This window comes from Globicephala melas, chromosome 11 (genome assembly GCF_963455315.2).
Source record: "Globicephala melas chromosome 11, mGloMel1.2, whole genome shotgun sequence".
NCBI classification, from domain to species: domain Eukaryota; kingdom Metazoa; phylum Chordata; class Mammalia; order Artiodactyla; family Delphinidae; genus Globicephala; species Globicephala melas.
In genome coordinates this window covers 58,371,359-58,443,447 of record NC_083324.2, presented here as the reverse complement: position 1 = coordinate 58,443,447, position 72,089 = coordinate 58,371,359, and positions in this window count along the sequence as shown.

Sequence of the window (72,089 nt, the reverse complement as noted above, 5' to 3'; positions counted from 1 at the left end):
TCTGCATATGTTATTTTAATAGGTGAGTTAAATTCATTTACATTTAATGTTATGACAGGTATGTGAGGTTTTAATTCTGCCATATGCGATATTTTCTCTTTTTAGGTTTTTTTCTTAAAGGTCTCTTACTTTATTGTCTGTTTTCACTTATTGTTTGTTTTTGTGTTTCTTATCACAGTTAGGAAGTTCATTTTCTTCCATTATTCTAGTAAACAGTGTAAATTTTCTTAGTGTTTACATTTTTGGTCTTAAATATGCTACTACCTTTATTATTTAATTTAAATAATATTTTTATTGCCTCTTAGCTTTTAAAATGTATTAAACAACAATCTTATTCTATTTTGCAACTTTTCTCCTTCTGCTTTCAAAGTTTTAAAAGCCTTATTTCTACATAAAAATTTTATTAAATATTTTTATCCCCTTTTCTCTATTATTTATCTTAGGTAGTTAAATATTAAATGCTCATTTTTCATCTTTTTGCTGAATTCCTCTAGCCATATTTTAGTTAGCTAAAGTTGGCATCTAGCAGTTTCTTCAAGAAAAGCTGTTACCAAAGTTATTACTAACTTAGTAAGCTAAAAAGTTATTACTAACTTTGGAAGTAATAGTAAGCTACTACTTCAAGAACAGTATTACCAAAGTTCTTGCATGTTCAAAACTGTTTATCTGTAGTGTTTATAACAAAGATAGAGCTTTGCTGGATGTAAATTTCTAGGTTCAAACTTTTTAACTTGAATTGTTTTTAAATATTATTCAATTACCTTCTGATACTGAATGGTACTACAGAGAAAGAAGTTGCCCTCTATTTTCCCTTTGTACATAGAGTGATTTTATAATATATCTTCAAGAACAAGTCTCTTTTGATAGGGAATAGAGTAATAACTGCACAGACACTGGGTAAACAGGTGCAAACCAGGACTCTCTTCATCAAGTCGGTATGCACGGACACTTTAAACTTATTAGAGTGCTTTCAGTTATGAATAGCTGATTTTGTTTTTCTTAGAGAACCCAAATTATGAGAATATTGGTTCTCTTTTGATTGTACATATTTCAATTATTTTATCTCCAGTAATTTAAAAATTTAAAGATTTTTCACTTTATTTACTTCTCACTATCCCTTATTGTATTTCCCAGTGTTTAGTCTCTTTTTACTTCTTCCAACTTTGTCTTTACTCTGTGTGTGTGTGTGTGTGTGTGTGTATGTGTGTGTGTGTATTGGTCTACTTTCTTTGCATGTGTGAATTCAGCCAACACATTTTAATCTACTTGTTATTTTGTCATTTTTTTGCTAAATTCTTTTTCTAGAAACAAGAAGAATTTTTTTTATTAAAGAAGAGTCTTTTATTGATCAAAATAGAATACACATTAAAATAGACACCTTTGTATTTAATGAATACTACACCAAACATTGGAGATATAAACTCACAAAAGCATAATCATATATACAGTAGTGATATATCTAGCCATACATAGAAATCTATTTCCAACTGACAAGAATATCCTCTATTTTCAAGTTTCCAGGTATCATTTACTGAAGTTTACTACATATTAGATGATGAGGAATAGTTTAATAAGAAGAAAATATAAAATAATCCAGATCCCTTTTGCTGACCATAATACAATAAACCAGAAATTAATAGCTAGAGTATAAACAAAAAGTCTTGGAAATTAAAAAAAGAAAACTGTCTCTAAATGACTCTTGGGTATAATAAAAATTTAAATTGCAATTACAAATTAGAGAATAACAGTAATTAGTACATTCTTTATCATAATTCATTAGATGTAACAAAAATTACTCAGATAAAAATTCATAGTCCTAAAAGCTTGTTTTCTTAAATGAGATAGAATGAAAATAAAACAACAAAACTTTTAGCATAAGAGGCTAGAAAATGAAAAACAAAACTTATCTAAGGAGAGAAAATAAAAGAAACAAACATACTTAAAATCAGAATCAATATATTGGAATAATAAAATAGACTTGGTGTAAATGCTGGGTTGATTCTTTGGAGAGCAAAGTCAGTTACGAAATCAATAATTAGTCCAATTTTTTAAAAAGGAGAGTTAATTTCCAGGCTTTGGAAATTGTTCTAGAGAATCTCAAAAGGCAAAACTTTTCATTTAAAAAATGATTAACTAAGTTTTGCCTAATCATGGCCAATAATGAGGCCTACTATGAATTCCCTTTTAAGAACAGGATCATTCCCCAGGCACTTTTTTTTTTTTTTTTTTTTGCGGTACGTGGGCCTCTCACTATTGTGGCCTCTCCCATGGCAGAGCACAGGCTCCAGATGCGCAGGCTCAGCGGCCATGGCTCACAGGCCCAGCCACTCCGCGGCATATGGGATCCTCCCAGACCGGGGCACAAACCTGTGTCCCCTGCATCGGCAGGTGGACTCTCAACCACTGCACCACCAGGGAAGCCCCCCCAGGTACTTCTTATACCTTCTTATTCTTCTCTATTTGTTTTCATAGTACTTCTCACCTTGTAACATATTATACAATGTATTTATCATGTTTATCGTTTATTTTCTCTTCTCCAGCAGCAACTAAAATGTAAGGTCAGACGAGTAGGGATTTTTGTCTTATTATTCACTAGAACAGTCTATGGCATATAATGAGTGCTAAATAAATATTTTCTGAACAAACAAATACAAATTATTCAGCCTTCACAGAAAGAACAGCAAAATAAAATACACAGAAAAGCATAAAAAAACTATTTTATTGTTTATGCCACCACAATTTACAAAAAGAAAACAGAGACAAGGAATTAGAGTGATGCTCTGACATCCCAGAGTCACACAGATGGGACAAGACTACATTGTATATATACCTTTTCTCTTTCCAAAACTAAGCAATTGATCTTTAATTTTCATCTCAGTTACACATCAGATTATAAATGTGTCCACATAGAAATAAAAATTCCAAAATACAGGACAATTTTCTAGCAACATTTCATAGCTGGTTAGTAGTAGAACTGCTGACCCCCACCTCACAGGCATCACCAGTGTGTCCCCTGCACTTCTCTACTTAGAGCCATAAACCAGAAGAACAACTAGTTAACTCTGGTGCATTAACAGTTGGTTTATATTCTGGTTCATCCACTAGAGTATTTTACTTTTTGATTATAAAATCTTCTAAATGTATCAAGTGACAATTTTGGCAGAAGGAGCTAAATTTTCATTAGTCAACTCTTGCATGGCCAGAGTTTTCTAGTAGTTTTCTCAAAAAGGCTTATGCAAACATTTTCTAATCTCTGCTGTTCAAAACTTTTTGTAGCTATAAACAGTTCTATTTAAAGGATAGGTTGGCCCTCACTTTGTTTCCTTGAATGTCTTATGTGTTGCTTCACTTTCTTCTGACACTGATTGTTCCTGTGAAGAAATGTGATGCGAAACTGATTTTCTTCTTTTTCAAATGAATTAATCTGTTTGCATATTTGACCAACATATTTTAAAAATTAACTTCAAAATTCAATGTGTTTGCAGAATATGTTAGTGTTAAACCTTTCAGATTAATAGACAAGGAGACATTTCAATATGTAGAATTGAACCTTCTTTTATTTCAGGAAACTTCTCTGGAACTATATTTTTAATTTCTATCTTATTGCTTTTATTTTGTTCTCAGAAGTCTCCACTTCTGCTACATTGGATTGCCTCTGCCTATCACTTATATTTTTGTTGTGGCCCAATCCTCTCACTCCCTCTCTGCCTTCATTTACATTGCATTTTGTTCTTTCTCCTTTCTTTCCATATGTCTCTTTCTGGGCTCTCTATGGGATCTATTCTCTGTTGAGTTCCTCACATTTTTTATTTTTTTAAATTTTTATGGGGTATTTTTTACAATGGTGTGTTAGTTTCTGATTTATAACAAAGTGAATCAGCTATACATATACATATATCCCCGTATCTCCTCCTTCTTGCGTCTCCTTCCCATCCTCCCTATCCCACCCTTGTAGGTGGTCACAAAGCACCGAGTTGAGCTCCCTGTGCTATGTAGCTGCTTCCCACTAGCTATCCATTTTACATTCGGTAGTATATATATGTCTATGCCACTCTCTCACTTCATCCCAGCTTACCCTTCCCCCTTCCCGTGTCCTCAAGTCCATTCTCTATGTCTGCATCTTTATTCCTGTCCTGCCCCTAGGTTTTTCAGAACCTTTATGTAGTTTTTTTTTTTTTAGATTCCATATATATGTGTTAGCATACGGTATATTTTTTTCTCTTTCTGACTTACTTCACTCTGTATGACAGACTCTAGAGTTCCTCATAGTTTTTGTCTTCCTTTCTGAAATGATTTTGCTGTCTGTTTATGTTTTCTTGAATTGCACCAGCTCTTGCTTCATGACCTCTTTTTTTTTTTGCGGTATGTGGACCTCTCACTGTTGTGGCCTCTCCCGTTGCAGAGCACAGGCTCTGGACACGCAGGCTCAGTGGTCTTGGCTCATGGGCCTAGCCACTCCATGGCATGTGGGATCCTCCCAGACCAGGGCACCAACCCGTGTCCCCTGCATGGGCAGGCGGACTCTCAACCACTGCGCCACCAGGGAAGCCCAGTCAGGGGCTTTTAAAGGCAAAGAAGGAAGGTTTGCATTACAAAGAATTTTAATTGGAGCCCGAGGCAGAAGCTAGCCTTGGCTGAAGGCTATTGATCGCTAAGACCATCACTAGAGGGAGGGAAAAGGCAGCGAGGCTAACAAGTTGCAGTTTTCCTAGCAGAGTCCTTGGAATATTTGTTTTTCGATCCAGTTCAAAAGTTCATGGTTCCACCTGATGAAGACATAGGTAAGGTCCACCTCCTTAATCGCCTCCCACTCCACTTGAAACCCTCTGGCACTAGTGACTCCATTTTATTTCACTTTTCACACTTACTAAGAGAAAACACCCATACTGGGTGGGGTTCCCAGACGGTCTCTCTCCATAAGCCCTCTGTCTTCTTACTTTCAGTATGTGATGACTGCCTTGGTTAGAATGTTGATCTGTGGTCTAAGTACAGAAGATGTGGATACTTGTGAACAAGTTCCTGCTTTGGGCAGCTTACCTCCCGAGGGCTGTGGACTTCTGGGATACCTAAGCCTTCATGGTATGTACCAGTCTCACAGGGCTGAGAGCCAGTGTGTTTTTCTAAGATGCTTCATAACTCTTTTCTTAGGTGTTGATTTTAAAGATTAAGTCTCAGAGTAATCTTATTTCTTTTATTTTTAAGTTCTTAGGGGAATGTCCCCTTAATACTATAACAGAGATTAAATTGGACAAACTTATTTTAAACAGAATTGATTGATCTAGCAAGAAAGTTCAGATATGAAATCTAGTCAAAGTAATTAGGAGGATGAAAAACAAAGACTACAAAATCACATTTACTCAAAATCTAAGATATTTAATAATGGAAGAATTTTATAGTCATCTTTAACATTATGGTTACTACTTAGATGAGTTTTCATATAAATTTAGGTTTACCTATTAGAGCACAAAATGCAAATTACCATTTACAAAATAAGAAAATGTGCTATTTTATTCATTAAAAGAAATGAATGAGTCTCTATTATGAAGTAAAATATACTTCCTATTCTTTATTAAGCTATTTAAATTTTAGAGAAACCAGGATTTGCATGAACATAGAATTATTATATGTTCTATATTTCATAAATATTAAATTTCAAATTGAAACACAAATGCTGCATGTAATAGTAAATTCTTTTTTTTTTTTTTTTTTTGTGGTACACGGACTCTCAACCACTGTGCCACCAGGGAAGCCCATAGTAAATTCTTTATAAATGTGTCAATTATACTTTTAAAGGAGATGAAAATCAGTACCTTGTATTCATTGCCATTTGAATTTTCTCAAATCACATGTTAATATCCTTCCTTCAGATCTAATTTCTCTCCAGTGTATCTTATAGAACATATGTCATGTTGGACATGAAAATCTTTTATTTGTGTTTAAAGTTAAATGAGCCCAGATGTTTGTAATTTTGACATTGGCCACCATTGTAAAATAAGTCTAGTGATTTATTTCAGTATTGTGTATTTCTGAGGGTAAGTGGAAATAATAAGTGAATTCTGAGTCAGACTTAACTGGCTTTGTATTTCACAGCACTGTCTTTCATGTATTTTACACATAAATGCTTTGTGTTTATTATGCAAGCATAAAAGTCAGTATAAGTAAAGGCTCAGTGTGAATCTAAATCTGCTTTGTTTCCACATTATTGAGGATATGGTGACATTGAAATAAATGATTTTTTAAAAATAGAAACAATTAAGATATTCTTCCTCTTTTAGGAAAAGAAAAAAAAAACTTCTTTCATTGATTTATCGAATACTTATGATTTCTTTTTGTTTTTGTTGTTAAGAAAATGTAAAAATGAACAAGCTGTGTAACTTAAAATACTTTTTAGTGTTGGTAACTGTTTACAAATTCTCTGCTACATAACGCACTAAGTGTACTACTTGCTTGAAGATGCTTGTCATTGTTCTCCACCATATCTGTAAGACAAAGTCCCTAAGGTCAGAGGTGGGGAAAACCTTGAGCCACATACTTTGTAACTTGCATTTTGCAGATGAGAAAAATGAGGCTCAGAAAGCCTTCAGCTCCTTTATCACAGCCCCTCATGTTATAGGTGCATGAGACAGGAAAGCTCACAGGCCTGCTAACCAAGTGTTCTTTCCCTTACCCCAAAACTGTCATACTGTTGAATTCCAAATACTATTTTTGATAAGAGTTTCTATAAGGGTCTATTTTCTATCCTAAGACTGTTTCTATATCTAAGGGAGGGCGATCTCTTAGATTTGGTTGCAGCAAAAGATACCAACTATTCAAAAACCCACCTGAGAAGATATAGACAGGAAAGTAAATCTATGCTTTGACTCCAGCCTCTTTCAGGAATAGGTGGAAAGTTTGAAATGCAAAAAAGTGTCCTAGACACATTTTCAAAGTGAAAAGGTATTTGGGGGTTACCTACTCCTTTCTTTAAAATTTTTTTGTGGCTGGGGGTTTAGTTAGATTATTTGCAAAATTATTTAATTTCCTTGGCTGATCTTTTATATGAAGGGATTCTAAAATCTCACCCACATGATTTCAATATATTTACACAAATAGCTCAAAGCTTTCTCTTGAAAGGGATAAAAGTTTTAATCCCCAAAACAACAAAAGCATTTGATTTGATTCTTCACTTAGTTAAAGATCTCTTATTGTAAGTTATGTATTTACAATACAGATTCTTCAATTTATTGAAGCTTTATCATATGAAATGCAGCTTCTATTTCTGGTTGTCCTCTGTGTGTTGAAGTCTACTTTATAGGACATTAAAGCAGTCACTGTCACCTTTCTATATTTCCTGTTTGCATGGGACATCTATTTTTCCTTCCCTTACTTTTAACCAACTTGTTTTTAAAGTAGGTTTTGTCGATAGCATAGGGTTAGTTTTCATTTGTTTGTTCTAAATCCATGTTGATAATCTATGGCTGGCTTTTATTCTGAGACCTTAGGTAGTGAGCAATTAATTATACAGTTGTATTTAGGTCTACAATTTTACCTTTTTTGTTTTTGTTGCTGTTATTTTGCTCTTTTTCATTTTTTCTGCCTTGTTTAGAATTATTAAATATGAATTCAAATAAAGTCTTAATTTATTGATTGTTTTTCACCTATCTCACTTTGCATTTCTTTTAGTGGTGGTTCTAGGAATTACAATATGTATCCTTCAAATCTTGCAATATATATAGAGTTACTATTGTACCACTTGACACTGAATGTAGAAATCTTGCTACTGTCTAGGTCTATTTACCTCACCTCCCACTGCATACATAACAGTTGTCATATTAGAGCTACATGAGTGCTATCTGTCACAAGACAATATTATATTTTAAACTGTAATATATGTTTAATTAAATTAAGAGGGAAAACAGTCTTTTAAATTTATCCATATGTATATCATTTTCAATGTTCTTCAGATTTTCTTGAAGATTTGAGTTTCAATCTGGTATCACACTCTTTTAGTCTACTTAGCCTTTATTGTAGTGCAGGTCTACTGGTGAAAAATTCATAGTTTTTTTTTTTTTAATCTGAAAAATTCCTATTTTTCTTTATTCTTGAAGGTTGGTTATGTAGGGTACAGAATTCTGTTTAAAGATGTCTTCTGGTCTCAATTTGTACAAACTAGAATATATTCTAAAGCACAGTTTCTGGGAGATCCAGGTTAAATAATGGCTAACATTCTAAGGTAGACAATTTCAACTGCAGTTTCCTATTTTTAACAGAAATTTTGGAATGAAAGACATTCTTCAGACAAAGAAGTAGAAAATAATGCTTTCATATGTCCTTAATTTAAACAGTAATTTAAAAAGTCAATTTCAGACACACTCCTTTAGCAAATAATATTCACCCATTTTTAATGATAAATCTTAATTTTTTTTTTTTGCCTTAACTTATACATGTAGAGTAACTTCACCTTCTTGTAAATGATGAAATAAAATTAGTCAAAGTGTCATCTAGTCAGTTGAATGCCTTTCTCAACTGGAAATGCTTTCTCCTTCCTCGTTTCTTTTCTACCATTTTTGTTCTTCTCCTTTGGTGCTGGAAATTTTTACTTAACATTAAATTATTTCTTCATTTGCTTTATTTCTCTTTCTCTAGCCTTTTTGACTCACTTGAATGCAAGAGTCACATCTTGCATTCACATCATCTGTAAATATACATATCCACTTAAACACTTAAAATTTCCATGAATGTAGAGTATTCAGTAAATATTTTTGATGTATAAGAGACTGCTTAAAACTCCTTTTGTAATTTTTTTTTTCTTATGAGGAAAAACAAGTTGCTAGCCTGTTTGTACTGAGGAATTACTGAAAGATATTATGATCCTTTCTTGGTAAAAGAGGAAGGTAATATTCATGTTGAAGGTGTTTAAATTTAGCTATTTTGTATGTTTGAGCATCAATGTATATTTATGAGAAAGTGAATTAGAACTCATTTTGTGCAATTTAGTGAGACTTGATCATGAAGATATTCTAACTTTAATTTTAATGCATTATTCATTTCTATCTGAAGCAAAATCAAGTAGGAACTGATAAACTCTTGTTAATAGAAGTAGGCCTTAGAAGGAAATAAGCTACTGAAAAATAACCTAACATATCTGATGTAAAATTGATAAGATTGGATTATGAGTGACGGTTAGGTATGTGTTTGATTGAAAGATGAACAAGGGCAGAAGTGGAGGACACTACGAAGGCTTGAGGCTGAGGGGAAATTCTTACCTGCATGTTTTCCTGAGAACAAAGGCATCATCTTTGGATTTCTTTTTGTTGTTGTTGTTGTTGTTGCAGCTATTTATTTATTTATTTTTAAGCAGCGGGTAAGATTGGTCCAATTTGGTGTGCCCCCTTTAATTGAAAGGAGTTTGGATTCAAGAACTCTCCTTACATTCTTTCATTCTTCTTTTTCTTTAATTTTTATTTTATATTGGAGTATAGTTGATTTAAAATGTTGTGTTAGTTTCAGGTGTATGGCAAAGTGATTCAGTTTTACATACACATATATCCATTCTTCTTCAGATTCTTTTCCCATATAGGTTATTACTGAATATTGAGTAGAGTTCCCTGTGCTATACAGTAGGTCCTTGTTGATTGTCTGTTTTATACATAGTAATGTGTATATGTTACTCCCAAATTCTGAATTTATCCCCCCCACCTTTCCCCTTTGGTAACCATAAGTTTGTTTTCAAAGTCTATGAGTCTGTTTCTGTTTTGTAAATAAGTTCATTTGTATCACTTTTTTTGATTCCACATATAAGTGATATTATATGATATTTGTCCTTCTCTGTCTTAGTTCACTTAGTATTATAATCTCTAGGTCCATCCATGTTGCTGCAAATGGCATTATTTCATTCTTTTTTATGGCTGAGTAACATTCCATTATATGTATGTACCACATCTTTATCCATTCATCTGTTGATGAATATTTAGGTTGCTTCCATGTCTTGGCTATCGTAAATAGTGTTGCAATGAATATTGGGGTGCATGTATCTTTTTGAATTATGATTTTCTCCAGATATAACTAAAAACAGAGTTACCATATGATCCAGCAATCCCACTCTTAGGCATATATCTAGAGAAAACCATAATTCTTAGGCTTTCTTAGCAAGAAACTTGGAGGGGACCTAGAAGTCAGCTAGCAGATCCAAAAGGAGCTATTGATACCACAACAGGCATCCATCCTCAGTGGGTAATTACCCACTGTGACAGTATACTGCTCTATGATAGAGGCAGTGAGGATGTGGTACCATTTGTACTTTTTGTAAGTAACCAGTCTTAAGTTCTCAGACTAGTCAGGTCACTGGAAGAATAAAATAGGTTGTTTTTGTTTTATCTGATTAATGTGGAAGTCATCTGAGGTATTAAAATGAATGGATGAACCAATAAACATAAATTTTCAACAGTAAAAATTTGCTACAATGTACTTAAAGATATGCTTAAGAAGATGTATCATTTAGGATGCTTTTGGCTACACGTAAAATAATCTTGAATATAATACTTTTTCTCATCTCACAGAGCAGGAGGTCTGGAGGTAGGACCTTCTGGCCTCACACCATCAGGGCTCTGCTTCCATCTCTTTGCCACTCAGCATTTCTTTCTTTTTGGTCTTGGCTTTGGCTTTTCTCTTGTTCAGATGATGATTGTCATCACCTACTGGGCAACATTATCCTACTCACCTATGGTGAGAAAAAGAAACTCTCTTTTATTATGGAATTTAGTAAGCCCTCTTCTTCAGTCTGATTGATCTATATATCCTGTCCTAGGACAGTAACAATCTCCAGGAGAATGCAAAGTACCTTTGGCCTAACTCTGACTTTCTGAAACAAACAAACAAACAAACAAAAACAACCATTATCAAAGGTTAATATGATTGGCTTAGAATACTCAGAGCACAGACTAATTTTTTTTTAAAGGAGGAAAAAAGGAATGGATGCTGTTTAGACCACCTCAGCATTTACGGAAATACGTTATTGGTAATATAATAAGCATAGAATAGAGATGTGAAAGACAAAAAACAAAATAAATAAATCATTTTATTCTATTTTTATCCATTGAAATACCACCTTATTTTATGTTACTGACTGCATTTACCCATCAAAACTGAGAAAGTTAAGATCATGAATTCTGGATATTTCTTCAAATTGTGAGAAAATCTGAAGGTTACAATTGGTATTCTTTTTCTGAATCTTAGAGGAAAACTGCAAAGTCTTAGCTTATGTTAAAACTTTTTGAAGGTTTTCTTCAATGTTTAGTTTGAGATGATAAAAATTACATTTAAAAGTTTCTATATATTAATTTAAAATTAGTTAAAAATAATAATGCCAATATTTTCATTAATTCATATATTCAGGTATCTGCTCTTCAACAATGCCAGTAAGAAAAAATGATAAAAATTTTAAAAGGTTCAGTTATTCTAGTAAACAAAAAAATACGTTCAAAGAATAAATGACTTTTTAAAAATGCCACAGGAATTAATCACCATTCTTTTTAAAATATGTGAGAAGGCACCTTGAAAACACATCGGGTAATCTTAATGTCTTCAATAGAGCCTAAAAGTTTGACGATCCTATTCTGAAAGTTTTCCTATTGTTATTCTTTTAAAACTCATAATGCCTATCTCCAGATTTACACAATTTGCAATAAGAAAAGCTTTAATAAGTCACATATATAACTTACCTAAGAAGGCTGAAATATTTCAAGTGATTTTTTTAATGGGGCTGTTGTAAGTGGCTTACTTTGAGGACTCAAATCATAATAGAGCTTCCTCTGGGATGGAAAAATATCTACTGGAATTTTTTATAATTAGCAGAGGGTCTTAAACTTTAAGTGTCTATTTATGACTAAAATATGATAAAATACTTAACCTGAATTGGCTCCTTTGTCTAAATTTTTTGTGTACTGTGAAAGGTCAAAATTTGGAAACATTACATATAAATCCAGCATAATATGTTTAACCAGTCTTAGTGCTCTTTCAGAAGTTGTTACTGACTCTCCTAAATGTTTCTGCAGTCTAGGCCCTTGTCCCCCACCCCTCTGCCCCTTGGCTGTGGGGCATTTCTCCTACTGTGCACAAATCCCCCTGGAAAAGTATAGGTAAAAAGAAATCTTCTTTAAAGTAAAAGTGACCTGATTTGATGCTTAATTCTTTCACAGACTAGGAATTTTGCTTTCTCTCTAAATTCCAAACCACAGTCTAATGGTAATAACTTATAGTCATTAGAAAGCTGGAGGCAGAAACTGCATCATGAAGTGAATAGGTGCCTCATTTTATAATCTACATTCATCTGATTTCTGCTTAGAAAGTTCATATGCACCAAGTCTGTAGAAATAATTCTACAACAATGTCAACTTCTTAATCTCCTCTAAAACTCCCGTAACTCTTACTACTCAAAGTGAAATTAGTTGAATAGAAATAGATAACGAATAATAGGCAACCTGAAAAGATATGTCTTTTTAGGATCACATACATAAGGCTTTTAGAAAGTATGCTAATAAAGTTTACCCATAAACATGTCAGAAAAATTATTTAACTTAAATATCAAGGAATTTTAAAACTGAACTGAAGTAGTTAAAATTAAAGCAAGGGCTGTTGTTTCTTTTATAGGGACTTATATTATTAGGGAATTAAAGTTGGAAACATTATTTTGTACTGGGAGCTCCATAGAAAATATCTGATAAACATGAAACATGTGGAAGATGGATAACAAATGAGGCCAGTGAAATTTACATTAATGTCAGTAAAGTACATTGTCCTCATTGGTACTACTCAGTTTACAGTAGAAAAAATAAGTCCTATCAATCACCTATTAGTAGACATATGCAGAGCCTTTAAACCAATTACATCAGTTTTTAACCAAATTGAGGTAGGATGTAGATGGGCCCCCCAGGGCAAGCAATTGGAGATTCATTCCCTGTGGATATATTCCAAGATGAGAATAGCAGGACAATCGAGAGAGTACGCTGGGCCCTGCCCAGATAAAAGATAAGCGACCACATATTTCTCATTTTTGAAGTCAAAGAGACCTTACGAACTAGAAAGTTCCTTGGAGGTCAAAAGGGGAGTGATGTCAAATCCACTCATAGGCCTCTTCCGTGGGATCCATCTTGGCTGAGAGACACTCATGCACACATGGGAGGATCCTGCGATAAACCAAATACAGACTCAGAACCAGGCAAATCAAAATGAATGGCCAAAGGAAACCCAGAAGAAATACCCCATATAAGTGATTTATTCTACCACAAGGGTGCGACTCTCCCTCTGAGTTTGCCTGTGTGTCTATCCACATGTACTGTACTCTTTTCCTCCTAATGAACACTTTACTTGTTTCACTACCTTCTGTCTTTGTGGGAATTATTTTCTGCAAAGCCGAAGGGCCAGGGCCTTGTCACTGACCACTGGTCTAATAACTAGGATTCGGTGCTCTCACTGCCGCAACCCAACCTCAATCCCTGGCCGAGAACCGAAACCCTGCTTCAAGCCACTGCAGGCCGAGGACATCCAAGATCAAAATGACTGATTCTCCCATATTATATAGACATAGCATTTATTGAATAGGTATAATTAAATTAAATATAATTCTGATAATTAGAGATAAAATGGTAAACATTTTAATTCTTTGGGGAAAAACATACTCTGTTAAATAGCCATTAACTACTATTATATTAGTCTTCTTTGTTATTTCAAGGAAGAATTTATCAAATATCCTATAAAGCTTTATCTTTTTGGTCTATAAATTAGTAAGACAAAGAATTAGATTTTTTTAAGTAAATGAGAAAGTTGAAACCTCAATCAAACCCAACAGCAAACAAACAACAATCCTTGTAGAATAATTAATTTGTAAGTCTCTCTCATGAAACTTATTAGAAAAGAATTTGGCATAGTCAATAGACTTCTTTCCATGTTACAATTTTAATTGAGAATGACTATATATGTATATTTATTATATAATTTTAATATATTAAATAGTATATTAATATACAGTTTTCGAAATATATTAAATATATACTTAATGTAGATTTTAAAATTGTTCTTCAAAGTGAACCACTATAATTTCTTTTAAGTTTCAGAGGTTTGCTACTAGATTATGAAATAAAACAACCAGTGATAATCCAACTGTAATTTGCACAAGAAGTGGCATAAAACCCAAATATTTTTTGAAAGCATTAATTTGGAAAATAAGAGTCTGTTTCTGAATCTGTAACTGCTATTTCCTATGATATAAAAACAGATATGAATATTTGGAATTTGTGCTTTCAAAACATATTTGTATTCAATATTTTTTCCTTGAAATTATATTTAGGATTACATTAGAAAATAACTATATGTTTCTTAAATAAAGTTTTTCCCACCTCTTTTTTCAAAGCAAGTGCAATGCTAACTCTGTTTCACTGTATTAGGTATGTAGTAGTTAATGTACGTTGGTGAATAAGATATTCATAGCTTCTGGGAGTATTGATGACTTTATATTAAAAAGAAAAAAATGTCATGACTGTATCAGCAGACATTCAGAAAAAAAAATGCTGTGTGTTTTTCAGTTGACCTTTGGGGTTTTTCAGCACCAGACGTGGGCAGCATTTGTAAAGCCTTTGTTAAGGGAAGGACAGTAGCTGAGTGGGTGAATCAATAATGCAGGGTGAATCTATACACAGTTGTAGAGCTAAAAGGACCCACACAATCCATTCTTTCATTATCAGCTAGAATCTATACTGGGTTAAAGTACGGATAAACAAGGAAGCACCAATCTCTACAATTATTAAGACATTTTTACAAGTGTTTTGTCTACTTCCACACCAATGCAAAATCATTGACATAGCTCTCAACAACCCTGGAGTATATAAGATATCAGAGAGAACAACTTCATTCTAAGAGGGTATAAAGGAATTGCCTTTTAACCAAGTTGAATTGAGTGATTCCCATATTTGCCAGGATTGCCAATCTGCTAGTTTCTTTAAACTTACTGAGAAATTCTATCAGAATGGAAAATCTGATTTAATTTGAAAGTTGTGTTTGGGGTTTTATTGGTAAAATCACACAATATAAATAATTTTGAAGCTAAAAAGTATATTTAAAAACATTCTGTGGATGGTATCCTTACATGTAAAATGAACATAAAGTATTACATTATTGGCAAACGTAGACTTTTGTAACTCCCTGAAAATCTTGCTGTGTTTTAGTTCTACTGATTGCATCACCACAAAAGTGAAGAAAAGCTACATTACAAGGTTTAGTTATTCATTCAATGAACATTTAAGGATCATACCTACAGAGTGCCTGCCATGTGCCTGTGGGCATTGTGTCCTGAGTTTACAATCTACTGGGAAGTCACTCAAACACAGCTAAGTCTAAAACTGTGACCATACTTTTAGGGGTAACGTTTGGAATTACTGAAAGGAAATTTTCTTCCATAAAAACTTTGTAGTGGCTCCAAGATTTACTTTACTGGTAGAGCTAGTAGGCTTCATTTCCTCAATGAAGTGAAGCGCTGTGACCACACCACAGGGACTCTGTCCCCTGTGACTTCAGGGAAGACAGTGGGCACCTTGTCCAGGGCCCAGGCAGCACTGCAACCCAGTTCAGCTTCCCTTTGATCTTCTCCACATCTGCTCCTTCCTTACTCAAGGAAGGCTTTGATCATCTTCACGCATGCAAAGCAGTTGAATTTATGCTAATATGCGATCTTCTTCTAAACTTTCTCATTAATTTTTGTAAATTGTTTTTCTTGTCCTTCACATTTGGCCACAGATTCTAAAGCTAAGTCCTTTTGAAACTCAAAACCATAACAAAAATATTTTTTTCCAACTTTAGAAATACTGCAAAGATAAAATGATTTGGCTTCAGACTCTTATGTGTGCTCTAGTCAAAGAAATGTATCCAGCCTTTCAGTATTCTAGGGTGTGATTATGGCTCTTTTCAGGGTCAAAAAACAAGGAAGAGCTTTTCTGTCAGTAAGAAAATGGAAGATGGAAAAGAGGAACTTTCAAGTTAAAATCCTTAAGTATTATCCCACTACACAACAAACATATTTCTCCAAATTTTGACCCTAATAAGTGTAGCTTGCCATGAGGAGGCCCTTCATACTTTGTGAGCTCATTACTATGTGGTTTGGAGGAGAAATTTAAAAAGGAGAGCAAGTGAGAAGTCATTCGATGGTTGATGGGAAGGGGAATACTTTTGGAAGTGTGTTAGTTGCAATCTTCCATTGCTCCTCATTACCTCTTTAAAAATTTTGCTTTGGTTGTTTCTAACACTTGGAAATGCATGGGCACCATGGTGTTGAAGTAAGCATTGGGGGAATATTCAGGTGTGGACATAAGTCAAAGAAAATAGTAATAAAATACATTAAAGTGAATGGTTTATATTAGAAAATAGATATTTGCTAGAATATGGGCTCTGGATGCCAATGCATTGCTCCACTAGTTTAGACATTTTACTTCAGATAAAGCCTAGGAGGCTGAAGCCCAGACTGAGTGACCAGGCAGAAGACACAGGTGATGTGCATCCATATTCAACATCAACTTAGGGTGCCGCCTTCCTTTGTCAGGGAAACATCTAGCCTAGAGGAGTAAATAATAAACTGCTCATATTTGTGTCCTTTCCTCTGATCTGTTGTAGGGCTCCCTATCGATCAATGTGCCCAGAATCCAGAGGGCAGGGAAGCCCTTTTTCTGGGTGATGCTCCAGTCCATCCAGGTCAGAGACAGAGAACAGGTGGGTAAGTGTAGAGGACAAACTTGGAGGGGAAATGGAGATCTCTCCAGTGTGCTATGTTCTTTTATTTTTCTTCTGAGATTTTTTTTTTTTTTTTTTTTTTTTTGTGGTACGTGGGCCTCTCACTGTTGTGGCCTCTCCCGTTGCAGAGCACAGGCTGGCCACGGCTCACGGGCCCAGCCGCTCTGCGGCATGTGGGATCTTCCTTGACCAGGGCACGAACCCGCATCCCCTGCATCGGCAGGTGGACTCTCAACCACTGCGCCACCAGGGAAGCCCTCTTCTGAGATTTTGTCATGAGTTTAATTTGAAAACTTAAGTTTAAAAATACTTTATTGAATGTTATATTCTGGTCACTATTGTCTTTTACACTTATATTGATCTTGTAAGATACAGTGAGAAAAATATGTTTTGCTTTAGAAAACCAGGCCAACCTCTATTTTCCCCCACCACTCTTATCAAGACAAAAACATTACAATCTTGTGACATCAACCAAGTAGAGAATGGAGTCATAAGTTGGAGTTCAGCCCCTTCATGCTGATAAGAGTGGCCTTTATAACTAATTTAGTTTATTTTATGTTGCTTTTTAAAAGTAATCCTAAATGTGAGGAAATATTTTTCCATATTCTGGAACGTACCCATTGTGCTATCTACAAGTGCTTTTTTTTTCTACCATCACATCACACACACACACAAATCAAATGTTGAATACATAGGCAAAAGGAAATTGTTCCTGACCCATGTAGGTGACTTGTTTGCATCCTGAATGTAATGTTTTATTACCCATATCATTGTCCTACTTTGAAAATCTTTATGAGTGGTCATAAAATTAGATTTCTCTCTTCCAATATTCAACTTGCAGCATATATGCTACTGACCTGCAGTGGAAGGTACTGTCCTGGTTCACTATACAAAATATATCTTATTTTTAGAGCTACTTCTTTTTATTGACTTGAAATTTACTTCACTTTAATTTTCCAAAGTTTTCATAATTTCATATCATAAAAAATTAGAGTTCAGAGCATAACCAGTTTTTATTGTATCCTTCAAAATAGTTTCCAGCCAAATACATTTTCATGCTTAACTTCTCCAGACAACAAACATAATGTATGTGTGTATATGTACAGAAAAAAAAAAACAACAGAAAAACTCATTTATAAGTATTGTCTTAATATAGGAAACTAATTACATCACTTAGCATCTTTACCTTTTCTGTATAAGGAAAAGTTACCTTCAATGAACGTCTTAATATAAGATTTATGTAATAGAGATTATGTCCTAAAAAAATAGTGAGTCAGTTCCAAATTCTGCTGCGTTTAATTTTTTAAGTATAGTATTAGACTTGTTCCTTTAGAAATCAAAGCCTGAGGGAGGATTGAAGTGCTGACACTTTGGGAAGTTCAAGCCCAAGGCATTGAGGATGAAGGACAAAGGACACAACACAAAGAAAAGGATGAAACTGGCCACCACGGCACAACCAGCAAAGTAACATAGGACCATGTTTAGCAAGAGGCACATTCTCTGTACACGTGAAAATTTCCTTGGGAGGGTCAAGAGGAGAAATCACACCTGAGAGAAGAGGATGAGAGGAAAAGAAGGAGGGATGGGTCTGTGTGTTTCCCTTTCCTGCCCATTTCTCACTGATCAAGGAAACTTCTACGCAAGAACATTTCCTGCCTTTCTAGGCTGTGTCATTCCTTCACTTGGCAACCACTCAGGAGGCTACAGCCCATGCTCCACCAAGGGTGGCATCTTGTCTGAATAAGAAAAGGCAGGCAGGTGAGGAGCTCAGTGATTCAGCACATCAGCCAGGTAGGTGAGCTTGGCAAAGGGAACCTTCCTTAGAAAGAAGGAGCCAAGGGAAAGAAGCTGAGAAGGCACATATTTTGTGCACTAGAAAAATAAATTAACTGATATGGCTTGAACTTGATAATGGCTTAAGAATGAGGAAATGTTCAAAACAATGAAATATCTAATATTTAATGGTAATCATATTATATTAGAATAACATCTGTGCTTGTTTCTTCCACTGAATTGTGAATATTTGTGCAGAAATTTATTTCTCATTTAATGTTACAATCCCTGAATGCTAAGGATATATAATTAGTGGACATAAATATATGCATGTATGTACATATATTCATTATCAAGATATTTCAAATAGTAGAGTTCCAAAAATGTTGTGGATCATGTATAAATGTATAATCTCTAAAGGTGGTAATCTTGAGGGGAAATTATGCTGTTGCTTGGTTAAAATTTTAGGTATTATTTGGAGGGAAATCTTACTGGATAGCAATACACCCAGGAGATGGAAGAAGTTGGAAATTTAAAGCACTGAATAAAAGAGGCACCACAAATTATCTCATTTTACAAGGTCTTGGTTGAATATTATAAAAACTCTGATTTATTTTATTCATTAAAAAATTGATTCAATAGTCATGAAATACCTACTGTATTCTGTATCCCGTACAGGTACTAGAGATCTCAAAATGAGTAAGACAATATTCCTTGCAGAAACTTGGAGTCTAATGAAGGAAACAGGCATGCAAACAATTCATTATTCATTACAATAACTTGTAAGAGGTTCTTTAATAAGCTAATAACAAACAAGGAATCCACAAGCCAGCTTTTACAACTGCAAAATTGCTCTGAACTAGTTCCACCTAAAATCATAGCCATGACAAATAGAAAATCAAAATAATGCTGAACATTTACAACACCTCCAACATATATAATGAAAGAAACAGAATGAAAATACTAGAATGAAATCTGGCGTAGAGCATTGGCATTTCATAAATGTAATGTAGTACACACAGACTGCTATCATTTTCTGTAGGATAAATAAAATATTTCTCCACAGCTGTAAAACACAAATGTCTGGATATACAAAAACCCATATAATTTATATATTTTTTTAAAGTTTCATGTTAAATATCACGTGGTCTGAAGTTTCTTGGAAGGTGTTTTATCCTATGTTTTGATTCTGGTGCCCAACAGCAAGGGCATGTACTTGAGCAAGGAGAAAAGACGAAACACTAAATTATAATTTTGATGACATAGGATTAAAAACTCAAAACAGAATATACTTACACTTCTTTATTTTTCCCCCCTCCTCCTAAAAAAAAAAAAAGATGCAAGACAACTTACGAAGATAAATCAAATCAAACTAAGTCATAAAGAGAAAGACAAATATCATCTGATATCACTTCATGTGGAATCTAAAAAAAATGATACAGATGAACTTATTTATAAAACAGAAACAGACTCACAGACATAGAAAACAAACTTATGGTTACCAAAGGGGAAGGGTCAGGGGAGGGATAAATTAGGAGTTTGGAATTAACATATACACAGTACTATATATAAAATAGATAATCAACAAGGACCTACTGTATAGCACAGGGAACTCTGCTCAATATTCTGTAATAACCTATAGGGGAAAAGAATCTAAAAATGAATGGATATATGTATAAATAAATCACTTTGCTGTACACCTGAAACTAACACAACATTGTAAATCATCTATACTCTAATATAAAATAAAAATTAAATTAAAAAAAACAAGGATAAAAACCCTAGTAGGGCTTCCCTGGTGGCGCAGTGGTTGAGAGTCCGCCTGCCGATGCAGGGGACACGGGTTCGTGCCCCGGTCTGGGAAGATCCCACATGCCGCGGAGCGGCTGGGCCCGTGAGCCATGGCCGCTGAGCCTGCGCGTCCGGAGCCTGTGCTCTGCAACGGGAGAGGCCACAGCAGTGAGAGGCCCGCATAACGCAAAAAAAAAGAAAAAAAAAAAACAAAAACCCTAGTAAATGAAAGGTAAAGGGAAAATAGGGTTGAGAACATGTTGTAGACAGCTTATTTAAGTTATTTGGGTTAGGATGTAGTATGCTTGCCAGGAGTGTGGCGCAAATGGGACATTAAACTTTTTAGCAGCTGTGTGTGTGTGGCGGAGGGGAATGCAAGTCCTGAAACTTAGAGTTTATTGGATAACACTTTTATAAAGAGAAACATGATTACTCTTGATACTGAAGTTCAATTTATACCATAAACCTGGTGACATATTTCATAGGATAATTTCCTAATATAAGTTGATGGCATAATACCAAAGCACAAAACACGCTTACAGAAGGAGAGAACAACAAAAGTAATGGGACTCAGGTGTGTGGCTCTCTGATAATCTAGCTTATTTGGGGGAGAGATTTTAAATTATTTTAAGAATAAATGAGTCGGTATCCTTCCTGCTATATTACTGGGATAAAGAATTGAACACCCATTAACTCCGTTTCTCTCTACTGAGCTTTCGTAAGCTTTCTGTTTCGAGAAAAAGCTTTTGAAGTTATACTCCTTGACAGGTGGCTGGAGCACTTGTATATGCTTTATGAAATAAGTGCACAACTGTGTGTTGTTAATAGCTGAGCTGGGGGTAGGGCAGAAATTTTAGAACCCAATAAAGAGGGAGAGAGTTGATATGGAATGCCATTCTTAGTCTTCGTGGAAGTGAGCAAAAAGAGACAATTGAAACCTCGTTTCTGTTCTAGATGATTTGGGGCTTAATAAACTTCCAAAGAAGATAAAAAGACAATTTTGCTTTACTTTATTTTATTTATTTATTTAGTTTTTTATTGAAGTATAATTTACATATAACATTGTATACATTTCAGGTGTAAAAACTGTGTTGATTTGATGCACATGTGTTACCATATAATTACCACTGTGGTGTTACTAGCAGCCCCATATTGTCATATAATTGTCACTTTTTTTGAAGTGAGAACAATGAAGACCTAGTCTCAGCAACTTTGAAGTTTAAAATATAGTATTGTTGACCCTAATCACTATGCTGTGCATTAGATCTCTAGGATTTATCTATTCATCACAAGTTCATACTTGAAACAACATCTACCTAATTCCCCTACCCTCTAGTTCCTGGTAGCCATCATTCTACTCTCTGGTTCCATGAGTTCAACTCTTTTAGATTCCACATGTAAGTGATATCATGTAGTATTTGAAGAGATGGTTGTTTTAGTTGTAAGAAAAGCCAAGGCAAATACACACACACACACACACACACACACAAACATACACATATGAAACACCTAGAGAATGTTGAGGTTGGAGCTATGTATGCCATTTATGTACCTTCTAAGATAAACTAGAAACAAGCTGTATATAGGTAATGAATTGATGTGGCTTGGAGAATATAGTGGAGTATCATTTTAGTTTTACGTGTCAAATTTTTTAAAAATCAAATTTTAAAGATGTTTGCTAAAATGGCTTTGGTAATAATTAATCAACTATTTGGTTACTAATGTATACACAGGACTGGTTTCTGATAATAATTAGATAGCAGAAGCATCTATCCCCCCTAAACATTTCTAAGTCATGACAATAACCCCACTTCATCTCAGTAAAACATGTAAATCAATATACAAATAACAGGCAAAGAGTTTGCATCAGAGCGCTCAACATGGTACAAAATACTTTGGTAACAAATTAAAACACATAGGTCAGCTCGCATGCCATTTTATGTGTAATGGTGGGATTATACTTTTGAAATATCACCTTTAAAACAATGCCAGGAACTCATATTACTCTTTGGCTTTCTGTTCATGGAATGGACCCTTCTTTGTTTAGGGAAAGGGAGATACAGCCAGAGAAAAGGAACAAAGAAATTATGGGTAGCTTTGATTTTCAAACACAATTTGTAATACCCACAGAGGGAAAAAAAGTAGTCTTGAAAGTTCAGATTTCTTTTGCAGAAACCAGAAAGAATAAAGATTTGTGGTCCTGTGAGCCAGAGTAAAGAGAATGCAGAAAATGACCTCAGGGAAGTTTCCTGGCTTGCAGAGAAGAGGACGGCTCCTTCTGAGGCTGCAGGAGATGAATTGGGGGTGAAGAGCCAGAGAGATAAATAGACTTAGAACTTATAGGTCTCAGAGATGGCCAGAGCCCATTGCATCCTGGGACTGCAGATTACACTTCCTTTGTTTCCTGAAGCCCTGGAAGTGGAGCCCTGCACACCAGAGACTTAGCTGCCCACCCAAGTTCTCCCTGGCAAGAGATTCTCTAGCAGAGGAGCTCCAATCAGAGCCTAGATGAAGGATGTGGAGGCTCCCCCAGCTTGATGAGGACAGAGCTGGGAGTACACAGGTTTGAGGGCTTGAGTTACACCAAGGATGAGGGGATGCAACAGCAGGGGTGATTACTGTGCACTAATAGTTCTGAGGGAACAGACCACATCTTACACATACCACAAAAACTAAAGCACAGCTGGTCTGAGAATAGACACTGCTGTCACTGTAAAGTGTCACATCAATTATACCTTATGGAGACCTTCAAGATGGTGGAGGAGTGAGATGTGGAAATTGCCTTCCTCACCACAAATACATCAGAAATACATCTACAAGTGGAACAACTCCTACAGAACCCCTACTGAACCCTGGCAGAAGACCTCAGACTTCCCAAAAGGCAAGAAACTCCACATGTACCTGGGCAGGGCAAAAGAGAAAAGAAAAAACAGAGACAAAAGAATAGGGATGGGACTTGTACCACTGGGAGGGAACTGTGAAAGAGGAAAAGTTTCCACACTGGTGGAGATGGGGGGTGGTGAGGGGAAGCTTCGGAGCCACGGAGGAGAGTGCAGCAACAGGGGTGCGGAGGGCAAAGTGGAGAGATTCCCGCACAGAGGATTGGGGCTGACCAGCACTCACCAGACTGAGAGGCTTGTCTGACCACCGGGGTGGGTGGGGGCTGGGAGCTGAGGCTCGGGTTTCAGAGTTCAGATCCCAGGGAGAGGACTGGTGTTGGCTGTGGGAACACAACTTGAAGGGGGCTAGTGCACCACAGATAGACAGGAGGCAGTCCGGGAAAAGTTCAGGACCTGCCTAAGAGGTAAGAGACCATTGTTTCAGGGTGGCGAGAAGAGGGGATTCAGACCACTGCCTAAACAAGGTCCAGAGAGAGGGGCAAGCCATGGCTATCAGTTAGGACACCAGAGATGGGCATGAAACGCTAAGGCTGCTGCTGCAGGCACCAAGAAACCTGTGTGCAAGCACAGGTCACTATCCACACCTCCTCTCCTGGAAAGCTGTGCAGCCCACCACTTCCAGGTTCCCGTGATCCAGGGGTAACTTCCCCGGGATAACACATGGCAGACCTCAGGCTGTTGCAGTGTCATGATGGCCTCCGCTGCTGCAGGCTCACCACACATTCTGTACCTCTCTCTTCCCCGGGGCTGAGTGAGTCAGAGCACCCTAATCAGCTGCTACTTTAACCCTATCCTGTCTGAGTGAAGAACAGATGCCCTCAGGGGACCTACAAGCAGAGGCGGGGACAAATTCAAAGCTGAACCTCAGGAGCTGTGCGAACAAAGAAGAGAAAGGGAAATCTCTCCCAGCAGGCTCAGGAGCATCTGATTAAATCTCCACAATAAACTTGATGTATCCTGCATCTGTGGAATACCTGAATAGACAATGAATGATCCCCAAATTGATGCAGTGGATTTTGGGAGCAACAATATATATATATATATTTTTCTTTTTTCTCTTTTTCTGTGTGGCTGACAAGATCTTGTTGCTCTGTCCGGGTGTCAGGCCTGTGCCCCTGAGGTGGGAGAGCCAAATTCAGGACATTTGTCAACCAGAAACCTCCCGGCTCCAAATAATATTAAACAGTGAAAGTTCTCCCAGAGCTCTCCATCTCAATGCTAAGACCCAGCTCCACTCAAGAACCAGCAAGCTACAGTGCCGGACAGGCTATGAAAACAACTAGCAAGACAGGAACACAAACCCACCCATTAGCAGAGAGGCTGCCTAAAATCATAATCAGGTCACAGATATGCCTAAACACACCACTGGACACAGTCCTGCCCACCAGAAAGACAAGATACAGCCTCATCCACCAGAACACAAGCACCAGTCCCCTCACCAGGAAGCCTACACAACTCACTGAACCAACCATAGCCACTGGGAACAGACACCAGAAACAACAGGAACTACAAATCTGTAGCCTGCGAAAAGGAAATCCCAAACACAGAAAGTGAAGCAAAATGAGAAGACAGAGAAACATAGAGCAGAAGAAGAAGCAAGGTAAAAACCTACAAGACCAAACAAATGAAGAGGAAATAGTCAGTCTACCTGAAAAAGAATTCAGAGTAATGATAGTAAAGATGATCCAAAATCGAGGAAATAGAATGGAGAAGATCCAAGAAATGTTTAGCAAGGACCTGGAAGAACTAAAGAGCAAACAAACAATGATGACCAACACAATGAATGAAATTAAAAACTCCCTAAAAGGAATCAAAAACAGAATAACTGAGGCAGAAGAACGGATAACTGGCCTGGAAGATAAAATAGTGGAAATAACTACCACAGAGCAGAATGAAGATAAAAGAATGAAAAGAATTGAGGACAGTCTCAGAGACCTCTGGAACAACATTAAACACACCAACATTCGAATTATAGGGGTCCCAGAAGAAGAAGAGAAAAAGAAAGGGACGGAGAAAATATTTGAAGAGATTATAATTGAAATCTTCCCTAATATGTGAAAAGAGATAGATAATCAAATCCAGGAAGCTAAGAGAGTCTCATACAGGATATATCCAAGTAGAAACATGCCAAGACACAGATTAATCAAACTATAAAAAATTAAATATAAAGAAAAAATATTAAAAGCAGCAAGGGAAAAACAAAAAATAATATACAAGGGACTCTCCATAAGGTTAACAGCTGGTCTTTCAGCAAAAACTCAGCAGGCCAGAAGGGAGTGGCAGGACATATTTAAAGAGATGAAAGAGAAAAACCTACAACCAAGATTACCCAGCAAGGATCTCATTCAGATTCGAAGCAGAAATTAAAACCTCAATCAAAAGTTAAGAGAATTCAGCACCACCAAACCAGCTTTACTACAAATGCTAAAGGAACTTCTCTAGGCAGAAAACACAAGAGAAGGAAAATACCTACAATAACAAATCCAAAACAATTAAGAAAATGGTAATAGGAACATACATATCGATAATTACATTAAATGTAAATGGATTAAATGCTCCAACCAAAAGACATAGACTGGCTGAATGGATACAAAAACAAGACCTGTATATATGCTGTCTACAAGAGACCCGCTTCAGACCTAGGGACACATACAGACTGAAAGTGAGGGGATGGAAAAAGATATTCCATACTAATGGAAATCAAAAGAAAGCTGGAGTAGCAATTCTCATATCAGACAAAATAGACTTTTAAATAAAGACTATTACATGAGACAAAGAGGACACTACATAATGATCAAGGGATCTATCCAGGAAGAAGATATAACAATTGTAAATATTTATGCACCAAACATAGGAGCACCTCAATACATAAGGCAAATGTTAACAGCCAGAAAAGAGGAAATTGACAGTAACAAAATCATAGTAGGGGACATTAACACTGCATTTTCACAAATGGACAGGTCATCCAAAATGAAAATAAATAAAGAAACACAAGCTTTAAATGATACACTAAACAAGATGGACTTAACTGATGTTTATAGGACATTCCATCAAAAAACAACAGAATACATTTTCTTCTCAAGTGCTCCTGGAACATTCACCAGGATAGATCTCATATCTTGGGTCACATATCAAGCCTTGGTAAATTTATGAAAATTGAAATCATATCAAGTATCTGTTCCAACCACAATGCTATGAGACTAGATATCAATTACAGGAAAAAATCTTTAAAAAATACAAACACATGGAGGCTAAACAATACACTATTTAATAACCAAGAGATTACTGAAGAAATCAAAGAAGAAATCAAATAATACCTAGAAACAAATGACAATGAAAACATGATGACCCAAAATCTATGGGATGCAGCAAAAACAGTTCGAAGAGGAAAGTTTATGGCAATACAATCCCACCTCAAGAAACAAGAAACGTCTCAAATAAACAACCTACCGTTACACATAAAGCAATTAGAGAAAGAAGAATAAAATATCCCCAAAGTTAGCAGAAGGAAAGAAATCATAAAGATCACAACAGAAATAAATGAGAAAGAAATGAAAGAAACATAGCAAAGATCAATAAAATTAAAATCTGGTTCTTTGAGAAGATAAACAAAATTGATAAACATTACCCAGACTCATCAAGAAAAAAAGGATGAAACCTCAAGTCAATAGAATCAGAAATGAAAAAGGAGAAGTAACAACTGACACTGCAGAAATACAAAGGATCAGGAGAGATTACTACAAGTCATCTCTATATGACAATAAAATGGGCAACCTCAAACAAATGGACATATTCTTTGAAAAACACAACCTTCAGAGGCTGAACCAGGAAAAAATAGAAAATATAAACAGACCAATCACAAGTCCTGAAATTGAGACTGTGATTAAAAATTTTCCAACAAACAAAAGCCCTGGACCAGATGTCTTCACAGGCGAATTCGATCAAACATTTAGAGTAGAGCTAACACCTATCCTTCTCAAACTCTTCCAAAATATAGCAGAGCGATATTCTATGAGGCCAAACTCATCTTACAAGGTCATCACCATGACACCAAAACCAGACAAAGACATCATTAAGAAAGAAAACTACAGGCCAATATCACTGATGAACACAGATGCAAAAATCCTCAACAAAATACTAGCAAACAAAATCCAACAGCACATTAAAAGGATCATATACCATGATCAAGTGGGGTTTATCCCTGGAATGCAAGGATTCTTCAATATATGTAAATCAATCAATGTGATACACCGTATTAACAAATTGAAGAAGAAAAATCATATGATCATCTCAATAGATGCAGAGAAAGCTTTTGACAAAATTCAACACACATTTATGGAAAAAAACCCTCCAGGAAGTAGGCAGAGAGGGAACTTACCTCAACATTGTAAAGGGCATATATGACCCACAGCCAACATCATTCTCAATGATGAAAAACTGAAACCATTTCCACTAAGATCAGGAACAAGACAAGGTTGCCCACTCTCACCACTCTTATTCAACATAGTTTTGGAAATTTTAGCCACAGCCATCAGAGAATAAAAAGAAATAAAAGGAATCCAAATCGAAAAAGAAGAAGTAAAGCTGTCACTGTTTACAAATGACATGATACTATACATAGAGAATCCTAAAGACTCTACCAGAAAACTACTAGAGCTAATCAATGAATTTGGTAAAGTAGCAGGATACAAAATTAATGCACAGAAATCTCTTGCATTCCTATACACTAATGATGAAAAATCTGAAAGAGAAATTAAGGAAACACTCCCATATATCAATGCAACAACAAGAATAACATACCTAGGAATAAACTTACCTAAGGAGACAAAAGACCTGTATGCAGAACACTGTAAGACACTGATGAAAGAAATTAAAGATGATACAAACAGATGGAGAGATATACCATGTTCTTGGATTGGAAGAATCAATGTTGTGAAAAGGACTATAATACCCAAAGCAATATACAGAGTCAATGCAATCCCTATCAAACTACCAATGGCATTTTTCACAGAAATAGAACAATAATTTTCACAATTTGTAATGAAACACAAAAATCCTGAATAACAAAAGCAATCTTGAGAAAGAAAAACGGAGCTGGAGGAATCAGGTTCCTGGGCTTCAGACAATACTACAAAGCTACAGTAATTAAGACAGCATGCTACTGGCACAAAAACAGAAATATAGATCAATGGAACATGATAGAAAGCCCAGAGATACACCCACACATATATGGTCACCTTATTTTTGATAAAGGAGGCAAGAACACAGTGGAGAATAGACAGCCTCTTCAATTAAGTGGTGCTGGGAAAACTGGACAGCTACAGGTAATAGAATGAAATTAGAATACTCGCTAACACCATACACAAAAATAAACTCAAAATGGATTAAAGACTTAAATGTAAGGCTAGACACTATAAAACACTTAGAGGAAAACATAGGCAAAACACTCTATGACAGAAATCACAGCAAGATCCTTTATGGCCCACCTCTTAGAGAAATGGAAATAAAAACAAAAATAAACAAATGGGACCTAATTAAACTTAAAAGCTTTTGCACAACAAAGGAAGCCATAAACAAGATGAAAAGACAACCCTCAGAATGGGAGAAAATATTTGCAAATGAAGCAACTGACAAAGATTAACCTCCAAAATTTACAAGCAGTTCATGCAGCTCAATATCAAAAAACAAACAACCCAATCTAAAAATGGGCAGAAGATGTAAACAGATATTTCTCCAGAGAAGATATACAGATTGCCAAGAAGCACATGAAAGGATGTTTAACATCACTAATCATTAGAGAAATACAAATCAAAACTACAATGAGGTACCACCTGACATCACTCAGAATGGCCATCATCAAAATATCTACAAACAATAAATGCTGGAGAGGGTGTAGAGGAAAGGGAACCCTATTGCACTGTTGGTGGGAATGTAAATTGATACAGCCACTATGGAGAACAGTATGGAGGTTCCTTAAAAAACTAAAAATAGAACTACCATAGGACCCAGCAATCCCACTACTGGGCATATACCCTGAGAAAACCATTCAAAAAGAGTCATGTATCACAATGGTCATTGCAGTTCTATTTACAGTAGGCATGACATAGAAGCAACCTAAGTGTCCATTCACAGATAAATGGTTAAAGAAGATGTGGCACATATATACAATGGGATACTACTCAGCCATAAAAAGAAGTGAAATGAGTCATTTGTAGTGAGGTGGCTGGACCTAGTATCTGTCATACAGAGTGAAGTAAGTCAGAAAGAGAAAAACAAATACCATATGCTAACATATATATACGGAATCCAAAAAAAAATGGTTATGAAAAACTTAGGAGCAGGATAGGAATAAAGATGCAGACTTAGAGAATGGACTTGAGGACACAGGGAGTGGGAAGGGTAAGCTGGGACGAAGTGAGAGAGTGGCATGGACATATATACACTATCAAATGTAAAATAGATAGCTAGTGGGAAGCAGCCACATAACACAGGGAGATCAGCCCAGTGCGCTTTGTGACCACCTAGAGGGGAGGGATAGGGAGGATGGGAGGGAGATGCAAGAGGGAGGAGGTATGGGGATGTGTATATATATATATATATATATATATAGCTGATTCACTTTGTTGTAAAGCAGAAAGTAACACACCATTGTAAAGCAATTATACTCCAATAAAGATGTTTAGAAAAATAAAAATATATTGAAGCACTTTTATTATTTATGAAAACCAAGATTAAATCCTATACATTAAATGATTGTATGATCTTTGTTTCTCATAAGTTTCCCACATTTTATGATTTTAAGATACTCCATAAACGTGTTAAAATACATAAAATAAGACGGTGTACTTCCAAATCATTGGCTTGTGAAATGTTGTCATCTGAATTATAATCATAGTATTAAAATCAAGTAATTTTCTTTGACAATTTAGGAAGAGCATAGCCACATAGGTTGTTCTCTTTATAGAAAAACAAACAGTAAAAATCTCTATACTTCTACAATATTTTAGATGATATTTTGGATAATTCTAACACATGAATATTCAAAGTAGAGTGAGAAAATAGGCAAAAACATACTAATATGTATCAAAAATACTATTTATTATAAAAGTACAGTTTTACTATTCTACTACACAATACTAAATTTCAATAATTATTCATTTTGATATGGCATGCACTTTTCACAAAATTCTCAAATACAATTTGCATATAACATGAGATTTTTTAACTGAGGTATAACTGAAAAAATTGTAAGATATTAAAGTGTGCAATGTGATTTAATATATGTATACATTGTGAAAATATTCCTCTACTAAGTTAATTACCCATCATATCATCTCACATATTTACTTTTTATTTATTTTTTGGCTGAGAACACTTAATTTCTCTTCCCTTAGCAAATTTCAATTATACAATAGTGTTATCAACAGTAGTCACCATGTTATACATTAGACCCTCAGATTTTATAACTGAAAGTTTGTACCCTTTTACCAAGTCCTCCTTATTTCCCCTAGCCCCCAGCCCCTTTGCAATTGCTTTTCTACTCTTTGTCTCTATGAGTTTGACTTTTTTTTTTTTTTGGATTCTATATACAATTGATACTATGCAGTTTTTGTCCTTTTCTATCTGGCTTATTTCACTTAGCATAATCCCCTTCAGATTCAACTATGTTGTCACAAATGGCAGGATTTCCCTCTTTCTCATGGCTGAATAATATTTCTTTGTATATATATTCCATGTCTTCTTTATCCATTAATCCATCAGTGGACACTTAGGTTGTTTCCATACCTTAGCTATTGTGCATAATGCTGAAATGATTATGTGAGTGCACATATATCTTTGAGATTTCCTTTCCTTTGGATATATATCCACAAGTTTGATTGCTAGATCTTTTTTTTTTTTTTTTTTTTTTTTTTTTTTTTGTGGTACGTGGGCCTCTCACTGCTGTGGCTTCTCCTGTTGTGGAGCACAGTCTCCAGATGCACAGGCTCAGTGGCCATGGCTCACAGCCCCAGCCGCTCTGCGGCATGTGATATCTTCCCGGACCGGGGCACGAACCCGTGGCCCCTGCATCGGCAGGCGGACTCTCAACCACTGTGCCACCAGGGAAGCCTGATTGCTAGATCTTAAGGTAAGTCTATTTTTAATTTCTTGTGGACCCTTCCTCCTGTTTTCATTAATGTATATACTAGTTTATATTCCCACCAACAGTGCACAAAAATTCCCTTTTCTCTGCATTCTTGTTAGCATTTACCTATTACCTTTTTGATTCTAGTCATACTAAAGGTGTGAGGTGATACCTCATTGTTGTTTTGATTTGCATTTCCTTGATTAGAGACGTTGATCATCTTTTCCTGTACCTGTTGGCCCTTTGTATGTCTTTGGAAAAATGTCTATTCAGGTCCTTTGCCAATTAAAAATTTTTTTTCTCTTCCTATTGAGTTGTATGAATTCCTTGAATATTTTGAATACTAACCCTTTATTGGGCATGTGGTTTGCAAATATTTTCTTCCATTCCATATGTTGCCTTTCATTTTGTTGATGGCTTTCTTTGCTGTGCAGAAGGTTTTTAGTTTGATGTAGAGCCACTTGTTTATTTTTGCTCTTGTTACCTTTGCTTTTGGTGTCAGAACTGAAAAAAAAATCATAAAGACTGATATCAAGGAGCTTATCTACTATGTTTTTTACTAGGAGTTTTATGGTTTCAGATCTTACCTTCAAATCTTTAATCCATTTTGAGTTGACTTTTGTTTATGATATAAGATAGGGGTCCAGTTTTTTTCTTTTGCATGTGGCTGTCCAGTTTTCTCAATATCATTTATTAAAGAGATTATCCTTTCTCCATTGGATATTCTTAATTCCTTTGTCATAAATTAATTGACATATACACATGTCATATAATAGGAAATTTTAAGCACTGCCTTGAGAAATTTTATTGCTATTTTATTCTCGATTTGAGCTAGGTTTTTTAATAAATTTATTTTTTATTTTATTTATTTTATTTTTGGCTGCATTGGGTTTTCGTTGCTACACGCAGGCTTTTCTCTGGTTGTGGCGAGCGGGGGATACTCTTCATTGTGGTGTGCAGGTTTCTCATTGTGGTGGCTTCTCTTGTTGTGGAGTATGGCCTCTAGGCACATGGGCTTCAGTAGTTGTGGCATGTGGGCTCAGTAGTTGTGGCTTGTGGGCTCTAGAGCTCACGCTCAGTAGTTGTGGTGCATGGGCCTAGTTGCTCCATAGCATGTAGGGTCTTTCTGGACCAGGGCTCAAATCCATGTCCCCTGCACTGGTAGGTGGACACTTAACCACCTGGCCACCAGGGAAGCCCTGAACTAGGTTTAATAGCAATAAGTCATATCTGAAATGTGAACTAATGATATAATTAATTGAAAATTTGGGAAAGAAAGTTGTTACTGGAAGTGGTTACTGGGTAGAAATATTTTTTAACTCTTCTCTTTACCATAGAGTTTATTATATTTTCAAATATATAGCCTTTGGGACCTAATGCTCTAGTTTTTCCAGTGTCATAATGAGCCAAGATTTGGGGAGCCTTGAGTATTCTTTTTATACTTTTATTATTCAAGAGCTATGTTCTTTTTATTTGTCTGTAAACTTTTTTAAAAAGATTAAATCCAATGTAGAGTTTCAGTGGGAAGAAGGCAATGCCAACTATAGGATGACAGCTCCGCAAAGAGGTCATTTTGTTTGTCAAGCAGATCAATACAGATTAATTATATTTTGAAAACTGAGACAAATAAAACAACAGATTAACAAATGTGAGTGCAACCGTTTTGAAAATAAAAAGTTTATTTTAATGACTGAGTCAGAAGATTTCAGTAACAAAATGCACACTTAATTATGTATCTTGAACAAGAATGTGCACAAAATGGAAAACTAGCAAAACTCATTACTAGTCTACAGATGTTTTGTGTAATTTTTAAACTGTACACAAAAATTGATGATGCTTCTTTGTCTATAAGCCATCTGATCATATTTTATTAAGTCATTTCTCTGTTCTTTTTATAAAAATATAGTGAAATCAGAATAAATTTAACTTAAATTGAATTTGTAGGTGTTCAAAGAAAAAACAGTGAAGTAAAATATTCACTTTTTCTCTGTTGGCGGTGTACCTAATAGTTAACATAAAAAATTCAGGAACAGCACAAGGAATTATAAATTTTCTACCTGAAATACATTTCTTCTTTTTTCTCACTAAATCTTTCCTTGCTCTGATCCTACATGACTCTGTTTTTGCAGAGTAAATGTACTGAATCACTCTGGTTTAAAAATTTAATTTAATTCATCTAGTTGGCAACTCCCAAAAGCTTGAGTGATCTAGATGAAGTGAAATATTTTGCAAACATAGTGGTTTTTATTGAGGGGAGACATTAATTATATGCTGCTTGAAAAAAGAGGGTTTAGCTAATAGACCTCTTCTCCACTTGTCTTTCTCATCTCACATCTAGAATATGGATCATTTTATTTCCCAGAAGACATTTGATGCTGATGCACAAGTGGGTGAAATTCCTGGTCTGTCCTCTGTTGCCTCTGATGGTCCTTTCCCCAGTCTGATCTATGACTTTATTATGAACTGAATGTTGTACTCTTTGAAAATTCATATGTTGAAATGCTACCCCCCCATGTGATGGTATTGGGAGGTGGGCCCTTTGGGAGGTAATTAGGATTAGATGAGGACGTGAGGGTGGAGTGTGATTAGTGCTTTTACAAGAGTCATAGGAGAGCTTACTTTCTTTATCTGCTCTGCACCCTGTGAGAAGCCTGTAACACAGCAGAGGGCTTCTCCAGAACCTGACATGCTGGCACCCTGGTCTCAGACTTCCAGTCTCTCCAACTGTGAGAAATAAATGTTTGTTATTTGTAAGCCACCCAGTCTATGGTACTTTGTTGTAGCAGCCCGGATTGACCAACACAGAAATTGGTACCTAAAAAGATGGAAGTAGCTTTGGAACTGGGTAATGTGCAGAGACTGGAAGAGTTTGGAGGTGCCTGCTGGAAATACGAAAGTTAAGGGTGATTCTGGTGAGAACTTAGAAAGAGAAGATGAGAGCTGTAGATAAACCTTAATCCTTTCAAAGAATACATAAATACTCATGAATAGCATGTGTGATAAAGGTCACTCTGATAAGGTCTCAGACAGAAATGAGGGCTGTGGTATTGGAAGCTAGAGGACAGGCGATCCTCATTATACAGGGGCAAATAACTTGGCTGAGTCATGTTCATGTTCTGTTGTTTATGGAAGATAGAACTTGTGAGCATTGAAATTGGACATTTAGCTGAAGAGATTTCTAAGCAAAGTGTTGGTAGTGCAGCTTCATTCCTTGACTGTTTATAGTAAAACGCAAGGAGAGAAATTACTTGAAGATGGAATTGTTAAGCAAAAAGGAAGCAGAGCTACCTATATTTCAAAAAAATAAGAACGGTTAGGATGTGGCCAAGTGATTGTTTGATAAGATTATATGGATAAGCCATCTCATCAGAAACCAGGTGCTATTATTCAAGACAGTGGAAGATTTACCTTGAAGGTAGTTCAGAGATCATCAGGGCTGCCACTCCCATCACATGCCCAAGAGCCTGGGCCTGGGTGGCATGGCTGCCCCCACCTATGCTTCAGGACTGGGCCAGATGAGCGGGAGGTGGTGGACTGGAAGATCATCTCAGGGGCAAGGAACAGTATGTGCTAATTCCTACTAGCATTAGAGTTCCTGGTCTATTTAGTTATAGATGAATATTTCAGTAATGTTGAAATATAGAGTAAGGAGATAGGCAGAGAGTGGTGTGTAGAAAGATGAGCTTCACGAATAAGCCTGTTTAAGGATATTTTCAAACCAGACTATAATATAGCTGTATAGTTGGAACTTCCTCGTTCATCCTAAGAAATTGAGCTTGGAAGAATTCTGCTGCCCGTATGAACCTAATCCATTACATATGTAGCCCATCTGCCTGTAGCTTTTCACTTACATCCTGCTTTCTACTCTTCTGCTCCTCTGGGATAGAAGCTTCTGCTCCCCTCAAATTCCTGTCCCCCTCTTTGCACATTCCTCTACACTTGGTTGGTGCATTAGTCAGAGTTATCAAGAGAAACAGAACCAATAAGACAGATAGATAGATATACAGATAGATAGATAGATAGATAGAGAAAGAGAGAGAGAAAGAGAGAAACAGAAAGAGATTTATTTTGAAGGATTGGTTCATGTGATCATGGAGGCTGAGAAGTTCTGTGACCTGCTGTCACAGGTCTGGGCTGGAGGCCCAGGAAAGCTGGTAGTGGAGTCCCAGCACCAACCCGGAAGACCAGGGGAGCCAAAGGTGTAAGTCCCAGTTCAAGTCCAAAGGCCTGACTCAAATGTTAATCTTCCAGAAACACCTTCACAGACACACCCAGAAATAAGGTGAAACTCTTTCCTATCACTCCTGGGTTCTGATGAATTGTGGGGTTCTCTGCCCTGCCCTCCTCAGAACAGAGCTGCAGAATCTTGAACCACCTAGCTGCAGTCTTGAACCCATTAGAGAACATCAAAACGCATCAGAGTCATCGGCCTCTTTCACTTCAGTGTCGTCATTTTGGGTGTGTGGACAGGACGGCAGGGACCTGGCACCTTTGGCAGATCTTCCTTTCAGTGTATAAATAATCAACTGTCTGAGTCTAAAAGTGTCTTGTCTCGTCTTTACCAGTCAAATTGTTCAGACCCTGCTTTGCCTTGTCTTGTGTGTGCTGACCTACTGCAGCCAATGTGCTCCTCCTAGAAACTCATAAGGTAGGACCTCCATGGATCTGAGCAGTTCAGTAATAAAGACATTTGTTTCACTTTGTTCAACTCAGTATTTCCTAATTTATTTTAACGCAAAGTTTTTCCCACAAAATCCCTCCTAAAACCACATGGAATAACACTGGACAAAATAGAGCTGTGGAGTTCACATTCTTTCTTCTTTGGAGAGGGTTATAAGTATAAATTCCATTTATCATTCCTTTAAAACTTAACATTTTCTCTTTCATTGTCCAAAGACTATCTTTTCACATTCAAGGAGAGAACCTCTAATTCTCTAATGTAATATCTGCATTTAATTCGTTGTCTTCAGAATTTTCATAAACATGCAACAAAACTATATCCTTTAGAATAAAATGGCACAGTTTTTTTCCATCCACATCCTTAAGTCTCACATTCAGAAGGCAAAACAGGATTCTCAGATAGCTAATGTTCATTGACACCAAGGCACTTGCTAGTTTCACACAAACTAGCCTTTAGAGGTAGTCTCATCAAATGGTACTCCTTGCTATTTAAAATATTAGGTTAGCTGAGGGAGGGTGGGGCTGTTGCTATTATGTAGACACATCCTATACTTAAAAACTTCTACATTTTGTCCTCTAGTACATGATTAAAAAACATGTCAATTTAAACTACATTTGAAAACCAAATTATCTTCTTTTTTGGCTAGTTAGGGATCAACTGCTTTTCAGCAGTTCAAGGGATAATTTCGGATGACAAATGATACCATAACTAATGCTGCTTAGAGAAAAACTGTATCTGGAAATATTTCCATTAATTAATCTATAAATTTTTTTTTAAAGTCAACATTCAAAAGTACTGTCCAGAATCTGGAAAATGATATGAGGGATATTGACTACTTAATCTTATAATGGTAGGTTTATATTTTATTTTTAGATGAAGAATAGGAGTGATAGAACTGAAGTGATAATTCAACAGCTGATACAATGCAGTGAGGTGTTTCACAGAGGTGGGTTGATGTTTCTTTCTCCGACCAGATTAGTAAAGACTTTTGGTTGGCATCTTACGGTGTGTGACTATTAACCAATACAAAACAATGAATAAAATAATGGCTTATAATAAAAGCAGAGGAATATATTTTTTAATTAGTTATTAAATGTTTAACTAGTTAATCAGCATTTTATGGTTAAATTGATATTTAAGGATAAAAGCCTCAGACCTTTAAAAATGGATATTATGAAGATATAGATACATAAAGATATTATAAAGATATACATATCTTTAATTTAGATAGCTCAAAGTTCTTAATAGTTTAAGCAAATTTGATTTCATAATATGAAATTTATAAAGGGCTTAGTAGGCACTTCACAAAATGTTTGTTACATGAGTGGATGATTTTAATATTGGTATTTAATTCTAGTTAAGTGCTATTGAGTGGAATAAAATCATTTCAAGAATGAAGGAATTTATATTTCTGACCACTAGCTCTCTCCCTCCCCTCTCTCCCTCTGCATCCTCCCGACCTCCACAACACAAACACACCTTCAAACACAAGCACATAAACCCTTGCATTTGAAACAATGTAGAGGATGCTTTACTGAGACCTACAGCTAATTGAAAACTTGAAAACCATTGTCTATCCAAATGATCCCATTCCTAGAGAGAGGATGCAGGTGGATACATTAGTCCCTGAGCTTTCCTTGAGTTTGGAGGAGATGACAGACAGATGGGAAACAATGAAGGACTTTCAAATGTGGTACTAGGAGTGTTGAAGAGAAACAAACAACTTGTGTATGAGGGAAGCAAATCAAACTGCATTGATACAAGTGGAAAACCTGTGTTTTTGAGAAGTTGTAAAGAAAGTTAATGAGGTGACAGTGACTTAGTATAGAATACAATATTACCATTTTTATGGTTATTTTACTAAAAGGAAAGGGGGAAAAGCTTACAAAAAAGAAATAAACAGGGCTTCCCTGGTGGCGCAGTGGTTGAGAGCCCGCCTGCTGATGCAGGGAACACGGGTTCGTGCCCCGGTCTGGGAAGATCCCACATGCCGCGGAGCGGCTATGCATTTTTGAATCTCTAGTGCCTAACAATGTCTGACATGGTGAATGCTCCATATTGATGATCAGAATCAAACTATTAACTTCTTAGAAGGTATTGCATACTGTGCTATATTGAAGAGTCAGGAGACTGGTGCCTGGGTTTAAATTTAACTTCCACCACTCACTGTATGGCCTTGGGTGATTACCTCCTTTATAGAAAGGAAATGATAACATTGTCACGATGACATGAATGAATATATGTCAAGTGCTTTAAACTGTGCCAGCATGTTAAATGTTATATTAAGTTTAATATGGCATTATTTTTCTTGCAAGTTAGGAGCAGTTTCTATAAAACTAAGGATGTTGGCAAAGAAAATAGGAAATTGATCTATTTTCTTTTGCTTACAGTATTTGATAAAGTGACGATTGAAACTGGACTTCTCAAAGAAGCTTACTGATCAAATATGGGACCTAATTCACAGAAAAATGAGGGAAATTATTCCCCAAACTTCTTATACAAGAGAACAAAATGATCATGTGTCATTGGCTTAAAGATACTCATCAAATGTGTGTACAAGTTATATATTGAAGATATGTATAATGTATGGAAGTTGTTTGCCTTTATAATTGATTCTAAACATTAGTAATTGAATTTTATAAATGTAAGAACAAAAAGACTCTTGGTTAGATTCTTTCATTTTCCAGATAAGAAAAGAGACTCAGTGAAAGTAATCAATATTTCAGTGAAACACAGCCACAACTCTGGAATAATTCTAGGTCTTAATGCCTTTTTCATTACAGCACGCTGTCATTCAATCACAAATCCTTTTCCTTGACTAACATGTAGCCCTTTCAGAGGAAAACAGAACTTGCAAATATTATTTGTTTTAAGCCATATAAATCTTACTTTCTAACTTTTTAAAATAATAATTTTGTTAGTTATATAAAAATTACAAATATACTTTGTAATATTTTAAACAATGTAGAAAAGTATAAAAAAAGTTTCTATAATGAAATTAAACCCAACACTCCAAAGTAAGAAACACTAATAGAAGATAAATATTCTTCCATATATCTTTCGAAGGATAAACACAGATGCAAAACCAAATAGTAAGACACATAGAAATAGTTTTATAAAAACACTATAGTATTTCTATATATTAGTATATAGTTTTAAATTAAATTAAATATGTTTAAAATTAATTTGAATTTAACTTGAAAATTCAACTATTTTGAAATTTTAAAAATTGTTTAATTATAGCCAGCCACTCAAAACTCAAGTTCTTAACTTTGATTTATGTTTTGGCTAAGTGAATTTCATTATTGCATTGTTGAGGGTTCTTGGTCACCAACAGTAGAAATTCACTGTGTAACATGAGGAGAGAATAAATAAGTTTATTCTAATGCTATTGAGTAGCTCAAAGGATTTATAGGATTGTTAAAGAACTAGGCTCAGGCAGGGATCAGGGAAGCAAGTGATGAACAAGATGCTACTGCATGACCAGCATTCTCAGTATTTAACCATTTGACAGCTGGGCACTTGCTACTGATTTGATCATTGAAAAGACTGGATACACATTGCAATGATGAACTTTGTTGCCCTTGCTTATTTCTTTCTAGGCTTATGGATTTTTTTTTTTTTTTTTGCGGTATGTGGGCCTCTCACTGTTGTGGCCCCTCCCATTGCGGAGCACAGGCTCCGGACGCACAGGCTCAGTGGCCATGGCTCATGGGCCCAGCCGCTCCGCAGCACGTGGGATCTTCCCGGACCAGTGCACGAACCCACATCCCCTGCATCGGCAGGCAGACTCTCAACCACTGCACCACCAGGGAAGCCCGGCTTTTGGATGTTTATTGCCTTTCAACAGTATACTTCTTTGATTCCAGTATCCATAAAAATATCTAAATATCCTTAAACGGGATGCCACACTCACTATTGAATGGGAGCATCTTGGCCACACTTATTGCACACGTCCACAGACCAGCTGTCAGAACATGAGAAAAGGGAACAGTTAATATCCTCTATATTCTGTATAGGAGACCTGAGACAGAGCTCACCTGTGTGGGATTCCTTCAAAATAGGTAGTGGGTTCAAGTGCTAGAAATCCAAACTTATACTTATCCATTAAATTAGTCAAGTCACCTTTTTTAAACATTCAAACGTTCAGTCTTTTGTGAGTTATATTTTGTTTGAGGATTACTTTTTATTATCCTATACTCCTAGTGCATTCTGAATTGGTTATTTGTAAAATTTTTGATTTATACTTTCCCTTTAGATTTTGAAGATATTGTTCCATTATCACCTGTCATAAAGCATGATACTAGTTCTTTTATCACAGCTTTTGTATTCAAGGTGATTTGTTTTTTTCTTCCTAAAGTATTCTTTGTTTATCCTTGAAAATCAGTAATAGAATGAGAAAATGTTTTTGATACAATATGATCAACATTATTTGTCCTAGAACATAGTGTACCCTTACAGTACTCAGATTTCATTTTCCCCTTAATTTGGGTAAATATTCTCCACTGGAGGTGTGTGAAATCTTTGTTGAGTAGCTTTGGGTTTTTTTCCTGGAATTTTGTAAAATATTCCATACCAGGGTTCAATATACCAAATTGGAAAATTATCTTATATGCATTGAGGATGTTTTCCATATTAATTTATTTTCAATCCCTACTGAAATATCAATGGTATTTTTTTTTACAGAAATAAAAAAACTATCCTAAAATTCATATGGAACCACAAAGGACCCCTAATAGCCGAAACAATCTTGAAAAAGAACAAAGCTGGAGACATCACACTTTCTGATTTCAAAATATATTACCAAGCTACAGTAATCAAGACAGTATTTATTGGACTGACATAAAATGGGCATATAGACTTATGGAACAGAGTAGTGAGAAATAAGCCAATGCATGATCGTCAACTGATTGTGAACAAATGTGCCAAGAATACACAATAGGGAAAGGATAGTCTCTTCAATAAAAGGTGTTGGGAAAATTGGATATTCACATGGAAAAGAATTAAATTGAACCCATAATATACAAAAATCAACTCAAAATATATTAAAGTCTTAAACATAAGACCTGATACTATAAAACTCCTAGAGCACTACATAGGGGAAGTCTTCATGGCATTGGTCTTACCAATACTTTCTTGGATATGACACCAGAAGCACAGGCAACAGAAGCAAAAGTAAACAAGTAAGACTACATCAAGCTAAAAAGTTTCTTCACAGCAAAGGGAAGAATCAACAGAGTGAAAAGGCAACCTATGGAATGGGAGAAAATACTTCCCCATTTCAATATACTTGAAAACTGCATATTGAACAAAGAATTACTATCCAAAATATATAAATAATTCTTATAACTCAATAACAACAACAAAACTCAAATAACTTGTTTAAAAAATTGGTAAAGGGGCTTCCCTGGTGGCGCAGTGGTTGAGAGTCTGCCTGCCAATGCAGGGGACACACGGGTTCGTTCCCCAGTCTGAGAAGAACCCACATGCCGCAGAGCGGCTGCGCCCGTGAGCCATGGCCGCTGAGCCTGTGCATCCGGAGGCTGTGCTTAGCAACGGGAGAGGCCACAACAGTGAGAGGTCTGCGTACCGCAAAAAAAAAAAAAAAAAAAAAATTGGTAAAGGACTTGAATAGACCTTTCTCCAAAGAAGATGCACAAATGGCCAACAGGTATATGACAAGATGTTCAACATCATTAATCACCAGGGAAATACGCAAATCAAAAACACAATGAGATATCACCTCATTCCTGTCAAAATGGCTATCATCAAAAAAACCTAAAAGTAACCAATATTGGCAAAGATGTGGAGGAAATTAACCCTAGAACACTGCTGGTGGCAATGTAAGTTGGTGCAGCCACTGTGGAGAACAGTATGGATGTATGTCAAAAAACTAAAAATAGAACTACCATATGACCCAGCACTCCCACTCCTGGGTATTCATCCAAAGAAAATGGAAACACTAAGTTAAAAAGAAACATGCACCCCTATGTTCATTGTAACATTATGATAGCCAAGATATAGAAGCAACCTAAGAGTCCATCAAGAGATGAATGGCCAAAGAAGTTGTTATGTATCAGCCATAACAAAGGATGGAATTTTGCCATTTGTAACAATATGGAGGGACTTCTAGGATATTAAACTAATGAAATAAGTCAACCAGAGATAGACAAACACTATATGTTTTCACTTATATTGGAGTCTAAAATATAAAACAAACAAATGAATATAACAATACAGAAACAGACTCACAGATACAGAAAACATAATAGTGGCTACACTGGGGAGAGGGGTTGGGGCAGGGACTAAATAGATTAAGGGAATGCAGAGGTACAAACAGTTAAGTATAAAGTAAATAAGTAACAAGGATATAATGTACAGCCAGGGAATATAGCCAATATTTTATAATAACTTTATATGGGGTCTAATCAATTAAAATATCAAATCATTATGTTGTACTCCTGAAACTAATATAATGTTAAACAAACAAACAAAGAAACAATAGGCCCAAAGTTGAAATCACTTGTGCTAAGCCCACATCAGCAAATCAAGACAATACCTAACTGCAGTTTCAGCCCCTCCCAGGAATGTTAAACCTGTGCCCCACAGGGTTTACAGAAAGAGATGACTAACTGAAATTCTTTTTTTCTTTTTAATTGAAGTATAGTTGATTTACAATATTGCATTAGTTTCAGGTGTACAATATAGTGATTTTGTTTTTTTGGCAGATTATATTCCATTATGGGTTATTACAAGATATTGGGTATAATTCCCTGTGCTATACACTAAACACTTGCTGCTTATCTATCTTATGTATAGTAGTTTGTATCTGTTAATTTCTTACTACTAATTTGTCCCTTCCTCCACCCTCTCCCTTTTGGGAGTGTATATGTGTATATCACATCTTCTTAAGCCAATTGTCTGTGATGGGCACACTTGTGTTGCTTCCAGGTCTTGGCTATTGTAAATAGTGCTGCTATGAACATTGACGTGTGTGTACCTTTTCGAATTAGTGTCTGAATTTATACCCAGAAGTGGAATTTCTGGATCATATGGCAGTTCTATTTTTAGTTTTTTAAGGAACTGTTTTCCACAGTGGCTGTACCAATTTACATTCCCACCAACAGTGTAGGAAGGTTCCCTTTTCTCATCTTCTCTAGCACTTATTGTTTTTAGACTTCTTGATTCTAACCAGTGTGAGGTGATACCTCATTGTGGTTTTGATTTGCATTTCTCTAATAATTAGTGATGTTGAGTTTTCATGTGCTTGTTGGCCATCTGTATGTCTTCTTTAGAAAAATGTCTCTTTAGGTCTACTGCCCATTTTTAGATTTTTTGTTTGTTTGTTGGATATTGAGTTATATGAGCTCTTTGTGTATTTTGAATATTAACCCCATGTTGGTTGTACCATTTGCAAATATTTTCTCCCATTCAGTAGATTGTCTTTTTGTTTTGTTGATGGTTTCCTTTGATGTGCAAAAGCTTTTAAGGTTGATTAGGTCCTTTTGTTTATGTTTGCTTTTATTTCTTTTGCCTTGGGAGACATCTAATATTGCTACAATTTATGTCAAGGAATGTTTTGCCTATGTTCTCTTCTAGGAGTTTTATGATGTCACATCCAGAAACTCTTAGGCTTGTCTAACAGCTTAGTAAAAACGCTGTTCACTTGTAACTTGCCTTCACTAATCAAGCTTGCCTTAATCATTTTTGCAAATTGCATACCCGCCAAGCTTCATGAAGCCTAGATAGTATATCACAAGTCTCCTTAACCCCTTGCCTCCCACCCCCCCCACCCCTCCCCCCTCTGACGTATAGGTCACTATAGTAACTGGGGCTTAAGTTTTTCAGGAACTTGGACTCAGCTCTTGTCTAGGTTGAACCGGTTGGGACCACTGACCCTAAAACTGGGCCTGTGCAAATGTCCAGTGAATGACATCTTGATGTCAGAGGGCCAAAACCCCACCTTCAGGTCATGCTGATGCCTCCATTTTCTGAACATAAGTCCCATGAAGAAGCATATAACTCAGATTCACCTGTGTAGAACACTGATTACCTCACCTTTTTCCTACCTCCAATCACCTTTCCCTTTCTCTGCTGCAAACCTCGGGCTTGCTGCACCTTGAAACCTGGTTTGGTAACAGTGTGACATTTAATCAGTCAATCTGAAATTTCCTGGCCAGAAGCAGTGAGGTTAATTTGCCACATAGACCCCTGCCTTCCCCCAAAAGAAGGTAACCTTGTCTGAAACAATCCTTTCTTTTGTTTATCCCTTCCTCGTCCCACCACCTTTTTCTTTAAAATCCTTCCATTTTGTCCAGCTCCTCGGAGCTCTGTTCTATTTGCTAAGTGGGATGCTATGGATTCGTGAGTTGTTCAATAAAGCCAATTAGATCTTCAGATTTACTCAGCTGAATTTTGTTTTTTAACACTCCTACATCCAGATACCACTCATGGTGGGAAATGCACATTGATGATGATTGTAAAAGAGAGAAAAATATCTGCCATAAAAAGCTTACTTTCTAAAGATCTAATTGATAAATATGTTGCCAGATTGGTTGGGTTAGAGTTCAAATTAAGAAACTGAAGGGGTAAAGACAGAAAAATGGGTAGGAGTTAGATGAAGGGTCTGGAATTCAGGTTGTAGCACTTTGAAATACTACCCTGACACTGAGGTGGAGAAATTAAGACCCTCTGAAGGTAATTGCCGTCTTGTAAAGGGGAAATGGTCAAGGAAATAATCATTAATTAAAGTGGGTCAAGTGGCATGTTACTTTTCTGCTGCTGTAAGAAATTACCATAAAATTAGTGGCTTAAAACAACACAGATTTATTATCTTTTAGTTGTGTAGGTCAGGAGTTTGACAAGAGTCTCAGGGCTAAAACCAAGGTGTTGGCAGGGCTGCATTCCTTTCTAGTGGCTCCAGGAGGGAGTCTATTTCCTTGTGTTTTCTAGCTTCTAGAGGCCACCTGGGACCAAGCGTTTCCCCCACAGGGCATTATCTGTTCCACACATTTGGGTTCTAGGGAATTTCCATGCAGGTTCTGGTGGGTAGTCACCCTTCAGCATCATAGAAGACCCTGAGCAGTAAATAAAATGGAGACGAGCAGGCCTGATTCAGGCACTGTCAGTCTGTTCCTGTGTGGAGCTGATGGAAGCCTGCAGGATATCTGTTGCTCTAGCACCAGTTAGATGAATAGGTAGGGCAACAGGATTTGATTTTAAAGTGATTCTTAAAAGATGTGCAATACAGTCCAAATGCAACACCATTAAGATTCATTTGTACCCTTTGTTAGGTCCTAAGGTCTCACTCCAGGTGGTACCAGCAGCCATATTTACAAATACTTAATGAAAGAATATTAGTAAAAAAGCTGCAGTCTTCATTGCTGTGACTGGTCCTGAGGCTAACTGCTTTTAATCAAAATCTGCCTCTTCCTCCACTAATGCTGGATAGCCCTTACCTTCACATAGCTCTTGAGCCATTAAGTGTTCCTGCCCTTGTGTGGAGATCCAGACCCCCATCCCTAAGTGATGAGCTCTTAGTTGACGTGCCTTTGTTGTGCCAGGTTTCTTTATAGCCCTTTAACCATTATCTCTGGGCATAGATGCATCAAGAGTTACTCTGATAAAGACTCTGGATACCATATATACTCTCCCATTTTTAGCAGCAACTGTGGGTCCTTATGGAAATTGATTAGTCATTCAATTTAATAATTATTCTCTTTGCCTGTTGATTCAGTCAGGGATCCAGTTGATCCAGAGTCTGAGAACCAGGACAGGTAGAATATAAGGTTGCACGGACAAAGAGGAAAATTCAGAATTTGGGACACAGGAAGTGATGGTGAAAGGTCATAAGAAACAATAACACAGCCTTGGGGCGGGGTCTTGGTTCCCCCTCAAGGGATACACATAACAATATCTTTGAGCTGTTTTGCACATACTGAAATCCCCACCAGGTGGGAGAAGTTAACTACTCTTCCCACAAGCACAAAGACCCTAGATGGTTGGAACCAGAAGATTGATGATGCTGACTCCTGATTGCCTCACCACCAACCAATCAGAAGAATGTCCACGAGCTGACCATGCCCTGCTCCTTGAATACTATAAAATGCCTCACTACCCCCTCCAGGGCAGGGCACATGGTTTTGAGGGCATTAGCTTGCTGTGGTCCCCTTTGCCTGGCAAAGCAATAAAGTTATTCTTTTCTGCTTCACCTAAAACTCTGTCTCTGAGATTTAACTCCAGTGTCAGGGTACAGAGGCTGGATTTGGCTTCAGTTCCAATCCAACTTCTTCCCCTTGGCTTTGGACCATAAATTCTAGCTGCTTGGAACTCAGTACTATATATATCGCTGGTTGGTGAAGAATATACAACCAACAATGGAGCAGAGGTTCAACCCTGCTGAGGATTGTTTTTAAATTGTCACTTCAGCTGAGCTTTTAACAAAGTATTCATTGTTCTATCAAGCAGGAGTAAGATAAATAGACCTCAGGGCAGGCACCGAATGTTATAACTCCTTTGTTTTAAAATGAGTCCCTTAATCTGAGGCAATATGGTGGAAAATACAATGATAATAAATCAGATATTCTGTAAACACTCAGATGAGGATACTGGTGGGGGCATTAGGGGAAGAAAAGACAAACCATAATTAGATTGATTTCTACTGTGGATAAATAGCCACCCCCATACAGAGTGAAGTGTTCTGAAATAATCTACATGCCATAATGTGACTCTGGACTTCTTCAGGAGTTCATCTTTCTGAGGGCTCACAATCAGTCTTTGCTACTAGCAGACTGGACTTCAGTAGTGGCAGGTGAGAAGGAGCACAGTTGTTGGGTCCATAAGTTGATTCTTATTCCTATGCCTTCTCCATCTTTTGGCTATTGCATCAGCTCTGGGATGACTGAAGAGAAAGGCTGGCTGTATTCCTGTCCATCTCATTGTTCAGTAATGTTTTTGTGTGTGATGGATGCTCTCTGATGAGTCTTAACATGGTAAAAAAAAATATCTGTATGCTCTGTGTCCACTCCCATGCATCCATCCTCATGTCTCTTCCCAAGATTTCCTTGTGACCTGTCTTCATGGAAATGTGGGCCACCTTTTCAGGTAATCAATTTGTGCCTTCTGGGTAGGTTGAGGTCCAATCCCAAATGTACCTTTTCTTCTACAAAATGGATGCCTTCTGTGACTACTTTTATGATTTTATGGTTCATGTTGGAAAGCTCTAATCATGTAGTTTGTGGTATCTTGTAGATCAGATGCTTAGTAACATTCCAGGAAATGTCTTGCATATGGAAAGTAATTAAGGTCTTGTTCCAGAATCTCAGGAGTCTGTCCTATGACTCAGAGGTTTATTTCCAAGTACAATATATGCAGTCACCAATATCAAAAGAGGCCCCCAAAGTGCAACGATACTTTATTAATTGTAGGGGATGCAAGTTGAAGCAATTTGTCCTTTCCTTTGTGTGTATGCCCTGGCATTCTCCAGATCACTGAACACCTACAACCTCCACAGATGTGGCATTACTCTGAATTGTCAGGGAGTTTATCTCCACCTTCTGGAACATATGTATCTCATTGTCTGTTCTTTAAGAACCCTTCTAACTTGAGAAACAGGATGGCATTTTGAATTTTCTGTTATTAATATCACTTTAGGCCCCATATCTAACAGGCTTCAACAAATCCTGAGTATTCTCCTTTCTCCAATGCACGATTGTGGAAGAAAATGGATTTAGGTCTCGTGGAGAAATGATCACAATTTTATTTGTTGTATATATGTATACACACTGTATGTACAATATATACATCAGCCAAGGGGACCAGGTCTCTCTTTCAATCATTAGTTTTTGGTGAATGACTGACATCAGAAACTGAGTGATGAACTCTAATTTTTCAATGGGGCAGCTAATATCTGCCTTCTGCTCACCAACTTTCCACTTCTAAGTCCAGGATTTGAGCCACAGCTTAGGCATATGTCCAATGAGCTCATCATAAGGGCAAACTAGGAATGTATTACACCTTGTGGTAATTATATTCTGTGATATTATAAAACATAAATATTTGGTGTTTGTCCCTGGTTCCTAGCAAACAACTCCTAAAACCTCTGGGAATTGCTGAAGTGACAAGAATGTCTTTGTATGTTAGGAAAATGACTGGGGCTCCCTAGGTAGTTCAGGTTGGGGGCTGGATACCAGAAAGACTGAGGAGTGATTAGAAAGTTGGAACTTTCACTCCCACCCCCTGACCTGTGGTGAGGGGAGAGGCTAGAGATTGAGTCAGTCACCAATGGCCAATAATTTAATCAATTATGCCTACCTAATGAAACTTCCATAAAAAGCCCTAAAGAAAGGGACTCAGGGTGCTTCTGGGTTGGTAATCACAGTGAGGTACAGGGAGGGGGTGCACCCAGAGAGGGCTGGAATGTGTGTACACGCCCCATACTTTCCCTGTGCATCTCTTCCATTTGGCTGCTCCCGAGTTATGTCCTTTATAATGAATCAGTAAGAGCAAGTAAGTGCTTTTCTTGGTTCTGTGAGACATTCTAGCAAATTATTGAGCCTGACAGGTTCTGGAGGAGGGTGGGTACCTTGGGTACCCAGTACTTGTGACTGATGTTTAAGTAAGGACAGTCCTGTGGGTCTGAACCTTAAAACTGTGGAGTCTGAAGCTAACTCTCTGGGTAGTTAGTGTCAGAATTCAGTTTAGGACACCAAGTCGGTGTCCAGAGAGTTAGAAAATTTGTTGTTGGTGTGGGAAAATGCCTACATACAGGACAGTTGTGGATAAAAATAGCTCATATTCACACTGTCTTTGAAGGTAAGCGACTGCCATGTGACTCCAGCCTTTGCAGAATTCCATGATTCCTCTTGATACTGGGGAGCATATTCTGTGGTGATATTTCCCTCAGTCAACCTGGTTTATGAAGGGTAGTCACAAAAAAGGATAGCTTCCTAAAGATACTGGGGCTCCTTTCATTAGTGTATTCCATGTAGCATTAGTTAAGGAATTGTCCTATTAGATTTTTTCTGGGAAACATACATGGTGAGTGTCTCTGATCTCATGTGATAATCAGTGCTAATTTCCCACTTACTGGAGCCTCCAGTTTTTGTCAATAACAGGCTAATGAAGTTCCAGTATAAACCCATAATTTATTGCAGGCCGTGTCTTAGGAAGCCATGTAACCCTTGTACTGGTCTACTTGTACTGCTCTAACAGACTGGGTGGCTTAAACAGCAGAAGCTTTATTCCCCTCACACTTCTGGGGGCTGTAAGTCCAAGCTCAAGGAGTTGGAAGGGGCTGGGTTCTGATGAGAGCTCACTTACTGGCTTGTGGAAGTGAGAAGCTGCCTTCTCACTGGGCCCTCTTATGGCTTTCCTCTGTGTGTGTATAGAAGAGAGAGGGTGGGGGTTAGGTGCGGAGAGAGGGAGAGAGGAAGAGCAAGAGAGAGATAGAGAAATAGAGACAGAGAGCAGGAAAAAGAGAGCTCTGGTGTCTCATTCCTCTTCTTAAAATGACAGGACATCTATTGGGTTAGGGCCCCACATTTATGACCTCATTGAACCTTAATTGCCTCCCTAAAGGGAGGCAATCTCCAAACAGCATCACATCGGGAGTTAGGGCTTCAATAGATGAATTTTGGGAGACAAAATTCAATCCATAAAAACCTCAAATAGGGACTAGATCTAGATGTCCTTCTCAGAACTTTGAATTGTAAGTCAGGGGTGAGTGCCTTCATGTCAATAAATTCTCCTCCACGTAGCTCTTTGTACCAAAACCAATACTCACTCCCTGTCCAACACACAAAATATTCACTCTTGCCTTCCTCCTCTCCCTGCCAGTAAGTATACAGTGATGAACAGAGATAGAATAAGTAGAAAATAATACTGAATAATCAGAGGAACAACATCTACCCCCCAAATCAATAAAACAACAAAATCTTATAAAATGATGTATATATTGTGAGTGGCTTCAAGATGATCAATCGTTCTGAGCTGCCATAAAGCATGGTACCAAAGAAGACTAAGTCCTAGAAAATATGAATGGAAAATGAACATGAATGGAATCAAAGTGGAAATGAAGACCCAAAGGATGCAACATTTGAATTTATTAGTCCTTTACTCTTTTTAACTTAAAAAATCAAAATACTGGCTTATTGCAACAAATTGATCAATATGAAGAACAGTTAATTAAGACAGTGAATAATTTCACCTCATTTGCCCATCCATCTACTCCTTTGAATGATTATATTAACATGTTGATGTAATATTACCTTTCACTAATTCCATGATACATTTGTATGTAAACATATATATTTAGATATATTTGTGTATATTTATTCACATTCCCCCTCACTTTTTAACAAAATAGAATCAATGCACAGTAACTTACATTTTAAATATTTTACTTAGAGTTCTTGCTTTTAAAATAGTTTCATGATATTTCATATTTTGGAATATGATGTACTGGATTACTTTTGGGTTGTTATTTTTTTAATAACCATATCTCCAGTGAACTCCTTTGTTTAAACAATTTGCTTTATTTAAAAAAATGTACTACACATACTTGGTTATGGTAAATTGTATATTATAACTTCATGATAATTTAAGGTAATTGAAATTAAACCTATAATATATGACATCATCTATCTACAAAAACAATAACCAACAATTCCATGCTAAGACACAGTTCATAGCCATGGGAAAATACTTCCCTAAGTGAAATCAAAATGAGAAAGGCATTGTTGAACTTTAGTCAAGGAATTTAGGTATAAACTTCAGAAGACATTACTGAAATGCAATTGATATACAAAGAAGGCAATCTAATCTGGGTTATTGGAACATTTTGAAAGAGAATATGTTAAGTGAAGGTAGTTCTGTATGGAGTCCACAAAAAAAGATAATAAAAGAGCAAGAATACATCAGAGTGATTTCAGGACCGTCCAAGGAGAGGGACATGTATCTGATGGCTGCCTCAGGCAATCACAGCCTGATGGCCCTGACCATTATAATCATCTTCCTAATTGCCCTGCTCACCAGCAATATTCTGATGATACCTGCTCTCCATAAAGGCTTTATTACTGTGATCAGGATGTACTGACCAGCTGACAAGAATATTCTTGACCTTTGAAAGATCTATTTCACTTGAATGAATACATCAGCAATCTGTTTTATAGGTTATTCTTTCACGAGCTTGATTAAATTGAGCTTGTCACTGAGGCTGATACATTGTGGAGGTCCTGAAAAAATCAGTTTTCTCTTTGATTTGGACCTGAACATAGACTCTCTTCACAGTGCTTCCAGCTTTGGGAGTCTTCACTTTTGTAGCCAGACAGCGATCTACTTAGGCTTCTCTCTTCTCTTAAATGTAATAGTCTCTAGACTAAAATTATGTCTTACTCTAACGTTCATCATGGGAAATAAAAAATTTGGGGGTAAATGGATAATTCATGCATTCATCAAGAAAAAAAATTATTGAGCTTCTACAATAAGTCTGACACTATATTAGGCATTGAAGTATGGTAGAAAAAAAGAAACAAGAGTTACTCTTTTGTCATTGGGTTTTGAAACATGATCAAAGTTCCAGACTGAAGCTTTGTTATTAAATTTGAAACTGTTGATTGATTGATTCTGTTGGTTAAATGAAACATCGAATAAGGACCTAGCATGGTCCCTGGCAGATAATGAGCGCTCAATATTGGTTAATTTTCTTCCTTCTCATCTTTACATTCCTTCTTATTTTGCAAAGATTAAATATTGAGGTTTTTTGTATAATTTTTTGAAATTCAGTCATTTGTTTACCTGAAAGAGAATAGTATAATATATTGCATGTCTATTGGGTAATTTTTAAGAAAAAATATTGAATACACTAGTATATTTTGGTTAATATTTTAATTATCTGTGGATTTTCTCTCACCTCAACTGAGGTAAAATTGACATATAACAAACTGCATATAATACCGTCTTATTTAACTTACCGTCACCTAAATATGTAATTATTATTTTTTTCATATATTTTTGTGAAACTGTATGAAGGCTGATGTCTACTAAAATGTTAATCCTTTACTTCAGAATTCTATGCTTAATTTGCTAATTATTCTAAATAAGTCAGGAGATCTAAGAAATAAACCAAGAACATTTGTCACTAAAGCATTTGGAAATTATTTTCGATATTAGTACTATTTTATACTTCAGTAGTTTATTAGCAACTTACAGAAAAAATCACAAAACTCAAGGGTGTATAGGAAATAATCTTCGTAAAAATTAGGCCTAAGATGTCAGTTCAGTTGCTGATTGAGAATATACAGCAAAGAATAACAGAAAATTGAGAGTTAATATAGCATTAAAGATGTGTCAATTTAGGGCTTCCCTGGCGGTGCAGTGGTTGAGAGTCTGCCTGCCGATGCAGGGGACACGGGTTCGTGCCCCGGTCCGGGAAGATCCCACATGTCGCGGAGCGGCTGGGCCCGTGAGCCATGGCCGCTGAGCCAGCGCGTCAGGAGCCTGTGCTCTGCAACAGGAGAGGCCACAACAGTGAGAGGCCCGCGTACCGCAAAAAAAAAAAAGATGTGTCAATTTATGAGACAAAATTAATTTCTCTCTGTTTGTCTGTCTCTCTCTGGTTAGTATCATCTTAACTGAGGTGAAATTGACATACAACAAACTGCAAATAAAGTGTAAACTTTGATAAGTCTCGGCATATGTGTACACACCTATGAGAGAATCACCACAATCAAGATAAATATATCCTTCACTCCCAAAAGTTTCCTGGGGCACCTTTGAAACCTTTCTCATTCCCTTCACTGCAACCACCTCTATCTCCAGGCAACCACTGACCTGCTTTATGTCACTATACATTAGCTTGCATATTATAGAATTTAATATAAATGAAATAATGTATTATGTAATATTTTCCCTGGTTTCTTTCACTCAGCATAATTGTTTTGAGCTGTATCTTTGTTGTTGGGTGTATCAATAATTTATTATTTTTATGGCTAAGTAATATTCCATTCCATACCATGATTCCTTTACCATTCACATATTCATGGATATTGGGTTGTTTTTAGTTTGGGGCTATTGCAAATAAAAATGCTATGAATATTCAGAAAAAAATCTGTGTGAATATATGCCTTTTTTTTCTATTGGGTAATACCCTGTAGTGAAATGGCTGGATCATATGATGTATATCTGGTTAACTTTTTTTTTTTAACATCTTTATTGTAGTATAATTGCTTTACAGTTAACTTTCAAGAAACAACCAAACTTTTTTCTAAAGAGGATATACCATTTTACATTCTCATTTGCCATCCATGTGGGTTTCAATCTTATAAAGCCAATATTTGATATGCTTGACTTTTTAAATTTTAGACTTTGTGGATTTAATTTTTACTTCCCTAATGACTAATGATGTTGATCATCTTTTCATATGCTTACATGCTATCCATATACTATTACTGGTGAAATGTCTGTTCAAAGTTTTTGGCTATTTTCTTACCTTTTTGGGTTTTTTTTGGAAGGGTGTTCATATTCTTGTTATTGAAGTTGCTTGTTCTAGATACAAATCTTTTGATAGACAAATGATTATTAGATATGTTCTCAAGGTTCTGACTTGTGTTTTTCTTTTTTATTAACATCTTTATTGGAGTATAATTGCTTTACAATGGTGTGTTAGTTTCTGCTTTATAACAAAGTGAATCAGTTATACATACACATATGTTCCCCTATCTCTTCCCTCTTGCGTCTCCCTCCCTCCCACCCTCCCTATCCCACCCCTCTAGGTGGTCACAAAGCACCAAGTTGATCTCCCTGTGCTATGCAGCTGCCCCCCACTAGCTATCTATTTTACGTTTGGTAGTGTATATATGTCCATGCCACTCTCTCACTTTGTCACAGCTTACCCTTCCCCCTCAAGTCCATGTCCTCAAGTCCATTCTCTAGCAGGTCTGTGTCTTTATTCCCGTCTTATCCCTAGGTTCTTCATGACTTTTTTTTTTTCCTTAGATTTTATTGAGGAATAATTGCCACACAGTAAACTATACCTATTTAAAGTGTCCAATTTGGAAAGATTTGAAGCTTGTCTTTTCATTCTTTTAACAATGTCTTTCAAAGAGTTTAATGCTTAACTTTGAAAAAGTCAAATTTATCAATTTTTTTAACCGAATGCACTTTTTATATTGCAGCTAAGAAATTTTGACAAATCAAGGGATCCTGAGCATTTCCCCTTTGTTTCCTTTAAGAAGTCATAATTCTGAGTTTTACATTTAGAACTGGATATATTTTGACTTAATTTTTTAAATGCGGTATAAAGTCATGGTCAAGTTTTATATTTTCTTTTTCATATAGCTATCCAATTTTTCTAGCACCATTTTAAATCAGTTGTCCATATATGTGTGGGTTTAATAAGATAAAAATATCTTATTTTGTATATTTACAGAATACACCACTGTCTTAATTATTGGTTTATAGTAATCCTTGAAATGAGGTAGTTTCAGTCTTCCAACTTTGTTATTCTTTTAAAGAGCTGTTTTGGCTCTTCTAGGTTCTTTGTATTTCCATACAATTTTAGAAAGAGATTGTCAATTGCTACCGAAAGTCTACTGAGATTTTCACAGGATTGTGTTGAGTTTATTGATCAACCTGGGAAGAGTTGACCCCATGACCACAGTATATCTATACATTTAGTTAATTTTTAAATTTATCTCAGCAGTTGTTTTTAGTTTTCAGTTTATAAAACTTTCATATACTTTTGTAAAATGTATAACTTTGTAAAATGTACAACTGCACATTTTATGTACTTAAATCCTTTTGTTAATATCATTGTTTTTAAATTTCAATCTCCATTTGTCACAATTAATACATGGAAATATAATTAAATTTTAAGTTTGTCTATTACAAATTTGCTAAACTCATTTATGAATTCTAGGACTATTTCTGCAGATTCCATAGTGTTTTTTTTTTAATTGATGATCATGAATCTTTGAACAAAGGCAATTTTGTTTTCTTTCTGATCTGGGTTCATTTTATTATTTTCTATTGTTTCTTCCCCTTTTTCCATGGCTAGAACTTCCAGTATAATGTTGAATAATAGTGCTGAGAGCAGGCATCTTAAACTTGACCCTGATCCTGATGTCAGAGTATTCAGTCTTTCATTATTAATATGATATTAAATGTAGGTTTTTTCAAGATGCCTTTTATAAAGCTGAGAATATTCAGTTCTATTTCTCATTTGCTAAGTGTGTTTAATAGGAATGGATGTTGAATTTTGTGAAATGCTTTTTCTGCCTATTGAGATGATGATTTATTGTTGTTGTTCTTGAATCTGTTAAATGGTGCTACATTGTTTTTCAAATGTTAAATCAATGTTGATAATCTCCCTCTTGGTCATGATGTATTGCCCTTTGAATTGGTTTGTTAAAATTTTTTAAAATATGTTTATAAGGGATATTGGGCTATAGTTTTCTTTTTTTGTAATGTCTGTATGGTTTTGCTATTAGTTTAATAATAGCCTCATAAAATCATCTGAGGAGTGTTTTCTTCAATTTTTCTGTAAGAGTTTATGAAAATTTGGTATTATTTCTTCCATAAATATGGATAAATTTTGCCATCAAATCTATCCATGCCAGAAGTTTTTATTTATTTATTTTTTGGTAAACTTCAAATTTACTTCCTTTAATAGCATAGAATTATTTAGATTATCTATTTTAGGAGGTTTTTTTAATAGTTTATTCTTTCAAAAAGATTATCTATATAATCTAAGTTGAATATATTATCATAAAGTTATTAATATTCCTTTATTATTATTTTAATATTTGTAGAATCTGTAGTAATGTTACTGCTCTCATTTCTAATATTGGTAATTTGTTTCTTCTCTTATTCTTGAGCAGTTTGTCTAGAGCTTGTGATTTTTAAAAATTTCTTGGAAATATGGCTTTTTATTTCATTGCTTTACATATTATTTTTGGCTTTCTATTTCATTAATAACTGCCTTCATAATTATTATTTCCCATCTTCTGCTAACTATGGGTTTTGTTTGCTCCTTATTTTCTAGTTTTCTGTGTTGGAAGCTGAGCTTTTTAAATTGAGACATTTTCTCTTCTAAAATCAGCTTGTAATACTAACACTTTCCCTCTAAATACTACTTTGGCTTCATCTCACCAAATTTGCTAGTGTGTGTTTAATTTTGTTCAATGCAGTTTCTAATTTCTCTTTTGTTTGTTCTTCGAAACATAGGCTACTTAATTTCCAAATATTTAGGATTTTCCAGATATAGTTCTCTTATTGATTTTTTTTCTAATTTAATTCCACTGTCATGAGAAAAATTTATTAATTTAATCCTGGTAAATATATTAAGGCATGTTTTATAGTCCAGAATATGGTTGATCTTGGTAAATGTTCTATGTGCATTTGAAAACAATATGTATTCTGCCATGGTGTGAAATGTTTTATAAATGTTAATTGTCATTTGGGTTATAGCATTTTTCAAGTTTTCTATATACTTATGGATATGTTCTCTACTTGTCCTATCAATTATTGAGAGAGAGGTGTTGAAATATCCAACTAAAGTTTTTGGATTTGTCTGTTTCTTCTTGCTGTTCTATAAATTTTCCCTTCTCATATTTTGAAGCTCTGTAATCAGAGGTAGAACTTAAGATTGTGATGTCTTCTTGATAAATCAACACTTTATGATCAATGTAGTGATTCTGTTTATATCTAATAATATTTGTTGCTCTGAAATCTACTTTTTCTGGTCATACATACCTCCTTTTTTTTTTTTTTTTTTTGCTGTATGCAGGCCTCTCATTGTTGTGGCCACTCCCATTGTGGAGCACAGGCTCCGGATGCGCAGGCTCAGCGGCCATGGCTCACGGGCCTAGCTGCTCCACGGCACGTGGGATCTTCCCGGACTGGGGCACAAACCTGTGTCCCCTGCATCGGCAGGTGGACTCTCAACCACTGCGCCACCAGGGAAGCCCTTTTTTTCTTTATTTTTTTAATTTAGTTTGGCTGCGTTGGGTCTTTGTTGCTGTGTGCAGGCTTTCTCTAGCTGCAGTGAGGGGGGGCTACTCTTCATTGCGGTGCACAGGCTTCTCATTGTGGTGGCTTCTCTTGTTGCAGAGCACGGGCTCTAGGTGCACAGGCTTCAGTAGTTGTGGCTCATGAATTCTAGAGTGCAGGCTCAGTAGTTGTGGTGCACAGGCTTAGTTTCTCCTCGGCATGTAGGATCTTCCCGGACCAGGGCTCGAACCCGCGTCCCCTGCATTGGCAGGTGGATTCTTTTTTTTTTTTTTTGCGGTACACGGGCCTCTCACTGTTGTGGCCTCTCCAGTTGCAGAGCACAGGCTCTGGACACGCAGGCTCAATGGCCATGGCTCACGGGCCCAGCCGCTCCGCGGCATGTGGGATCTTCCCAGACCGGGGCATGAACCCGTGTCCCCTGCATCGGCAGGCGGACTCTCAACCACTGCGCCACCAGGGAAGCCCTGGCAGGTGAATTCTTAACCACTGCACCACCAGGGAAGTCCCTTCATGCTCTTTTCTGAGTTTAGATCAGCTTCCAACATTTTACCCTTTGGGTGTCCAAAGTTGTGAAATATCTCCAAGAGTTTCTTCAACGTGAAACTTTTTGTGGATGTCACTTCCTCAAGGAAGACTTTGTCCCTCCTTTCACACCACTTTCCTTGTCTATGCTGTAACTTTGCCTTCACTGAGGTCCTCTGGTTTCACCTCTAGAGTCTGTGCAACAGCAGCAGAGACCATGTTCCCACTGTCAGCTATTTCTTTTAAAATTCTTTTATATTTAACTTGCATTTCACTTGCAGCATTATCACTTTTCCTTTCTTTGCTTCCCTTTAGCTTTGTTGGCCAATTTCCTTTTGTGATAATCCATTTTTATAATACCACGTGGGTATATCACTGAGAAACGCATTTGCTCTGTGTGAGAACTGAATAATGGACATGCCGTGACCAATCTCAGACCTGCTTTAGAAAAAGTGGGGTCACCAATTCCAATGCACATTTGTTGTTCACACAGGGATTTGTGGGCTGAAGAAGCAGCAGTGAAATTTGCCTCTTATGCGATTACTGGCAGCTAATGCGCCATTGCAACTGAAATTTCAGCCATGTCGTTGGGCGCTGGTGTTATTTGACTAAACTGTGTAACTGAAATCTGCATACAAAGCAAAGACTGCCTGGTTCCTGCTTCAGACCAACAAAATTAGAATCTCTGAGATGGGACTCAGGCCATGATATTATTTTAAAGTCTCTCCCAGGTGATATTTACATACAACCAGATTTGAAACCACTGCTCTGGAACAGTGCTTCTCAAAATTTAGTGTTTATTAAAATCATTTGGAGGTTTTGTTAAGACAGATTTTGGGGCCCAATCCCAGAAATTCTTATTCAGAGATCTGATAAATTGTAAAGTTTCCTGTTCTAATTACCTGACAAATGACCTAGAATTTAAATTTTTCACAAGTTAGTAGGTGATGCTGATGATGCTGGTCGTGGGCCGCAATTGGAGCGATTATCTCAAGGTAAAGACTATGTGTCATCTGAAAACAAAGCCTGTAACAGAGGCATCTATTTTGTTATGATGTAGAGAGACATAAGGGGATGTATTTGGCACGTGAAGGAAAACAGGGCTGAGAGAATTACTGTGAACTTGAGATAGAAATCTGGCAATTTAGGGACCCTCAGAATCAAACCATGCTTAAGTTCCTTCCCTAGACTTTTTAGTTATATAAACCAATAAATCCTCATGAATTTAAAGCAATTATCAGTTAGATCTTGATATCTTCAACACCAAAAATTCAATCTCATAAAAGGCTTGATTCATTGTTTTGTAAAATTTCCCTTCATTTTACTAGTTCTGTGTTATTTTTCATTACATATTTAAGAAATCTTTTAAGTATAAAAGATCTTTGGGTTTTTCAGGTGAGGTTCAAGTAGGAAGTGAGATCCATCAGTTCTTCAGTATGGTAAAGCCCTCTCTCAAGACAGGCTGTTATGTCTTTAAGGGTGATTTTCAAAATCAGGACTGAAAACATTGTCCATAAATTTGCTCAGTGATGTCACTTGATTGATTGATTTTTGAATGGAGGCTGTATTTTGGGTTTTTTTTTTTTTTTTTTTTGTCTATGAAGTTGATATCAACACTTTCATTAATGAAAAATTATAATGAATATTTTAATCTAATGTATTGCAATAACCTAACAGTTGACTTAAAAAAATGATGGAAAAGTCCAATTATTTGCCCTTTTCCTTTCACCTAATTATGTATCCGATACATTTAATGAAAACTATCCATTAAGTGAATCTTCTAATTAAACACATATATTAAACTGATACACAGTATTCTTTCCATTACCCACTGTTTCAGTTTGGTGGGCTGCTACAACAATGTATCTGAGACTGAGTGTGACTTAAACAACAAAACTATATTTTCTCACAGATTTGGAGGCTAGAAGTCTGAGATCAAGGTGTGGGCAAGGTTGGTTTCTCCTGAGGCCTCTCTCCTTGGCTTACATACAGCCATCTTCTCCCTGTGTCTTCACATGGTCTTCCCTCCCTGTGTGTCTGTGTCCTAACCTCCTTTTTATAAAGACATGTTATATTTGATTAGCGCCTGCCCTAATGATGTAATTTAATTTAATTACCTTTTAAAGACCCAATCTACAAAAAAAGTTACATTCTAAGGTACTAGGGGTTAGAATCTCAATATACAAATCTTGGGGGCACACACTTCTGTCCATAACACCCAGGTAACTTTAATCTCCTGATCTACCATTTTAGGTTCTATTTTTATAACTCCTTCCCTTCCTCCCTCCTTCCTTCCTTCTTTTCTTCCTTTCATTGTACTGTAAATTGTCTTCAGTTTCTATGCTTCCTTCTTAAAATGTGGAAGCAGAGGTGGGGTGATCATCTGATGCTCACCAGTGATGGTTGTGCTATGCAAACTACAGAAACATTTACTTCTTCACAAATGACTCTGTGCTTGGTGAGGGCTCAGTAAAGATTAAAAATTTATGGTAGCAAGGAATCAACCTCCGAAAGCCATTTTCTTTTTTCTAAGAGGAATGAAAAACTACCTGCTCATAAAATAAAGGTGAATTTATAGCAAACCTTACTACAAAGTTTCCAAAGGTGATGTGGGAATGTATGCTTTGACCTTGGCTGAATGTGAACCTTGTGAGTAATAGAGCAAGCTGTGCTTGTGGTGGACATAAAGTAACTTATTTCTGTACTTGGAAAACAAGCATTTCCTGTGCTTGGGCTTTATTCCACCTTTAAAATACAGTTCTTAAAAATATTTCTGTATTATACTGCTAACTGATAAGTTGGAAAAAGTTTGCAAAAAGTAAACCAAGTTATAATTTATTTTGATTAACAGATATTTCCCTTAAAACATTACTGACTTTAAGTTTACTAGATAGTACAGCAGCCATATCTTTTGTTAAAATCTCCCCCATTTCAGTGTTTTGAGCTATATTCAACTAAGTAATGCAACAGAATCTTTTAAGAAAAGACAGGCAGCCCCTACTCTGATGAACATAGAGGATATCTTACTCTTCCATAAATTAATTCTCATATTAAGTGATTTTTCCATATACTTTAGGCTGTAAGTGTTTGGTCAGTTCCCAGCTGAGTTGATATAAGAGATTATGCTACTCAGATGTAAAAATCTATATAGAGATGGTAGCTAGGAATATAACTAATCTTATAGAGCATTTATTTACAAATACACTGAGAGCTAGTGCTTGAAAATCTTTGTGTGAGGGGAATAAAAGATTGTAAAACTAAATTCTAGCAACTTAGAAGTAAATCATTAAAGAATAGTAGTTGCATATTTGGAAAAAGAAACTATTTTATTTTATTTTTAAATCTAATATCTTGAAAGGTAATTTTATTTTTTCTTTTCTTTTTTTTTAAACTGAAATATGGTTGCCATACACTATTATATTAGTTTCAGGTGTATTACATGGTGATTTGACCTTTGCATACATTATGAAACAATTCTAGTAACCATCTGTCCCCATACAAAGTTATTAAAATATTATTGACCATATTACTTATGTTGTATGTTACATCACTTGTGGCTTATTTATTTTAAAACTGTAGGTTTGGCCCCCTTTACCTATTTCATCCTGACCCCAGCCCCCTTTCCTCTGGCAACTACCATTTTGTTCTCTGTATCTATGAATCTGTTTTCTTTTTGTTTGGTCTGTTTGTTCTGCTTTCAGATTCCACATATGAGTGAGATCATAGGGTATTTATGTTTCTCTGTCTGACTTATTTCACTTAACAAAACACCCTCTAGGTCCATCCATGTTGATGTAAATGGCAAGATTTCTTTTTATATGGTTGAATAATATTCTATCATATATACACCACATCTTTATCCATTCATCTGTTGATAGACATTTAGGTTGCTTCCATACATTGGCTATTGTAATAATTCTGCAGTGAACACAGGGTACATATATCTTTTCAAATTCATATTTTTATTTTCTTCATATAAATACCTAGAAGTGAAATTGCCAGATCACATGGTAGTTCTATTTTTAAGGTTTTGAAGAATCTCTGTACTGTTCTCCATAGTGGTTGTACTAATTTACTTTCCTATCAACAGTGCAGGAGGGTTCCCTTTTCTCCACACCCTCTCCAACATTTGTTATTTGCTGTCTTTTGATTATAGCCAGTCTGACACATGTGAGGCAGTATCTCATTGTGGTGTTGATTTGCCATTTCATTTTAACAATGAGGCCCAGAGAGAAGAAGTGACCTATTTAAGGATAAATGGCCAGTTCACGGCAAAACCAGGATGGAAGTTTTGTCTTTATGTACTACAGCAGTGCTCTTTGCACACATAAATAATCAAATATCTAATTAACATAAAATAATCACAAGTGGTAAATATGACAGATCGCATATGTATTAGGTGTTTGGCCTGCCTACAGAGTTGTCATTGAATCTGTGTCAATGTCAAGGAATCTGAGCCTTGGTGACATTTAGGTTGTTCCAGGTCACCAAGTGGAAAGGGACTTTGAAGGGTTTTGGACATTGTCTCTGTGCTCTTTACAATGCAGTATTGTTTTTGTTTTTGTGGGGGGTTTTGTGTTTGTTGTTTTTAACCCTGTTGTTTATTTATTATATATATAGTAGTTTGTATCTGCTAATCCCAAACCCCTAATTTATCCCTCCCTCACCCCCTTTCCCCTTTGGTAACCATAAATTTGTTTTCTATGTCTACAATGCAGTATTGTTTTTAATCTCTGAGATAAAAGAAATACTGACCACTGAGTTTACATTCTAAACAGACTATTGGACAATCAGGATAAGCTGGATTTATTCAAGGTCTACAACCACAACTTGTTCAGGTAAATCAATCCTTAGCTGTGGACCACCGTGCAAGCTCTGTGACCAGGATCCTAGGGACCATGTCAGGCCACTGGACTACTTGCTCAATTGCTTTAGATGAACTTTTGTTCTGTGTTTCCCTACCAATAAAATATCGGATTAGGGGAAAAATAGAGTTCAAATTCAGTAGCTATTTCTAAAATGTGGTCCCTCATAAAAGCTGCAAACAATTCAGAATAGCTACACTTCTTGGGTCAAATATCTGATTGCCCCTCACTATAGTCCAACTATGTCTACAGTGTTGTATTTACTTCATATCTTTATATGTTTACTAAAGTTACAACTGGGAGTTAAACAGATTGGACTGTACTGTTCCCAGTTATCACCTAGAGGTGGTAAAGTGGTACCAACCAGAGGCTGGTACAAGGCAGAGACCAGTGAATCTGAATGAGAAGGCTTGGGTTCTCTTAGGCTCTGGGTCTACCACTCAGTAGCCATATGAACTTGTGTTAATCCATTTTTAACCTTTTAAATTTTGTTTGTATGTAAAACAGGGACAATAATTTTGTCTGCCTCTCAACTCTGCAAAAATAAATTTAAAAAATAAATGGAATGAGGTACTTTATAAAATGCTTTTAAATGGAAGGTGTTATTATTAAACAGTATATTTTACTAATGGGCCTATAGTCCATTATGACTGAATTTAGACATTTGAAGCAGGAACTTACCAAATAGTATGTCATTTAGTAAGCACAGTTTTTTTTGTTTTTTTTAACATCCTTATTGGAGTATAATTGCTTTACAATGGTGTGTTAGTTTCTGCTTTATAACAAAGTGAATCCCTCCTTCTCACCCTCCCTATCCCACCCCTCTAGGGTAGATCTAGCTGATCTCCCTGTGCTATGCGGCTACTTCCCACTAGCTATCTATTTTACGTTTGGTACTGTATATATGTCCATATATGTCCATGCCATTCTCTCACTTTGTCACAGCTTACCCTTCCCCCTCCCCATAACCTCAAGTCCATGCTCTAGTAGGTCTGCGTCTTTATTACTGTCTTACTCCTAGCTTCTTCATGACTTTTTTTTTTCTTAGATTCCATATATATGTGTTAGCATATGGTATTTGATTTTCTCTTTCTGACTTACTTCACTCTGTATGACAGACTCTAGGTCCATCTACCTCACTACAAATAACTCAATTTTGTTTCTTTTTATGGCTGAGTAATATTCCATTGTATATATGTGCCACATCTTCTTTATCCATGCATCTGTTGATGGACACTTAGATTGCTTCCATGTCCTGGCTATTATAAATAGAGTTGCAATGAACATTTTGGTATATGACTCTCTTTGAATTATGGTTTTCTCAGGGTATATGCCCAGTAGTGCGATAGTAAGCACAGTTTTCAAAGAACCAAATAATAGTTTGCTATTAGGAAAATATGACACTTGACAGTGGCCTAGAGGAATAAAGGGAATGATCATCAATTTTTTGGATGATTTGAGAAAACTAACTCAGTGTTGAACTGCTGTGATTCAATTTGATCTTGATAAATGTTATAATGAAACATTAAATAATTAATTTGGAAGAGAAAGTAGGGAAACCAGTTATCAAACTTGAGGGAAGGAAAATGCAATATAATGGGATTAAGAAAAATAAATTGAGTATTTTCATATATGCATTCTGTCCACATTTTAAAAAATCTAAAAATATGCCTGTTAACTTCCCTGAAGACAACTTTTCTCTGTTTGTGTCCCAGAGGATTTAAAATATAACTGATTTGCTAAACCTGAGATTGGTCTCACTTAGAATCATTTATGGAAAGCTTTGAATCTTTTTGGAGAGACCATACAATTTGGAAGCTTTGGAAAAGAAAATCAAGATTCTCTTTTCCTGCACCTCTGCGGTCTTGTGCATTTGTAAGGTGGACACTTGAGGATGAAGGGCACTGAAGAACATGGTTGGAAACTGAGTCAGTTTGATAGCAGGAATCTTAGGCTGTTAAGATGACGAAAAAGAAACTGACCGCTCACAGCACACAATGCAGTTATTGCATTGCTTAAGCTACACAGAAACCATGAAGCCTCTCCATTTAATATGCACTTTCAAGAATGTATTTTAGCCCCTTCCTTAAATTCTAAAGTCAGCTAGGTCCCACGTTTCACCTCCTTATCAGTCAGCATGCCCTATTTGTCCACCCAGTGTTATTTTCTACAATTAATCCTCATGTCCATTTTTAAAACTTTAAAAAAAGTTTATTTTTCATGATTTTCTTCTATATAGAATTGAAGTGGACAATTTCAGTAGTCAACTGTTATGGAAAGTGTGGTTTAATTGCTCTCAAACATCAATAGCATGTGGGAGCTTGTAAAAACATAGATTTCTGTCTCTTAGTCCCGAAGATACCTCCAGAATTGGAACTCATGAATTCTTTTTCTTTTAACTAGCACAGTCATTCTGAAGCAGGTGATCTCTGGATACATTGAGAAACTCTGAACTGGATATGTGTGAACACAGGTGAGAGGAATTTGGGATCTGCTATTTCTGAGAAACTTAAAAATTTGTCTCAAGGGAAAGAGGAAAGAATGAGTATTAATTGAGCAGGGGCTAACTCGATGTGCTTGGAGGTTTACCCGTGATGTCTCAATATTCCCAACGCCTTCCAAGGGCTGGACACTATTATTACAATTTTAGAATCATAATTCATTAAGTAGCAAAGCTGGAAATTAAATGTAGTTTTTTAGCATTGATAAAAGAAATGTACACATATTGAGATACAGGGAAGTCATTCTGGCTTACACAGGAGTTAACTTGAATTTTTTGCTAACTAAAATAGCCTTTCTGTGGCCTATCATACATACATTGTACATCTGCTTTAAGAAAAGGGTGCACTGACCAGAAATAAAGAATGTCTATGTTAAAAAGAAAGATTAAATGCCTCTCTTCCTGGTCCTCCTTTGATTATAACTCCCTTCCCAGGTGCCAAGGCCATGCTGACTTGCTGTGTACGTGCTTGTCCATTCTTTTTTTAAAACGTTGAAGAAATGTAGACCTGACTTGTTTAATGTTCTTTGTTCTGACAAGATATGAAACTGTGATGAAAACCTTGCTTCTCTGGAGCAGCTTTGTAGAGTTATCCAAGAGGCTGTCTTCTGGGTAGTCCTCAGTTTGGCTTTTTTCTATTCTTATTATAGATTGTTTATTGATTATTTTCATTGACAGCATCAAAGTCTAATGAGATTCTGCTTTTCACTATAATCCATTAAACATATTATACCTTATAAAAACATCACAAGTGGGACTTCCCTTGTGATCCCTTGTGGTTAAGACTCCGAGCTTCCAGTGCAGGGGGCATGTGTTCCAACTAAGATCCTGCATGACATGTGGTGTGGCCGAAAAAAACCTGACAAATACTACGAAATAAATCTGTGAATGTTCAATGTGATGAGGGCAAGGAAAAAAAGACTTTTACAGGAAATACTTTTTAACGATATCATGAACTAAATCCAAAGCACTAAAGCAAAGATAAAGAATTAGTGAAGGGAAAATTGTTTTAGTTTTTATGCAGGGGATAGAGACCAATAAAGGACTGTAGTTTCTTTCAATAATTTCCTAATTTTGCACAAAAGTGTGTCCCATCTTCCAAAAGTAAGGTGGCTAAGACATGTACAAAAAAGATGAAGTTAATTAGGATTATGGAAAGGAAACAGTTAAAGCATTATTAAAATTCAGACTGAGTCCTGAAAAATGAACCTGTACATTTATTTGACATTATTATCAATTAACATTATATTTGACATTACACTATCTCACACAATGGCATGTTCTTATTGTATGGTGTGTGTGTGTGTGTATTTATGTAGTGGGAAAATTTTGATGTTTATTCCCAGCCTCAAGCTGCAACTTTACTTCTCTCACTGATCTTTACTTTGCCCAGTGTTTTCTTTTTCACCTTTTACTTTGATCTTTACATCTTGTAAGAAAAATCTTCAATAATTTCTCAATGCTCCATGAGTTCCATCCTGACTTTGCACCCCCCTTGCCTACCTGAGTTTCTGGACCGTTCCTCTTACTTGTCCATATTTTCCAGCTTAATGTCCTTGTAGCCTGATTTCTGATCTCTGATTGACAAGTTTTCCCTTAAGTGTAGGAATAATTCTGAGTTCAACACCTACAAGTAACCTTTCAAAATGAGCCGAAACTAGTGGCTTCCTCCCATTGATTGCACGTTTGGATAGGCTGTTCCCATATCTCAGTTATATACTTGGCTTTACCCTTCTTCCTATATTCAGACTGAAAGCAAAACTCACAAATGAAATAAAACTTCAAATGGAAAACAGTACTTTGAATATAATCTGACAGGTTTAATTTTTCAGACGTTAAAAATGGGAGTAGAAAACTAGTGACAGATGATTTTACTCATGTTCCAGTTTTATTAATGGAAGAGTTCAAAAGTAGCCAATGTTTCACTTTTTAAGAGTAATCAGCAAATATATATAAAATTTGCTTCTCGAACCAGTGTATCAAGTGCATGAGTTTTAAAAGGATAACATTTTTTGGAAACATTATATGACAACATATTTGTCCTTGAGTCAAATAAATAAATATATGAAAGAGAAACTAACTTCTTATTCCACCAATTATTTTATTTACAGTTACATATGTATCTCACAGTGTGCTTTGTGGAACTCAGGTGATGTAACGCCCATTCAATCGTGGATTAGGGGGGAAATGCAGGCCATTCTAGGAATTCTAAGTAAGAAGAGGCTTAGTCCAGGGAATACGACTGGAAAGCATCTTTTGCACAGAGTGAGGATTCTCCAGAGGACACTTAGATCACCCGATAACAGCAGGAAGGGGCTACCAGTGATCTCAGCCACCTGCGGTGAGAGCACAGGAAAAACTCCTCGTCCTTAGAGACTAACCCATCCTCCCCTCTCTTTCCAAATCCAGCATGAATAACTCAGTGCTACCATCTAACCGGAAACTGGCCAGAGAGGAGATCTTGGAAGGATGGGGATTACATTGAACGTAAATAAAATACATCTGAAACAATGAAACGATGATGGGTCCTCCTTCACAATTTTGTGAAAATGTCCAGTAATCACCAATTCACAAACTGTCAAAGGAAGCTTTTGCTTTTTTTTCTTTTCTGATAGCTAAAGTTGCTAAGAACATTTACCTTAGTTTGAAAAAACTGCACTTTCCTTAACTTGCATCCTCTGTCCTGAGGCTACATAGCTCTGTTCCTTTGTAATTTTTTCTCATACAGTGGATTTAAACTGCAGTGTATTTCAGTATTGTGAGGGCACTTTGCAGATTGTACTTTAGTTTTTTGATGTTGATATGAATGTGCTGAAGTGGCCTGACCCATGTAGTTTGCAGAGAAAATCATAACTCTTTCTCAATTTAACCTAATATTGTGATGTTTATGCTTCTGATACCCACATTAATCTTGCATATATAAAAAAATGTAGAGTTTCTTATAAACAATTGTACCTTACTCATAATTTTAAATGGTATTTTGAATCTAAGTGTAGAATGTTTTATGAATCTCTATTAAATTTTATCTTGGTCATTTTTGACTGTTCTAATCTATCAAGATTTTCTTAAATGCAACTTTTATTAAAGACTCTGAATTAACTTTGAATGAGTGAATTAGATGAATAAAAATAAGTACATTTTGTAAGATTCGGGATATATTTTAACTCTATGTACACATATTTATGTGTATTTTGGTCTTCTTTTTTGCTGTGGTCAGAATGTGTCTCCCTAAATTCATATGTTGAACTTAACTCCCAAGGTGATTGTATTAGGAGGTGGGGCCTTTGGGAGGTGGTTAGGTCATGAGGGTGATGCCCTCATGAATGGGATTAATACCCTTATTAGAGAGGCTCCAGAGAGATGCTTAGCCCCTTCAGCCAGGTGAAGACACAGTGAGAAGTGGGCAGTCTGCAACCTGGGAGAGGGGCTTCGCCAGAACCAGACCATGTTGGCACCTGATCTAAGACTCCCCAGCCTCCAAAACTATGAGCAATAAATTCCAGCTGTTTGTAAACATTTTCTTATAGTAGACTCAACTAAGACATTCCTAGAAACCTGTCCTCTTGGGAAAATTCTTCCATCTTGTGCCTTTCCTTGTACTTCTTTTCCTTTTCCTTCCTTCGATCTGTTCCTCTCACTGCCTCCACCCACTTTTGAATCTTGGTCTTTCAAACACTTGAGCTCCAAACCCTTCACTGACATGTTAAAAGATAGAGATTCTGAGGGATATCTCTTACTTATAATGAAGGAGTTGAAGGTTAAAATTCTGTGAAAATATGTTCCTTCTTTTTAAATGATAAAGCATGAAAAGAGAAAAAATAAAGGACAAATATGCATAACTTGTTTTCTTCACTATCTAATAAAAAGTATGTGTCCTTTGTCCTTAGGAACTGACACTCCTTAGATTTGATTGATATGAACCTAGGGAGAAAAACACAGTTTTCTGAAAGGTGGCAATTTACTATGTAATGGCATCATTTTATTATCTTCCTTAATTGCAGGGAAAATATCCCTTTTTCTTATCTAAGTATTAAAATAGTTTTGAAATCACTGAGACCAACAAACTATTCATTTCTCTTTATGGGACATTCTATTATTGCAATAATGATTGAAAGGTCACATTTGTACATTGTATATTGTTGGTGTCGAGAACATGCAGAAAAGTCAATTGAAAAAAATTTTCCTGTTTCTTGCCCTATTGCATTTCTAAGTACAAGTGATATTTGCAACAAAAGCATAAATAGAACAAACATCTTATATACTATGCAGCTTACATGATTAAAATTTGGTTCAGTTATTGGAGCTGGGAGATAAAATCTTAAGGTTGAGTTTTGAAAACTAGCAAACAACGAACTAATGTTGTTGTTTCTCTGATCCTTGTGGATCTATTGATTAGAACTTGTTTTCCTGTGCCTTCAGTAATAAATTTATGGGTAGATTTATGTTTTCAGGCATGGCAGCTTGGGAAATTTTGGCCAACTTGCCTGCTGAGAAAAATGAGAGAAGTTGAGGAATACTTACTTGAAGGCATGAAAAACCAATAAGGCAGTGAAGAATAAGAGGGATTACCCAGTCATTTAGGGCTGTTTCAGCCCCACGGGTTTCTGTAGATTTCAGGTGAGGTGGATGAGTGGCTGAGAAACTGAAAGGGGTCTTTGAAAATGTTAGGACTTCAGAGAAAGGAAAATCCAGGTCTAGGCTCTCCAAAAGAGGGTACTTTATATCTCCCATGTTTCGTGGGGATCTTGAAGTCTTGCACTCTAGGAGTAAGGATGCAGTCAAAACAGGTCAGCCTTGTACAGGTTGAAGCTCAACTTTGAACCATTTTCAGCCCTAACTTTGGAGGAACGTTCTCCCAAAATGCTCCCAGTCTATCACAGGTAAATCCTCTCTTGGGGATTATATCATCTTCAACTAAAGCCTGTTATTATTTCTACAATTTTAAACTTGCAGTGTTTGACAGTCCTTTGAAAATAATAGGCACACAAATAAAGAAAATAAGGAAAAAAATAAAGGAAAAACAATAGACGATAGAAACATACCCACAGTGCTCCTGATAGAGGACTAATTAGATGTAGACTTTACAACAACCATGGTTAATATGTTGAAGAGGATAACAGATGAGATTGGGGATTTTAGCAGAACATTGGAAGGTATAAAAATCAATTGACCGTTCTAGAACTGAAAAAATACAATATTTAAGGTTGAGGAGTCAGTGGTTGGGTTTAACAGCAGATTGGACATAACTGAAAATGAGCTAGTAATGCAACTGATAATCAGTTAAATGGACATTTGGGGAGAGTTAATGGATGCTAAAGCAAAGAAGAGAATACATTAAATGAAAATTAAATAATTTCAGTTAAAAATTTTTTTTTAATTTTTAATCTTTTCTAGATTAACCAATGCTTTGAAGATATTTCAAGCCAGAAACTCATTCATTTATTTAAGCATTTGGTTAGCACCTATTATGTTGCAGGGATTACATTAGACCCTTACGCTATAAATCAGACAGAATGGACACAAATCTGTCAGAAATGATCACTGCCCTTCTTGAACCTACATGTAAAGTATACTAGATATTTAAAACAATTGCTTATAGTTTTTCATATTAGGAACATATCATATATTGCTGACATTTGATTAAAGTTCCAATGTTAAGTACACATTAACATTGGAAATGATGTGTTGATAGGTGCCCATGAATCTATCAGAAAATATTACTGTATTCAGTGGTATATTGACTGACTCATTTCTTTTATGATAAATGTTATAAAGAAGTATTTCTTTAATAATAATGGTACCCTCAAAGGGAAGATCATAAAGATTTTCTCTACATTTTATTGATTTTTAATCAACATGGAATATTTTATTAACATTAAAATCACTATAAGTAATGCACATTTGAGAGTATATTAAAATAGAAACACTGAGATAGGTTCAATGAACCCTTGCAGGATTTTAGGTAGCAAATAATTATTTCTGAAATTACAATCATTCGAACACTTTGGTGCAAATTACTAAGTTTCATGATTATAACACACATAAGTAATAAGATTGACCTGACTTACTGAAAAATTCAGTGGTGACATCATTTTCTTAATGCCACATTACCTCCAAATGAAATAAAGACTAACGTGCTTTTATATTCTTATGCATTATTGCTTCAGGTCATGAGAAACACCTAGTGAAGAAAGGATGTTCTCCTTAAAGTTACATAGAATAGGAGGTTTTTCCTCCAGAAAAATTTCACAGCATGTAAAATTCTTGATATGCTGAATTTTATCCTTATATTTATAATACACTGAAATTTATCCTTATATTTTTCATGGAATCATATATGAAAAAGTATAGAAACTCTTAGTCCATGATTCCAAAAACAGACTAATTTTATGTATTGACAGTATATGAGTCCATGTCTCAGAATCCTTTGAGATGGCTTAAATGGAGAGCCTTTAGTTAAAGTATATGTACAGATAGGAGGACAGGGCCAGATAAGGGAAGTTGTAGCATCCAGAGACTCACAATAGTAGGGAAGCAACACCACCCAGGAGAGAGGTGGGCATTTTACCAGAGTCAGTAAAAGAGCTGGAAAGAGAGAGATGCAGTTCTTACCACAGGAGGAGTTCTGATGAAGGAAGGAAAGCAGACAGAAATATTCCAACCGAGAGAGATCTCTCCACCCTTCAATCTCCCACTGTTGCCTCTTGTTGGCCAAAATCACTCAAAGTCAGAGGACAAGGGTGTTCAGGTAATACCTCCTGTGATTTAGGAACGATTGATGTGGGAGCAAATTGAGAATAACCAGCAGAATAACTAAAGAGTTTCATCTTCATCACATCCATATCTATGAAAGTACTAATTAAATTTACAGGGATTTTTTTTCCTGTTTTGGTTGAAAATTCAAAATGTTATTTTCTTTGTTGTTTTTCTTATAGTTTTGCTATATGTAGGTGGTGAAGAAAACCATATCTGGAAATATGCAAAATGCACCTATCCATTTCTTTGGTATACAATTCTAATTTCAAAAATAAATCTCAGAGGGCTTCCCTGGTGGCGCGGTGGTTGAGAGTCCGCCTGCTGATGCAGGGGACACGTGTTCGTGCCCCGGTCTGGGAAGATCCCACATGCCGCAGAGCGGCTGGGCCCGGGAGCCATGGCCGCTGAGCCTGCG